Source organism: Cotesia glomerata, linkage group LG7 (assembly GCF_020080835.1).
Source record: "Cotesia glomerata isolate CgM1 linkage group LG7, MPM_Cglom_v2.3, whole genome shotgun sequence".
In the NCBI taxonomy this organism is placed as follows: Eukaryota; Metazoa; Arthropoda; class Insecta; order Hymenoptera; family Braconidae; genus Cotesia; species Cotesia glomerata.
In genome coordinates this window covers 22,896,435-22,958,378 of record NC_058164.1, presented here as the reverse complement: position 1 = coordinate 22,958,378, position 61,944 = coordinate 22,896,435, and the positions used below count along the sequence as shown (strand labels likewise).

The window sequence follows — 61,944 nt, the reverse complement described above, 5'->3', positions numbered from 1 at the left end:
GAAAAAAAATTTTTTATTCACTGGAGATGTTTAACAGAAAAAAAATTTTTTTATGATAAATTTGACAAATATAAAAATATTTTACTGCATTGGCAAATCAAGTCAATGCAGAACTAGTTTTGGATGTTATGAAAATAAGTTAAAAAAATTTTTAAAAAAGTTTGGCAATACCGATAGTTAAAAAATTGGGTAAAATGTAACTTTGATTTTTTTTATTTTAAATTTAGAAACTAACGAAAATAAATACTGCATTGATACATTTTTTCAATGCAGTCACTATTTCATACGTTTTTGCTTTCTAAAATTATTTAGTAATAAGCCAAAATGTAGAGTAAAATTCGTTATGAATTAGAGGAGAAATTTATCACTATGCCGAATTGTTTGATGAGCAATGGACTTAAATATGCTGCATTGACTCAATTTTTCAATACAATAAAATTGCATTGATCCCGAGTCAAAATTTAAGTCGTAGATTCAACGTATTGAATGTTCAAACCGTTAATTCAACGTTTTAAACGTTTAAAACGTCAGTTTAATGTATTGGATGTAAAAAATATAGATTCCCCGGGTAAAAAAGATTATACATAATTATATATGAAAAATGGCCCTATATAATTATATAGAATTAGATGTAATTATATAGAAATATATATAATTATTTCTATAAAAATAAAAAAAGAATCGGCGTGCGCGGGGATCGAACCGGCGACCTGACGCTTGAAAAGCTGACGCGCTACCTGTTAACCTACGATACTTACTTGTAAAGCAGAGTTTGAAATAACTACAAGTAATGCAAATCGTATACATAATCAATTTTTATAAGTTAACTTAATTAATATAGTTCGTATTATTTCATCCACAAAAAATACTATAGATTAATAAATTATTAATCATTAGAGTAGCAGACTCTGAGATAAAAAAAATTATATACAATTGTATATGATTCATATATAATTATATATGATTTCCGTATAGTTGTACTGATAGAAGAATTTGTTTATATTTAATAACTTTATTAAATGTTAATAAATGATTTATGAGCTGTAATAGAATTCGGTATATTACAATAAACGTTATTATAATGTAATATAATTAATGCAAATAATTTATAAAGATGATTTTTGTTTATAAGCAATCTTCATATCATATGACATTGCAAGTGAAAAAAATTCACTCAACAAAATATTTATTAACTTTTAATAAATATTTGTTAATAACTATTAATAAATACTTATTAACTATTAATAAATGTACTTTCCTTCCAAATAAATATTTGTTGAATGTTAAAAAAAATTTATTAAAATTTAATAAATTAAATAATTGTCTTCAAACAAATTAAATTTCTAATAGTTAATAAATCTTTTTATCAGTTTATATACGAAATATATATATAATTTTATGTAATCATATATAATTTCATGTAATTTTATATAATAATATTTGTAACTTTTGTACAATTCTATAGAATTATATAAAATTATATATGATTATATCTAATTATATATAATTATATGAAATTATATATAATTATTGAAAAAATGTTACATCTAATCATATATTATTATATAAAATTATACATGATTATATCTAATTATATGTTATTAATATATAATTATATATAAGTAATATATAATAACATATAAGTATATATAATTATATATAAATTTTTTTACCCGGGTCAACATTTCCAAAAAGAATAAATTCAAAGATACTCTAAGTACCAATGGTTCTTAATTAAACACTAGCTAGTCTTCTTAAACAGCCATATACCTTCGAAAAAAAACATTTTGGAAACCATTCCACAAGTAAAAAATTCGGACTGAGTATTTCTATCGAACGGATAGTAAAATTTCAACCAAAAAACTGAAATTCTCCCTAACAGAATTGAAAAAACATTTTTTATCGTACTTCTGTTTAAAAGCATAATTATCTGAATAGTTTCGATATTGCTTATTTTCACTCTTTATCGGTTTGATTTACGCTCACAATATGTTCAATACGTTCAACTAACGTCTTTAACGTTCAATACGTTCAAATAATGATTTTAACGTCCAATGCGTTGAACTTACATTTTCAATGTGTAATACGCTAAACTTACACGGAAAAAAAATATTGTTAAAATGACTATCTAACGTATCCTCGAATGACGTTTCCTTAAAATAACGATCCGGATTTCTGATTTAAGGATTCATTTGTTTGACTTAAGCATACAGAGAATAACTCTTGTAAATAATATATGTAGTTTCGTCAAAACAGGTAACTGCTTTGTTAACATGAGGATCTGTATAGTTGAATTGGTGACCCCTTATAATTTCTCAGTCTTTAATATCTTGGTAAATATATCTCGGCAATCATATCTCAGACAATAATATCTCGTGTGTTTTGGCCTATTTTTGAGCATAAACACACCCAAAAACCATGTTAAAAGGGCGCAACACGATTACGGGGGTTTGTGTTGGCCTATTTTCGAGCATAAAATCGGCACAAAAATTCAAAATTGCACCGAGACATTTATATTTGAGATGTTATTGTTGAGATAGCCAATTGGGTAGCCAAATTAAAAAATTGAATTTAGAAAAATGTTATTTCAAACTGTAATTTTTCTAGTTTTTATTACGACGGGATCGATTTTACATTTTATACTGTAATTTTTCGAGTTTTCTTTTTTCCGTGCTGTATAGCCAATTCAGCTATACAGCAGATCATCAAAATGACGATCCATATCATTATTTTAGCGTTACATTTAGTTAATTCAATTTTGATGATCCGCTGCATAGCTGAATTGGCTATACAGCACGGAAAAAATAAAACTCGAAAAATTACAGTTTGAAATAACATTTTTCTGAATTCAATTTTTTAATTTAATATTCAGAGCTTTCAATGTAAATATTACATTCTACAATGCAATTCTTATAAAATCTGTAATAATTACAATCTGTAACTGTAATTTTTCCAGTTTTCATCACAAAGCGCCACGTTGCATTATATACTGTAATTTTTTGAGTTTTCATTTTTCCGTGAGCGTATATCTCTAAAAAAAATGACTATACAGCGTATAGTCAGAATAACGATACATATACGCAGAAAAAAATTTTGTTAAGATAAAATTCTTTATTAAAAAGTTGATGTGAGGTTTTCATTGTTGTCGCTTTTCGTTGCTATGGTGACTACTTTGGCAACGATTACTATGGCAACGTTTACCATAGCAACGGTTAAATATTAATGAGTAAAATTTGTAAAAATATTGATTAATTAAATTGTCGATAATAAACATTTTGAGAGAAGCGCGCAAAGCGTGTTCGATTTTTTAGTTACTGTAAAAATCAACAACTAATTCATCCGCAGATATCTTTACGAGCGGAAAATTGGTTTAAAGTTCTAATAATTTTTGCATTGGCACTCTTTATCAATGTATTAATTCAATTTTAAAAGACAAGTACTGAGATCTGGTTATTGCTGATTTTAAAACTAACTTCTTCTAATCAGGTTAAGTTGATGTAGTACATTGATAAGAAAAATCAACACAGCAGTTAAAAGAAAGAGAGTGCCCGTTAAGGTCAAAATCGATCCTTTGTAAATCAGATTCAGTTTGAATAGGAAGATGCTGGTACCAATTTAACCTCAGTAACACGACAAGTTTAACTGGTTCGAGGTGTAAAGCCCGAAGCAATCTTAAGTTTTTTACATTGCCGGTAGTCCATAGCTTCTTATTCACTCACTCACATCTATCTCTACATCTGGTCCCCGGTTTGCTGCGTAGTATCTCTACTCTTAAGAAAATATCTTGAGAGAGTGAGAGACCGCGAAACTATCAGTACCGAGTACCTCGTACAAGATGCTAAGACTCGCCTAATGTAGCATAGGAGAAGGAAAACAGGAAAATAAGACGAAGAGGAAGAAGATGAAGAAGAAGAAGAAGATGATGATGATGATGATGAAGAAGGAGCAGCGTATCCAGTCAGCAAACCAAGTAAGCCGATGTATGCCCACTACAGCAAGTAAACTCGTAACCGAAGAAAAGGTGGTGGGCTCCTCGTAAACTGAGAAGCAGAGGAGGTGGAAACAGCAGAAAAGAGAGATCGGCAGCACAGTTTCGTGGCACAGGTTCGCCGATCACACACTCTACACTCTCTATACAACCATTTGCTTTTACCATCTCGAGCGACACTTACACACTACCACAGACATTATCACCAAGCGTCAATATAACCCGTCTATATAATTAGTCGAGATCTTAGTCCCACTAAGTCCAAGTCTAAGTCTAAGTTTCGAAAGAAAACGCTTATTTCAAAGATACCTCTTTCGGTTCAGACGGATTGATCATCAGGATCACCTGGCTGATCAGTGTCCAGTGATATGACAGTGGATTGATTCTGTGGATTATTGTTTTATCGTTTAGTTTATTGCTATTTGCTAGTTGCTGGCTGGTAATTTTCTTTTTTGTGTGTCGTTTAAGTGCAACCGAGTGCTCATGTTTCATGATCATCATCTGTTTGCGTAACAATATGGTCAATGGTGAGTAGATGATGCTTGCTCTCAGGAGTCAGGAGAGAGGAGAGGTTTCTTCAAATTAGAATTGAAATTTTAGTTTTGGTTTTACGGTAAAATTCCTGGGTGAATTAAATTTTCAGTAATCGAATTGGAATTTTCTGCGAGAGGCATTCTATTATTCAAATTGATGGAAGAAAAGTTTCCATTAGAGGAAAATTGATCTGTGGGTGTTAAAGAAGCTTTGATAGGGAAAATTTTTGAAGAAGATGAGGAATTTTTATCAATGGAAAGAAAATCTTAATAGAATTTTTGTTGTAGAAAGAAAATTTATGGATTGTTAAATAAATTTTCGCATTAGATTATCATTTGGGTAGATTTTGACAATGAAAAGTAAATTATATCAATAGAATAGAAAATATCATTAATTGAATTAAGATTTTCAGTAAAAGACATTCAATTGATGGAAGAAAAATTTCCGTTTGGGAACAATTAATCTTAGTGGGTGTTAAAGCAGTTTTGAGGAAAAAAAATTTAAGAAGAAAATCTTATTAACAGAATGAATATTCTAATTAATGGAATTGGAATTTTTGATAAAAGAAATTTTATTGATGGAAGAAAAATTTCCATTAGAGAAAAACTATTTTTGTTGGGTGTTAAAGAATTTTTAATGGGAAAATTTTGTTGGTAAAATAGAAATTTAATATGAAGAAAATTCTAATAGCATTTTCGTTGTGGAAATAAAATTAAAATAGAATTGTTATGATGAAAAAAGGATTGATGGATAGTCAAATGATTTTTCTTATTAGATTGCAATTTGGTAGTTATTATAAAAGTTAGTGTTAATAGAAAGAAAATTCTATTAATAGAAAATGTATATTGATAGAAAAATGATTTCATGGGATAGAAAATTTCCATCCATAGAAAGAAAAATCTGATGAATGATATAAAAATTTATTTTAAAAATTAGTAAATTTTATTAAAAAAATTCTAAAATGGAAAGAAAATTATGTTGATAAAATAAAAGTTTTCATTAATAGAAAAAAAATTGTTTAATAAAATAAAAATGGATTTTATTAGACTTAATTTTAAATATGAGAGTAAAATTTCGTTAATGTATTTGAAGTAACATAAAAAATTATTTCATTAACGCAAAACACTTTTCCGGTAATGGAAGAAAATTTTTTATTCAATTTTCATTTAATATTATTTGATAAAATTAAATTTCTTTTGGATAAACATTTATTCTATATTAGAAAAAAAAATTATTTTTCGATTAAATATAACTCAGAATTTCAATGAAAAAATTTTTCCAATTACTAAGCACAAAATAAAAAAATTCAGGAATTTTATAATAATAATAATAATTAAAACTTTTCCATTTAAATAAAAATGATACTCTATAATAAAATAAAAAAATCTTGTTTACAAATTATAGATTCCGAGGCCACGGTAGCCTTCTTTGAATAAATAAATATATTAATAAAATAAATAATCGAATGATATGAAAATGCATTACTTGTTGAAGGGAATAAAAATTTTCGCCTATCTAGCTTTCGATTCCCGAAACAACAAAGCAAAATAGATAATCACCCATATCTGAACCAAATGCATCCGATACTCGCGGTTAATTATGAGGCTCAAAGTGTGAGGCTGCTGTCCAGCAACTTGATCTCTTGAGCACCAGCGAAATGGTTTTTTGTTGCGCGGCACGATCTAGATCGTTATCGATGCCCGAAGGGTGATGGAAACCTGGATATTGGTGTCTCGGTGGATCTTTGTGAAATTACAGGTTTCGCGATTGCTTGCGTACCCTCTTCTATTTTCCTTCTGACTAAATTATTAATTAAAAATCATTCCACAAAATTAACGAACAAAATTATATTCAAAACAAACTATTACAAGTTACAGAAAAAATAGTTTTTTGGTAACTGCATTATCAATGCACTAAAAATATGGCAATTGATAGGGAAAACCTTTTCAAAAAATTAACTAATAAACACTTTTATATTCTTCGGAAAATAAAAAAATCACTATATTGATTTTGAGAGCCAATGCAGTTAAAATAAACATCGTAAAAATTGATAATCAATGTAATTTGTAAAAATTATGAATACTGCGTTGAAAAATTTCAATGTAAAACATTTAAATTTGCTGCATTGATTTTAAGCGTCAATGTAGTAAAATATATATTGTATAAAAAATTAAAAATCAATGTAATTTGTAAAAATTATGAATACTAAGTTAAGGGGCACAACCAGAGTGCACAGTAAAAAATTTTGCGTCATTGCGTCAAAAAATTTTGTGTTAAATGTTTAACACTTTTATGTGTAAATTGAACATTTATTGTGTTAAATTAACACAAAAAAGTGTTAAATATTTAATATAAAAATTTTTAACACAAAATTTTTTGACGCAAAATTTTTTACTATGTGATGGCCTAAAAAAAAGGCGGTTTTTAGGAATTAAAATAAAAAAAACTCCTGTATGAATCGTTTTAAAATTTTAAGGGTATATTAAGGGTAAAATATTAATACATATTTTAAGAATATACAGTAAAATTTTTGAAGAAAAGAATTAAATATTTTCCGAGTTACACGCGATCTCCGACAGCGCTAAAAAAAAGATCCTCCACTGCTGGAGTGATTTCGGCCTTCTCCGTGGATAAAACCAAAAAAAAAAAATTCTCGTTAAACTAGAAGATATTGTCCGTACGATAATCCACGGTCTAAAAAAAATATCAAAAATTGACAAAACGGCGGCGTTTTTAAAAAAAAAAGTTGAATTTTATCCAAAATTTTGGTCGTTAATCGCCTGCTAAAATTCGATTTTTGATCAGATCAAAAAACTGGAGGGTCATCGTATGGAGGACTATCTACAGAACATGCAGAAAAAATTTGGTAGTGATCGGATCATTTGTCTTCGAGTAATCACTCTAGCAAATTCGAAAAATGCTGTGTCGAGAAAAACGCGTTTAAAGATAAAATGATCCTATTCTACCTGCCGAGCGGCTACTCTTTAAATGACTGTAATTCACAAACTATTTGAGATATCGATTTGAAATTCTAATATGTTATTTTTTAAGGTATAACCTATCGAAATATGAAAAAAAAAATCGATTTTTTGAAAATTTCACACTGGTTGTGCCCCTTAAAGATTGCAGTGTAAAAAATTAAAATTACTGCATTGATTTTGGGCTTCAATGTAGTAAAAAATTTTCGGGACGCTGAATAATAATAAAAATAAACGGATATTATAAAAAATTTTGAGCTGCATTAACTCGGAGTCAATGCGATAAACATTTTAAATTCAGCGGTAACTAAAAAAAAAATTCCTTGTAAAATTACTCGACGTTAAGCTGCATAAAAAAAAAGATTTATGATAATAGCTTCTAAAAAAAATTAATGACGTGTTTTAATATATTTTCGACAAATTAAAATTATTAAAAAAAAGGATAGTGTCTCTTTTTCCGGTTGAAAAAAAAAAAAAAAAAGCTCTACAGGTATCCCAGTGTCTTTTTATATAAGCAAGAAATTAGTAAGGTGGAGAAACAAAAGCAAATAAAAAAATAACAGGGGGCGTTGTCGGTAAGCTAAACCAAAAGAATATAGTGGTGAGTTACAAGAGAATGGAGTGAGTAAGAGTTTGTCGGGTAAAAAAAAGTATTTTAAATGTATGGCGCCACGTTAAGCCGACCCGACATTTAAAATTTTTTCGAGTGTTACATTTTTTAAAATTATAATTTCCTCGAGCGAGGAAGTGGAAAATTAGTGTCATCGAAATCTTCAAATATATATTTATTTATTTATTTATTCATATGTATTTTTTTTTTTTTTTTTTTTTTTTTTTTTTTTTCGAGATAAGTAATACGAGGTAATATGAGGTTGAGGGAGTAGAGTGTAAGGATAAAAAACTAATGAGAATAAAAAAAAAAGGTGAAATGGCGCCACACGTCCAGCCTGTTTTCGGTCATCTCTTGTTCGGCCGTCGGCGGTTTGTTTTTTTTTTTTTTTTTCGTGTCTTCCGTATCAAGGCTACTACTAGTTTACCCACAAAATTTAAGTTTCTGATACCTTAGAATTAAATATTTTTTTTTTAATTTTGAATTAATGTGTATCATTATTCAGTAAGTTATTTTATAGTAAACGGATTTTATTTGTTTATAAAAAATTGTTTACTCAGTATTGATGTCTCCCTTCACTCGCCCGGAGAAAAATTATAATGCTAATTATAATAAATGCCTTTATGTAAGCGTGTGTGACTCTGTGAGTGAGTGATACGAGTGCTAGGTTAGAAGAGGACGTAGGCATGCGGTGACCTGGGGAGAAGAAGGAAGGTGTTACACAAATGTAGTAAGAGTTGACTTATAAAGTGGGAAAAGACTTGAACGAAGGTGATCCAGGCTACAAGACCTCTTACGATTTATACTACACATGTGTGTTAGCGTATATCAATATATTTGAACTAACCACAATTTTTTTGTAAGCGTCGTAGAAAAAATAAATTTTTATTAATTTATTATTCTGATCAGATTAATTCATTATTATTACAACATAATTTGTTAACTTTTTGAGTATTGAATAGAAGTTGGTTCTGAGTTAGTTGAAGACGCGGGCGACAGAGGGCCTTTTGTCGGATGTTGAGGTTGAAGACGCTTGCAGAAGAGGGCGTTGCAGAATTTGATGGCGCAGTCAATTTAGAATTAGAGAAAAAAGGGAATATCTTATTTTATACGTGGGGATTTTTATAAGGAAAATGATCGGTTGGACAATTGAAGAATTGAGAAGAAATTAGAATTGAAAATAGATATATCCCGACAATTTAAGGAGCCCATGGAAAATTTTTGAAAAATTTTCCGGAGGACGAGAAGAATGATGAAAAATAAAGTTTTATTTACTGAGTTACGACTCACCGTTGGGATTTTTTATCAACGCGGGAAACATTCCAGGATCGTAAAGTATTGCTATTTTTCCCCCGCGAAATTGGTCATCGGTATTCTGGATGATTCCGAATTTATCCAGATCATTGAAGTACATTCCGTACTTGTGACACATAAATGTCGGCACATTCCCGTAAACTTTATAATCACGGGCTCTATAAAAATAAAACAGAGTTACAACTTCGCCTACTCCTCAGTACAGAACTCTTCCCATTGATTCCACTTTTATTTATTCATCTCAAAACTATTTATCGAAAAATTTTATCAAACCACTGGCGATTGTAATTGTTCGAAAGATTCCTCGCGGATCAAAAAAACCTCTAATCTCATTGTCCAATTTTTATCCCTTTTTTTCCTCAACCCGGGAAAAACGGATTAGATCTGGCCATATATAAACAGATCTGGCCAGATCTTTAAATTGTCTCTATCTGATAAGATCTGGCCAGATATAATCAGATCTGGTCAGATCTTTAAATTGCCCGGGTAAAAAAGATTATATATAATTATATATACTCATACATAATTATATACGAAAAATGGCCCTATATAATTATATAGAATTATTTCCATAAAAAAAAGTCAGCGCGCGCGGGAACCGAACCTGGGACCTGACGCTTGAAAGACTAATTCATTACCTGTTTACCTACGAGGCTTACTTGAAGAGTAGTGTTTGTAATAACTACAAGTAATGTGAATCGTGTCCATGGTCGATGCGTAATGAACAAAGTTTTTTATCAAATTTGCAAATTATTAATTATCAATATACGCTGATAGAAAGATTTATTACCTATTAACAAATTAATTTATTCGAAGACAATTATTTAATTTATTAAATTCTAATAAATATTTTTTAACATTCAATAAATATTTATTTGGGAGGAAAGTATATTTATTAAAATAGATTATCAGTATTTATTAATAGTTAACAAATATAGTTATATCTGGCCAGATATAATAAAATCTTTCTAAGTCTGATGTATTTTTCAACCCAGATAGAGTTATATCTGTTTAGATCTGATCAGATATGACTAGATCTGATCATGTCTAATGTATTTATCAACTCAGATATAGTTATATCTGCTTAGATCTGATCAGGTATGACTAGATCTGATCATGTCTGATGTATTTTTCTACTCAGATATAGTTATATCTGTTTAGATCTGATCAGACATGACCAGATCTGATCATGTCTGATGAATTTTTCAACTCAGATATAGTTATATCTGTTTAGATCTGATCAGATATGACTAGATCTGATTATGTCTCCAATCCCATATCTGATCAGATATAAATAGATCTGACCAGATATAATTAGATCTGACCAGATATAATTATATCTGGTTAGATCTAAACCTTTTTCCCTGGGAAGCGGTTGAATTTTCCACCCACCGACTTATTCATCATAAGTATTCTTTTTTTTTACATAAAAACTAAAATTCGTAGTTTTCGTTAAAAATTTAACCAGTTAATTTTGAATATTCTCCGCTGGATCACACTTTTAAATTCAGTTAATCAACAAAACCCTTTAAATTGATAATCTTATCTCTTAATAAAAATCTTACCCGAAAATTTCCATAGCTTGAGTTAAAATTCTCCATAGTTAAAACTCTTTCCCTTAAATTCGCTCTAACCTATTCTGGGGGTTGATGACGCGCACACTAGAGAGCGCTCTAACAAATATCTAGATAATGTCTCAGATATAATCCACTCAAGAATTTAACAGCCTAAATGTCAGTAAATAATCCACTAAACTGCAAAGAATCCACAATATATAAAAGAACGGCCCATGAAAATCGCAAAGGAATCCGAAAAACTCATTAGCAGGAACGAAGTAGTTTTTTTTCGTTTAATTTCGAGTTAAAAAAGGACACCGGTAAACGAAAGAAAACGGGACTGATGCCGAGGAGGTCCGGGTATGCATAGTACCCGGAGGCGAGAAGAGAAGGTGGCGCAGCAACAAAGAGCTTTGGACTTCTGATCAGTGATTTCAGGGCCGGCCAGACACCTGATATTTATTCTTATTCTTTTTATTTTGTTTCTTTTTGCTCCTTTCAGCCTCTGCATCTTATCCCTGTTTTATTTTTCTTCTACTTCTTTTTATGAGAGAGAAAGAGAGTATCCGGGCACGAGGAAGCCTTTGCGGGTGTAGAGACTTCAAATTTTTGACGTTGAATCATCTGCAAATTTTGACTTATTAACACGTCGACGAGTTTTGGTGTTACACTGAAATCTAATAATTTCATCGAGAACTATAAGTATAATTACGCACACTGATAAATAAATTGACATGACTCAAGAGCCAAACTCTTGAACCAAGAAAATTTTAATTAATTTATTATCCATTTTGAAGAAAATGATTTTCTTGAGTCAAGAGAATAAATTCTTGACTCAAGAAAATTTTCTTAGATAAAAAATAATTTCTTAGCTCAAGAATTTATTCTCTTGACTCAAGAACATCATTTTCTTCAAAATGGAATTCTTGGCTCAAGAGTTTCGCTCTTGAGTCAAGTCAAATTTTTTATCAGTGCAGTACTATTTCTAATTCAGCGTGGTAATTTATAAAAATGAGAGTTAGAAGCGTGACTTAATAGACAGCGTGGATTTCTTAAATAAAATCTTCGGGATTTGTCGGTGTAATTTAATAATGCCTTTAACTAGAGAATTTTTAAAATTTATGTGTTGATAGAATTTCCAGCTGGACTCTAATGTTTATTTAGATATTTGTTAAACAATGTTGAGGGCAGGAGAAAAGTGGGAACGAAAGTTTTATGGACGTAGCTCAGCAGTAAATAAAATAAAAAAGGCAGATACTTGTCAGTTATTATTTAAATGGGGTTGTTTGATCGACAACCGAAGATAAATAATTATCCCGAGGAATGTTATTTCGATGATTGTAATAAATAAAAATACTCGATGGATTAAATGCCTTTGGAGAGCGCAACAAGCTCTGGTAATTTTATTTAAACCACCTAAGTTGAGTCTCGATCACCGATTTTAAATATTATTTAGCTTTTAATTATCACAGACTCGATTATTTGTCCCGGTTATTTATCCGAGTTGTCTTAATTCATTTTTGCTTTAGCAGTCACCCCACCGGACGAATAAAATAAACTTTTAATAATACTTTTCAAATAATAAACGACTTTCCGGTTATTTGGAGCTGCAAACACCCGCGGTTATTATCTTTTTAATTACCGGGGATCATTTTTTTGGTCGACGGATCGTAGAAAAATAATCAGAGAACCATTTTTGGGCATTAATTACCAAAAATACCCCAGGGATTTATCAAATTGCTGTGTTCCACTTATTTTTATTAAATTCATCAATAATTTATTAATCATTCTATTCAAATAATATATTCCTATAGTTATAACAAAACTATTTTATTTTAGAGAAATATAATAATATGAACACTTAAAAAATAAAAAAACTAGATATCCAATCTAAAAAATTTTTGCAAAAAACTATAAAAAAGTCAACTAGAAACTTGTTTTTGATTAATTTTTCTAAATTTTTTGTGACTCCATAAAAATAAATTGACATTTTTTTAATTTATTAAATCCATAAATAATTAATCACTGCAAATTGCTATTGACACAAATATTCCCTTCAATATAATCTATTTATCAGACCAACCAAATACAAGATGAAAAATCGTTCAAAAAAAAATCATCGGTAAATTAAAATTTTCCCGTGCACTTAAAACTTCCTTCGATAAAAAACTAATAAAATAATAAAAAATAAATAAATATAAACAAAAATGTTACCTCTGACATGGCGTCTTCCATCATGTCACTAGTGTCTCGCATTATCCTTTTATATCTCGGATTATATATAAATATAAACAACCAAAAGTACCCCAGGGATTTATTAAATTGCTGTTTTTCACTTATTTTTATTAAATTAATCAATAATTAATTTATTATTCCATTTAAATAATATATTCACTCCCCAAATAAATTTCTATCTAGTCAACTGTATTCAAAAATAAATCAAATTTTTTTAATAACAACCTACTGAACAACATCAATAAATCCTAAAATTAAGAATAGCAGGAACAACAAATATCTCATGCACTTCTTACTCAATAACGTTAAGATAAGAAATACAAAAAAAAAATAATAAGTAATAATAATAATGGTGAGAAAAAAAAGAGTAAATCTAAGTCCTTAGCCGTTTTTTAATGTATCTTAAATAGTGATCTTAACACCCTGTTAAAACGTGTGAGTTACTACCTGTAAATAATTTTGTTGAATACAAAATTAACTGCGTCCAAACAGTGGTATGGCAGTGAGTTCTGAGAACTGATTGAAAAAAGATGATAAATAAATCAATGAAAAAAAATATTAAATAAAGTAGAATGCTCGGGAGTTAACGAACAATCCGAAAACAAAAAAAAATAGTATTTATGTCCAAGGAATTCCAATAAATTGTTTTTAATAACGAATCTTGGAAATAACAAACTGCTGAGAAATCAAACTAACGAGTGAAGTTTTGGTTAGCTGTTTTTTTTTATTTTTTTATTTTTATTCTTATTCGAGCAAGTTTCACATCGCTGGACAGGAATTGCCGCGGTTTGTTTGAACAAACTTGTTTCGTTGTCTTATTTCTGAGGCCTCTGACTCAAGAAAAACTTAAAAATTGTCATTCCTCGGAGAAAATAATTCTTTCGTTTTTTCGGGCTATTGTTTTGCGGCTAATCGACGACTAGTTGATTGGATTTGTGATCGGGATGAAAATATTTTATAATTATACACGGAACAGTTTTTGAAAAAAATAATAGTACAAATTTTCGGAAATCTTTTCAAACGACTGAAAAAAATTGTTTTCAGAGTTCTTGATTATTTATTTTTCGACTAGAATGTTTAATAGCTATTTTAAAAGATTTAAATATTTCTATTATCAAGATGTTCCGAATTATGAAATTACTGTAAAAATATATTGAAAGTGTACTAAGATTGCAAAAAATTACGGCATTGAAATGAACAAATTTATAAAAAGTACTTCGCACAGTTTAGGTTACTTTTTTTATTTTTATTTATCATTTGTCAGATGTATGTTAATGTCACCTGCATTTATTAATTTATTATGCCACGTCTTAAATATTTTGTTCTTTTCCATATAATATAATTTATTAATATCACCACGACATTTTAAATATTTTTTCTCACTTGATAGTCCAAAAGTAATTCGAGGAAATAATTTATTTTTAAAGTGACCCAGAGTTTCAAATGTTGAAGAAAGATTTTTATTTATCAATATTATCAAGCGACACCGGGTGTTATATTTTAGAGACACGCGTGATTAATCTCTGCGCCACTTCTGTATTTGATATGACCAGCATAAAATAAATAAATAAAATCGGATTATTTTGTTTTTCCGGTAAATTCTTCACCGATTATTTTTCAAATCAGTTGTCCTGTTAAAAGTGTATTGTTACAATTCGAATAATGTCAGTCAATTAATTCTCTTGATTAGAATCGACAAAAACTCAACAAAGAACGGTATTTAATTTCATAGCTTTTATTTATTATCAAGTGCATTTAAATGTTACTACTATCTACAATTATTGTAAAAGTAACAATTACATGGTATTTACGTGTATAAATTAAATAATTATTTTATATATTTACAGTGCGTCCTAAAAATTTTTCATTAGTCACTATGCTAATAATTAATAATTAAATTTATTTAAAAGATTCTTAGAAGTAAAAGTAGAGTCCAGAATTTTAAAAGTAATCACTTGTTTGAACGCTTATTATTATGATTATAATTACTACTCTGAGTACTTATTTCCGTGTAACTGTGAGATTAACAAGACCTGCTTGAACTCTTGATTTTAAAATACTAAGCAGGTTATTTATTATCGAATTAAATTAGTAAATGCAATACTCATTCGAATATTTGATCGACATTAAAAATACTTAATTAAAAAGTCTAATTATAAACGTAAGAAAACTCAATACATCAATAGTAATACGGAAATATAGTTATTAGAAAATTTTATTTTGATCAAGAATTATAGTAATTTTTTAAAATTTTCATTCAATAATACTTTTTCTGAATTTGGAGAGTCGATCTGAGTATTTTAGAATTTTCCCCGTGTAATTTGGAATTACATTAGAGATTTGACTTGGCTGAAGAGTAAAGCACTCTTTAAATACTCCAGAGAATCTAGGATCGAGCCTTGGGCAAGGATTTTTTTTTTTTTCATTTTTCAAACAAATTGTTCTGTTAAGAGATCCGGAAACTGCTTAACAAGCATATATTCAATTTTACAATATTCATTTATTATTATTTAAGTGTTTAAAGTAAAAGTATATTACTAGTAGATAATAAGAGTGCAGAATTTAGAAAAATGGGAGCTTTTATCCATAAATTATAAATATATCAATGAACTTATCTGATAGCTCTATACATAAGTGTTTTAGGATTAAATTCGAATAGTATGGTTGCATTCTTATAACCATACTGAATAATATACGACAAAGATTTTTCAAAACTTCCCGCGAGTATCACATGTGAGTTTTTGATCACAAAATGGAGATTATCACTTGACTCAATCACATAATCGTCGCCTCCAAATTTAAACGTCATGTGCCCCTTGGTAGTCCGAGTAACTTCTTGAGGATGACCATCTTTATCTTTTTTGAAAACTTGCCTCCAGTTGACAACAATAGTATCATCTTTACTAAATGTCAAAAACCCATTATTACAATTTTGATTCGAATCCGAGCATCGGCAATCAAATTCCATGCCACGAGCGTCGTCGTCTTTTATCCTAATCTTCAGTGTCTTGTCCGTTTTATTTAGCACTTCCATTCGCATCACTAACCCATTGTCAGTGCACACTCCAAACTCCGTTATTTTGCTCTCGCCAAACAGACTTTTAAACTTGTACTCGTTCTTCCAGTACAACACTCGCCTTCCCTCGTCCATCAATGTCCCAACATGCGAGATTACATCCATGGGGTAATTTGCCTTTTTTTCCCTATGTGGCTTCATATATTCAAAGTCATCGCTGCCATCTTCATTGGAAATAACACCCGGCTGCATCTTTATCTTCTGCCAGGTCATGATTTCATAACTCTGCTCGACACTTTTGAGGTAGAGCTTCCTCATCTGAATCCACCCTCCAGCCAGTTCGAAATCCACTTGATCGGATTCGTACCCCGCTGTGTACCAGCGTTGGACGCGAACCCAGAATGCAAAATCCTCAGATTTAAACACTCCCAACCCAGCGACTGGGAAGATCCCAACATCCAGTCCAGCCTTCCGTTGATAGTTTGGCCAATTCGTCTTCAGAGTCTTAGTGATCCTGATATCAGACTGTTGTCCAAAAAGGCCAAGAGGGATGATATCCATCGAAGGATGAAGAATCTTGTCTAATATCTTCTGGGTGACATCATCGATGTCCGCTTCGAAGCCCAAACCTCTAAATACTGAGGCGTAGAACGTTCCGGACTCGACCAGGGGCCAGTAGGTTGCTACACCATTAAAGATACAGGACTTTTCTATCCAGATTCCATCCAGATTTATTACATCAATATTCTTCAGGAATTGGACCTTCATAATTTGCTTCAATTTTCTTATGTAATTCGGTTGTGTCTCCGTGACATACGTCTTTGGTTCGTTCAGAAAATTGGTGACCAGTCGAGGGATAGCTATCCAAGCATTTTGGATGCCCACCAGGTGATCCCACTCGAGCGATTTCCACAAAAAGGGAGTAATCTGGCAGATTCTCTGGTGGCAAATCGTCTTGATAGATTCGTTGGTGCTGAGTATCTCGAACATGGCCAGCATGCGGGTTAACCTCACGCAGAAGAAGTAGTACTTCTGGTTCCATTTTGTTGGGAGCTGGACTAAGGCTTTTCCGTGCGGCAGCTGCTGGTTAATCTTAGAAATCAGGTGCTCTACGATTGTGAGGTAGGTTGGCTTATTGTCGTTAGCATACTGATGCAAAAGAGCTATTCCGAAGGAAGTGATCTTTTCCATGTTGGGATGGTCATCTAGAGTGAAGGTGTCGTTGTAGACTTGCTCCATGCCATTGATATATTGGTCTGCTACGGCCTGGTATTCGGATGGCATCTTGTAGATGTTTTTCAAGAAAAGTTGAAGGCGTGAAAGAACTACCTCTTTTGGCTCCACATTATGTTGGAGTTCCGTGAAAACTTGAGGTTCAGCTTGGGGTGCATCACCTTGCATTTCGGCCAGCAGCTGGTTCTCTAAATTATCCGTATTTGATAGTCTTGGGATGGGTTGTTGAATGGTTAATTGAGGATCAGATGAATCACTTTGGTATTCGATCCCGGGTTTTGCTGGTTGTTGTTGGATATTCTGAGATGAATATAAATCGCTTTGGTATTCGGTAAGTGGTTCAGGCTCCATTGATGTTCTGGCTTCTGGGGTTGGCAATTTTTCTTGTTCTTTCGGTACTGGCTTCGAATCCTCGGTTAATGCTGGTATGATTATCTGTACAGTAACTGTTGTACCAACAACAAAAACTATTAAAATTAATATAATGATAAAAATCATCATTGATTTTGTCTTAGATTATAAAATTTTAATATTTGTCTTCTATAATAAGCAAAAAATTTAGCACTTATTCATTCTATTGTATTAAATTTTTAATATCGAACAATTTGTCTGGGAAAAGAGATAGGAAAAAATCAATAGAAATATTTTTTTAAGAGTTAATTTCATAAAAAAAATATTCTATCAATTTTTTCGGAGTTCTAAAGTTTTGTAGGGCTTTTTTTGAGGTTTAGTCATTGACGTAGACAATCTGCGCAGTTTTTTTAGCTCCATCTGCGGTTGCCAATTGTGAATTTATCATCATTGGCGCCCAGTTATTGGTAAAATAGAAAATATTCTTGAATTAATCTGCCTTTTGGCAAGTTGTGAGAAATTAAGAAGATAATTTTTGAAAAAATGAATTTTTTTGTCATATTAACCACGAAAGTTGGATTTTCGAGCAACATACAGAGGACGCAAAGAATACTATTTCTGGCAATCTATAGTTTAGTTAATTTACCTCGCACTAGTATCGAAAAATAACTTCTCTCTCTCTATCTGTCTCTACATTTCTGTACGACTACGCTAAAATACGCTATAGATGAGTCGAATTATCCTTTAATTCAACAAACGTCCGCTGGGTGGAGTAAAAATCGCAAAAAGAATCTTAGCCACAGTTGAATCTTGTAAACAACTTCAACATATACGTGCGTTTAATCCATCGCTATTTAATCTCGTGTGACATAATTCTTGTGCCTTTAAATAAAATAAACAGTAATTGAACATTCTTGACCGTTCTCTCAAATCCAACTTCCGCAATTGATATGACAAAAAATTATATTCAATACTTTATACTCAAAGGTAGGGACCCTGGCAAACTTGAAGTGAAGGCACACGTTTGAGGCTATGGATACATTCTCATCAAGACCTCGTACTATATCCGGACGAGCTACGCTCGTCCAGATAAAAAACTCGGTCTTGATAATAATACGCCCATAGTCTCAAACTTGTGACGTCACTTCGTCGTTAAAATCTCTACCTTTGCGCATATGTATCGAAAATAACTATTTTCAAATCGTTTTATTTTTTAATCTCCGCATCTGCCTTATAAAATGTTGTGAAATGGAAATTGATATTTTTTCTTTAAATTATAATTAATTTTTTTCGGCTGGCAAAAAAATTTTCCGTCCTTTGAGCAGCCATAAATAAAACGTAAATGATTCAGTTTTTAATTGGTTCTTTTTTTATAATTCACGCACCAAAACGACAGAGGGCGTTTATGAAAAAATATATTATCCGCGGGAAAATTTGAACAAGCTTTAAAATTAAATCGTAAATGAAATTAATTTTTAGTGCAGAGTAAATTATTATTTTTTTTCTATCGAAGTTTGATATAAAATTATTAATAAATTAAAAATATTGTTAAAGTTTTTATTCAAAACTTCTTTTAGATTAAAACTTGTTTGATCAATTTAAGCCATATCCATTTGAATGTATAAAACTATTTTAAATTTGCATTTGCTTGCAATAATAAATTATATAAATTAAAAATAATATATGATATTTCTTAACCATTTTGCCCGCGTGCCTTTATATGTACATACGAGTCTCGATGACGTAATCCAACCGGTCGTCGAACTGGAACCACGAATGGAAGTCCCGGTATTCGAACCGGCTCTTTTTCATTCATAAAAAAAAAAGTTCCATGATAATAAAAATAATAACAACAATAATAATTATTATCATCATTAAAAAATCACGTGTATCAAATTGCATAAGCCTTTCACTCGGAGCCACAAATAAAAAAAAAAAATGTTTTTTTGCGCAGAAATGGGATCGAACTCGAGTATCAGGGGGATAGTAACCATCGTCCTGTTGAATTTGACATTATTGCAAGCTCACCGTGAACATAAGGTCCACAACATAGTTCTCTATCCAGACAAGCACAGTTGGTGCAAAACAACTCCGATAAAGCAGGTAGTGACTTGGCCGCAGTGTTCGTCCCAAGAATTGGACAACAATGTCTGTGTTGGAGCCTGCTTTTCATATATGGTTCCTCACAGTGAACCCTCCGCCCCCGGGGACCTGATAAGGCCCTACTGCGACTCATGTCAGCCACTTGACAGCGTTTGGCATACGGTAAGTTTTAAGAATTCGTACACAAATTTTACTCTAAAATTATCTTGAACCAAGTAAAAATGTTATCGATCGGAGTGATTAGATCTCTCACTCCAAGAAACATGAAATCAAGACAAGAATTTCTTCAAATAAGACAACTAGTTCTCTTCAAAATAATTTTCTTGGAGCAAGAATATTTTTCTTGAATGAATATATTTTTTTTTATCAGTATAGCTTTTTTTTAAGATTTTTTAAGAAATTAATTTAATCAAAGAATTCATTAAATATTTCATCTTACTTCATTTAAATCTTCTTTTTTCAAAGTATAAAACCTATAAAATTTACAATAATAATAAGCTATTGATAACAATTTGTCCAAAAATAATTTTATGTGTGCGGAAAGCTGCAAGAATTCAATTTTTTTTATTTTCCTGAAGACTCCGGTAAAATTTACTTTTTGATAAAACTTTAAAAAGTAATGCTGTTATTAATAAATAGTAAAGTAGAACCCTAGATTACTGACCAGAAATTTTTTATATGAATTCAACAGTAAATTTTAGAAAAAATTTATTGTCGAATTTTATCCAAAAATAACTTGTCTAATTTTTTGCAGGTGACCTTGAACTGCAAGGACGAAGACAACAACCCAACGACGATGCTGAAGAAGGTCCAAATAATAACAAACTGCTCGTGCAGTTCTTGCATGGAAACATCGAAGATCAAGCCTGACTATAACACTCTCCTTCATTCACTAGCTGATGATACCATCGAGGAAAACGTGAACCACGTCCATGAAACCCCGGACCTGCTCCTGAACCCGAATCTCAACTCCTCGAGGAACGTCACCAAGGACGGAGTCGAAGCCAATGAGAGGTTTATGCAGTATTTCAAGCTGCTGAAGGACTCTGAGAAGCTGGACGAGGCAAACGCCAAAGAGCTGCTCGCAAAGCTCGAGGATAACATGGACCTGGAGAACCTGCGCGAGCTCCTGAAGAAATACAGCCTGGAGGAGCACCACAAGCACCACCACCACAAGATCGTCGTTGAAGAGAACCACGAGGAAGAAACGGGCTCTGCTGGTGATTCGGGTCCAGAAGCTCATCGGGAGGCTGACCCAGATCCGGAGATCGAAAGCGAAAACCATCATCATAGTAGTCATCATATAGGGCCGCATCACTCAATTGTTCTCGAGCCAGATGTTAAAGAGAAAATTGACGTAGAACCTCATTACTTGCATCCCGCGGTTGCGGGCCAGGAAATTAGTTATCATGACAATGTTCTAGTGGACAAGACTAAGGAAAAGAAAGATTTCTAGAGTTAGATAAGGGAGAAGTTGATTTTTTAGGGGATAGTACAAAAGAATTGGTTGAGTGTCGTGGAAATTAGGTTGAAGAGGAGAAAGAGATCGGTTTTCTCCAAGAAGTTTGCTAGTGAATGGATGAAGACAAAATTTATTGAACGACCCGTGAAAAAATTTTCTGATATGGTCTGATATATTCATATATGATTTTTTATAAGTCCTTTATATGGCGTGATATCAAAATTGGTCATAGCCGCCAGATATGGGCATATCAGAAGATATGTGATTCAAAATATCAATATCTGGCCTTATATACAGAAAGAAAAATTTCTTGACTGGAGAACAAAATTCTTGGTTCAAGAAAATTTTCGGGTGCCTGAAGGAAGACCGAAGTTGTGTTGGCCGAAGTAAAAATTTTTCTTGAAATTCTATTCTTGGTGGAAGTCATTTTTTTAAATTTAAATTATCATAAATACTTGATACAATAAATTTTTATATTTGATCAAGATTTTTCGATATTTAAGGGAAGCAGCGCTACCTACTTCAGCTGAAAAAAAAATTTTCTCACCTTGAGAAAATTTTTCTCTTGAATATTTGGTATTGATTTTATATTATTTTAGCGTGCAATTATACATATTGAATGAAAAAAATGATGAAATAATATTTGATCTTCCCTTTTGACATGTTAATTAATAACAATATTAATGACAATTTACTTCTATCGAGATATTTAATTTTTTGGAGCAAAAGAAAAATTTTCTCAAGACAAGAAAATTAACTTCTATCAAGAACTAAATTTTTTGGAGCAAGAGGCTGAATTTTCTCAAAACAACAAAATTTTCTTGCCTTAAATAAATTTTCTTGGATCAAGATACGTATTTCTTAAATCAAGAGAATTAATTTTGTAGGAATAAGCGAAATTTCTTGTGCCAAAAAAAATTTTTTTTTTCGCTCAAGAAAATAATTAGGAAGAAAAATATTTTCTTGGCTCAAGTAAACCTTTTTTATCTGACCTAACATGGTATAAAATGTCCATATATGTTTAATTTTTTTCTATATCTCATGACATAATGTGGAAATTGACTACATCAAATCAGATACGGGCACATCAGATCATATCAAGACATACCTGGCTTAATATGGTTAGATATGTTCACATATATTTTTTGATCTGCCCTGAATAGCCTGCTATGGAAATTAGTCACATAAGGCCATATCTAGCTTGATATATCCTGATATTGATTTATATGTTTATATCTGACCAATATGGTCTGATATGACCAGATTTAATTTATGATTCATCCTGAAATGGCTTGATGTAAAAATTGGACAAATCTGGCCATATCTGGCTTCATACGTTCTGATAAAAGTTCACATGATTGTATCTGATCTGATATTGTCTAATATATCTATATCTAACTTTTAACATGTCTTTACATGACCTTACGTGAAAATTAAATGTATCGGGTAATATATGGACATACTAAACCAGATATTGATAAATGAATACAAAAAATACCAATAATGGCGCATGATTGCTGAATCTTCTCCTTACAAGACGTTTCAGTTTAAGATAATAAGTCTTGAAATAAAAATCACTTTTTTGACCCTTCTACGCAGCTTACCTCTAATTGGATTTAAATTTAATTAACTAATAAACCAATATTTGTAAAAAATATGTCAATATCAGAAATAATGAACACATCAACCCATTTCGAAAATATTTTGACGGGAAAGTTAAGAATTTCTCGGATTTAGAATGTTAAATTAAGAAAAAAAATTATTTAACTAAAATATTATATAATATTTATTGCATTAATTTTTTTTCTGCTTTATAATTAAAAATTGTATAAGTATATTTTTATCAATAAAATAAAAAAATTTTTCCTTACTCGCACGTTTAATTTCTATAAAAAAAAATACCGAACGAAATTTTAAGTCGCTCTTACCTGTTTAGTAGTTAATGACGCTTTCGCCAGAGAGCGCTCTTTCGGATGTCTACACAGAAAAAAAAGTTTGGAAAATCCAAATGAGCATGCCTGAAGCACTCATGTCATACATAAATTATTTAGATCATAACAAAAATTATTCGTTTTTAATTTGAATTTTCCCGCGAGTAGTATTATCCCCTCTGTAGGTCGAACTAAAGAAAAATTTTAACAGATGATAAAACAGTTAGTAATTATACCATCATGTATGTATAGTTTCTGCTTGTTTATTAGTTATTTCAATTCTGTTTATGAAAAATAATATATATGGCTGCCGAAATCGTAGAAAAAGTCACCGAACGGACAATCGAAAAAAATTAACTGTATAGAAACGGAATTATTTTGACACGCAATTTTCACAAGGGTTTTGATAAACTTGGTGTTGTCAAGCCCATAGCTCCCTCGAATACCACGCTCTTATTCATTTTATTCATCAGAAAAACGAGTTTTTTCTGAGAAATCTTATTTAATCGATAAGAAAATGTTTTTAACGTGTTCTGTAGTTACTATTATTTATTTCAATATGCTTTTTATCCATAATTTTTTTCGTTTAAATTATGAAAATCACGTTTTAATCGAAATCACGATTTTTAGGCGAGAGTAGAGCATACCTGAGCGCTTCGCGCTTAAGGCATGCAAATGTTCTTGAATCAAGTATATATTTTTGAAGAGCTCAATATTCTTGGTTTGAGTAGAAAAATTCTTGATTTAAGAAAATTTTTCTTGATTTAAGGAAATTTTACTTAATTCAAGAATTTTTCGTTTTGATTCAAGACAATGATCCTCTTCAAAATTATACTCTTGTTTCAAGAATTTTTTTTATGAATCAAGTTAATTTTTTTTCTGTGTAGACGGCTTTCAATTATCTGAAATTTAATTTGAAACAAAATGATGTCAAAAAAATAGTCGATAATTATCAATTGTAATTAAAAAAAAAAATTTTTTGAGAACTTCATTTTTAAAAATTATTAATCTTGTCTTTAATTTTATCATTATCTCAATAATATAATTAATTATTTATTATCTCCGTATACTTATTACACCCTTTTTTTACTTTCATAAATTTTTTTTCTTAAAAAAAAAAAATGTTAATACGCAGTTCTACTAACTTTCACTCCAGTAACTGGATTTTGCCTCTACTTAGTATAAATAAGTGTTTATAGATTTTTTTTTCGGTAATTTAAAAAAAAATCCAATGAAAATTAAAAAAAAATTTTAAATAAGATAAGCCAAGTATAATCTGATAAGACAAAGTCATGAAAAATAATTTCAATAATGTATATTATATATACCTATACATATATTTTGTAATACTAAATTTAATATGTGTGTAAAATATAAGTAAATACTTCCATTAAGTAGAAAGATAGAGGTTTTGTGAGTATATATTGTATATTATATTTATTAGGGGGGCCTCTGCTTAGTTGAATAAAAGTCTAATCAGTTGCGTGCTGACACTTGATGAACTATATCGTGTGGCACGTTAAACATTTAATTTTTAACATGTGATTTCCATAATGGCGAACGGATTTTCGGCAATTATTTAATATACAATATGCCGATGCCGTACCGCCGGGAATGGAAGTGAAATATATCTTCTTTTTATTTATTGAGTGGTAAATTAATTGCTCGTGATAAATTGGTTAACAAGTTGTTTGTTGTAATGAATTTATGGTGACAAAAGAATTTTTAGACTGTGATATACGAATTGTTGACTAAATTTCAGCTCTTGAGTGGTTTTTTTAACTTACGATATGGATATTATGGACGGTAAGACTTTTATTATTTTTCTTTGTTTTAAATTTTTTATTGTTGTAACATGCGACATAATTTCGTGAATTTAAACATTCAATTAATTTATTTTTTTTTATTTAAATTGTTGCGCATGTGTTCTGTTTATTAAAATTTTTGTATAAAATTCGTGATTTTTTTTCTCAATTCAATTTATTCCTATAAAATATTTTTAACTTCCCGCTAAGAAAATTGAAAATTTTCAAAAATCGGGAAGTTATTGGTTTTACCCCGTTTTTCGAAAATCGGGTTTTCATCAGATCTCGACGTTTTGAGGTCCTAGGAAGCTTTCCTGACTATTCCCGCGAGGGTGTCACTATGTGTGTGTGTGTGTGTGTGTGTGTGTGTGTGTGTGTGTGTGTGTGTGTGTGTGTGTGTGTGTGTGTGTGTGTGTGTGTGTGTGTGTGTGTGTGTGTGTGTGTGTGTGTGTGTGTATGTAAATCTCTCATAACTTTTGAACGGTTGAACCGATTTCATCGCGGTTGGTACCATTTGAAAGGGCTTCAGCAAAGTTAGATTTCCTGTTAATTTGAACCGATTTGGACCTATAGATTTTGGGAAATTTGGAGAAATAAAAAAAAAATAGGAAAAAAAATTTTTTCAGAAGTGGTTTTTTTGGAATCACTTTTAAACGGCTCTACCGATCGATTCCAAAAACTAATCAGCTCTCAAACTTGAAAAACCACGTCGATCGCTGCTAATCTGGTCAAAATCGGTTGATTCGTTCGAGAGATATCGTGAACGAAAGAAAACCGACAAAAGTGTTTTTTCGGAGCGACTCCGGAATTTCTCGTTTGACCAATTGAAACTTAGAAATTCTTTATGAGGCTTAAAAAACTGTGTAGAATGCCGTCAACCGCGTAAAAATCGGTTCATTCATTCAAAAGTTATTGCGGATTGGAAATTCAAAAAATAGTGTTCTAATATGAAACTTCTATTAGACTTTTGAGCTCAAAGAGCTCAAAAGCATAGAAAAGGTATCTTTTTGAGCTCGGCAAGCTCAAAACAACACACAGAATGTATTTTTGAGCTCGAGGAGCTCAAAAAAAGCGGCCAGGTATTAACAAAATTAGCGGGAAGTTACAGGGATGGCCTTTAGGGTCAACCGTTTTCCTAATTTTTTTTTTTAATTTTATTCCAAATGTCCAAATTTTTTAGTATTGAGTTACAATTATTGGAGAATTTACTCAACGTGAATATTTTAATTTTCTAAAATTTTTTGTTCCAATTATCAAATTTTTTCTAACAGTTGCTAAATAATGTGTCTTATTTTTTATTTTAATTATTTAATTATTTTACCGCGTTATTAATAAAAAATTTTTGGTAAAAATTTTCCTTAAAAATTTTTATTCTAATTATTGAACCTTAAATAAAAATTGTTGTCAAATATTTAATCTTAATTTATGTTGAATTATTTGCGTCATTAAAATTTTTTGGTCAACATTCTTATCAAATAATTTATCTAACAATTTTTGAGCTTGCAATTATAAAAATTGTCAAATTTCAAATTCAAATTTTTTCTAATTATTGTAAAATTAAAAATCTTCAAATTTTACAATCATGATTTATAAATTCCTGATAATTTTATAGAATTTATTAATAAAATAATTATTTATTTTACTTACGATGATAATCATATTTATTGTGTAAAGTATATAAATATATTGTACATTGTGAATTAGTATGTGTTGAAGATAGTCGTCTATATATTCCTATGAACATATATTGTAATAGACACTTTGGAGTTAATTGAGTTCAATAAATTCTCGGCTCATTAAAGAATAATAGATAAGATAGTCTCGTAGGAAAATAATAAAAATTGGTAGAATCATTTTAACAATGTAGTAAGAAACTAAGCGGGTAATAAAGAATTATTTTGTAACACTCAACTAGTGCTCAATAAACATAAGCCATTATTTATTGGAAGAAGATAAATGGTTTAATTTAAATAATGTCAATATTTAATTAATTTTCTACAATTTAATGTTCAATAAGTACATTTTTCTGCTACAAAAAAAAATTTTATAAAATATTACAAATTATATGATAACGATAATAATAAAATTTTGAGAATTTAGATAAAAAAATTTATCATTGCTAAATAATTATTACTTCTGTTAATGATAACTTTTTGGAGGGAGAAATTTATTTATTTTAATTGAAGGTTATTTGCCAATGGACAGTAAAGCGATGAGTAATTTGTTTGGTAAATTTGGTAAGACGTCATGAATTTAAGTGAAACGGAGAACTGAACAGATGATTTTAAATTCAAATGAATTGGTTGTACACAGATGAGTTGAGTAACTAATTGAGTGTGGTAATTTATAAAACTGGAAGGTAGAAACTTGACTATAACTAGACAGCGTAGATTTCCCAAATAAAATCTCCAGGATTTGTCGGTGTAATTTAATAATGCGTTAAATTAAAGAATGTTTAAAATTTCTGTGTTGATAGAATTTCCAGCTAGACTCTATTGTTTATTTAGATATTTGTTAAACAATATTGAAGGCAGGAGGAAAGTGGGAACGAAAGTTTTATGAACGTAGCTCAGTGGTAAATAAAATAAAAAAGGCAGATACTTGTCAGTCATTATCTAAATGAGGTTGTTTAATCGACAACCGAAGATAAATAATTATCCCGAGGAATGTTATTTCGATGATTACAATAAATAATAAAACTCGATGGATTGAATGCCTTTGGAGAGCGCAAAAAGCTTTGGTAATTATATTTAAACCATCTAAGTTGAGTCTCGACCACCGATTTTGAATATTATTTAGCTTTTAATTATCATAGGTTCGATTATTTGTCCAGGTTATTTATCCGAGTTCTTAATTCATTTTTGCTTTAGCAGTCACCCCACCGGACGAATAAAATAAACTTTTAATAATACTTTTCAAATAATAAACGACTTTCCGGTTGTTTGGAGCTGCAAACACCCGCGGTTGTCTTTTTAATTACCGGGGGTCATTTTTTTGGTCAACGGATCGTAGAAAAATAATCAGAGAACCATTTTTGGGTATTAATTACCAAAAATACCCCAGGGATTTATCAAATTGCTGTTTTCCACTTGTTTTTATTAAATTCATCAATAATTTATTAATAATTCCATTCAAAAAATATATATCTATAATTATAACTAAACTATTTTATTTTACAGAAAAATAATAATATGAACACTTAAAAAGTAAAAAAAACTAGATATCCAACCTGAAAAATTTTTAGCAAAATACTATAAAAAAGTCAACCAGAAACTTGTTTTTGATTAATTTTTCTAAATTTTTTGTGACTCTACAAAAATTAATTGACATTTTTTAAATTTATCAAATCCATAAATAATCACTGCAAATTGCTATTGACACAAATATTCCCTTCAATATAATCCAGTCATCAGATCAACTAAATACAAGATAAAAAATCCTTCAAAAAAATCATCGGTAAATTAAAATTACCGGTGGTTATTTTTTTGGTCAACGTATCGCAAAAAAATTATCAGAGAACCACTTCTGGGCATGACATTAATTACCAAAAATACCCCACACTGAAAAAAAAAATTTTTGACTGAAGTGTAAATTTTCTTGGCTTAAGAAAATATTAACGAAGGTTGAAAATTTTCTGAATGAAGTCAAAGTTTCTTGAGCCAAGAAAATTCTTTTCTTGCTCCAAAATAACTTTCGTTTTCCTAAAAATTTTCTTGGCGCAAGAAATTTGTTTTTTGTGTACAGGGATTTATCAAATTGCTATGTTATCCACTTATTTTTATTAAAATCATCAGAAATTAATCATAAATTTTTTTAATAACATCCTACTCAACAACATCAATAAACCTTAGAATTAAAAATAGCGGGAACAACCAAATATCTGATGCACTTCTTATCCAATAGCGTCAATGGAAGCGTAACTATAAATACAATCTTGCATGCACCCACAGTGAGTCACCATCTGCCGTAACACTTATCCTCGTATTATACACACACAAAACCCTTCCCCCACCCGTAAAACTACGTCACCGATCGTCCATTGTCTGCCTCGTGCTCGCCATTTCCAGTCTCGTGCCACTCTTTGTAAATGCCCGCTCTTTCTCAAAAATTTTCCCCTTCTCCTTCACTTGTTTCTCCTCAAACTCCCTTCTTACTCCACGCCCTCCATCCTCCTATCTAAAATTTAAATATTTTCCGCATTTCTTCCCTCAATTCTCAATTATATTTCTCTGATACGTTCAAAGCACAGAATTTTTTCCTCCTACGGCCCTGAGCTCTCCTGCGCATGCTTAAAAATATTATCACTACTCCTCGGTATGTATTTCTGTAAAATAGTGATTGCAATATTTACTTCCAAGTTCGACATTTAATCACAACCAAAATTATTAATTTGAGTAGTTAATTCCGTTAATTCAATAAGGAGCATCAAAAATAAAGACACGCGCGCGCCTATAATTTCCGCCATCTTATTTTTCATATATATATATTTTCAGAATTGTTGAATCAGCGTTTCGGTGGTACTCGAGTATTGCTCATTGGTGATTGCTTAGACAATTAATTAAACCAAGTTGTTAAAACTTTTGTAGTGTGGTTTAGAGAAAAATAAAATAAATTTAAAATTAAGTGGAGTGTTTTATAAATAAAACAGTAAATCATGCATAAAATATTGGGTATGAATAATTGCAAGGTATTTTCAGTGCTTAGAAGTCCCGATGAGGGTGAATCTGATCGCAAAGTCTAAGCAAAAATAACTAAAAGTGACGTAACATTCATTTTAATAAACTCTTAAGGACTTATCAAAGATTTAATAATTAGCTACTTATATTATTATAATTAATACTCTAATTGCAAACGTGTCAGGTGATGCCTTATCTCAAGCAAGATAATCTTGATTAGTTGGAAAAAAATATTAAAAATTGCCGTTCGCGGTATATAGAGTATCTTCACAACCCGTAATGTATTTGCGAGAAAGGGAGCACCGAGGGATTGAATTATTAAAAGCACCTGGATCTGTGACCTCAGGCTCGGAAGCTTTTGCTTCAATTAAAAAATCTTTGGAGCTAAGAACCCGGGTTGGATTGAGCGAATCCAAGGGTGGATTTGGAATGATCCAGGAGGCTCAGGCCGTGATAACACCACGATTTGGGTGGCTCAAGCTTACCGATCCTGGAGACTGACACGAAAAAAGCGACATTAGGACGGCGCGATAGCACTTGCCGTGAGATTATTTTATAGAATTTTTTGTGTAATAAATAAAATAAAATTATTTTGATTTATTAGTAAGGACTTTGGTCTTGATCTCCGATGTCTCTGGTGATTAACAGTTTTCCGGCTGAATCCGGGACTTGATCAGGACTATTATGAAGGGACAACCAAAGATGGCGGGACACCGGTGTCGGTAGCAGAAGGGGCTGCGCTTCCCTGTTGTTTTCCTTTTTTTTTTATTTTGTCAATCCGAGTGATTGTGGATACAGTGCCATAGATTATTATTATTTTTGTTTTTATTATTGTTATCGTTAGGTTAAGATAATATGGACAATTGTGCCGATGGGTAGCTTTTTATTGTTTAAGGTTGTTATGCATTAGTTATTATTATTATTGATGTAATTGTAACTGTTGTATGTAACAATAAGCGGGTAGAATTTATTAAATTTAATAATTAGCTTGTAAGTCTATTGCCAAAATTTTAAGTAGTCATTTTTAACAATGCCGGCTACACCGAATAAGCTCAATTTGAGCTTCGCGCGAAACGCGTACAATACTTTAAGCAACCGTACACCTACGGAAAATGTCGACCCTCAGGTTGAGCAAAAAAAAGAGTTGTTAGAGGGTAAGATTACTTTGGGGTGATTTTTTTTTATTTTGGAACGTAAAGGAAATACTCAAGGGTTTTTTTTTACAGGTACCAGGGGAAACGGACTCCTTCAGCTTAAAAATGGGGTGGATTATATTAATCCGGGGCAAGAGGACCAGATGGAGATTTATGGGTAATTTTTTTTCTTTTAATGTTAAATAAATTATTACACTGGAAAAAAAGTTTTTTTCCACCTAGAATACAAAATATTTTTATCCAATATACGTTTCTTAATATATAAAAAAAACTGGTATTTTTCGTTTGCTTAAATCATTGAAAAGTTGTGCTGATTTATAATTTATTGAAAAATTACCTAGCTGTATTACAATTGATATCATAATTTAGATGGATCCTTGGGTACGAAAAAAATTGCTCAAATGGGATTTACGTAATTAAAAATTCAATTTTTCAATGATTTAATTAATAATTAATTTAATTTTTTTTAAATTGAATTATTATGATTAATTAAATTTTCTTAAATTTAATTATAATTAATTTCATTTTTCTTAATTTAATTATAATTGCTAAATTAATAATTATTAATTTGTTAATTATAATAAAAAAGATCCACAGTATTATAAAGACATCATTTTGGTATTTTGCTAAGAAGAAACCGAGTTTTTTAAAAACTAATATACTTTTTAGTGTAGGAAAAAAACTTTGGAATTATCCAGACAGGAATACCAGTTTTTTTTACTGGAGGGAAAAATTTCCTGGGTGGAAAAAAACTTTTTTTTCAGTGTAGATTATTTAAATATAAGAAATTTGGAAATAAGAAGAATGAAAAAATGAGAATTTTTAATATTTTTTTTTTTACGCCAATTAAAAATATTTAAAAAAATTTTGAAGAACTTTATCGTCTTGATTTAAGTAGAAAAATTTTAAAACAGAAATTTTGATTCATTTAATTTTTTGTCTTGATTCAAGTTAATTTTTTTTTTTTTTTTTTAGTATAATATAGAAATTAAATAGTTAGTCAAAGGTATAAAAAAATGAGAATTTTTAATAATTTTTTGTTTTTTTAAGCCAATTAATAGTTATTTTGTAAAATTAGTTATATCGAGTTATTATGTTGTAGTTCAAATTGAGTGAACAAAGATTTGAACGAAAATATTTATTGTGAACAAAGTTATCGCCATTTTTATCGGAGCCAGTTTCCTAAATTAGTGCTTCAAGGTGTCTATCATCTCTCTATTAGTTAATTAAAAATCAATAGAACAAAAATAATCATTAGATTAATAGTAAATTTAGGACGAAGATCGAAGCTTTATTTGTTGTTTTGGGAATTGAGAAAATAACAGCGTCTAATAGTTTACTCGTGAATTTTGTAAAAAAGAGTAAAACTTTATTGTTGAATAAATTGACATTAAAAAAAAATAAATCCTTGGGTAAAGTATTTGCTTTTTGTTCTTTAAAATTCTAAGAACAGTTTTTGAATGAGAGTGATCACCAAATTTGAAAATATAGTTTTGAGAGTTACAAGTTTTTCTTTTTCTATTATTTTTCAAATTTTATAACGCAAAAACTATGAATTTTATTATAATTTTGAATGAAATGACTTTTTTAAAGTATTTATATTTATTTACTAGACGACCCGGTGAACTTCGTATCACCTACATATATTTGTGAAAAGTATAGTCAAAATTTAATACAAAATTCTTATTTATATTCAATGCAACATAGTTATACACTTAATCAATTTAAAGCTTTTTGATGGACTACATTTTTTATCTTTTTTTGCGGTGCGTAAATATATAAAGATGATGGTTTTCCGATTCACGAACACAGGACGTATAATTTCCCATGCAAGAAATAGGGAAACTCCGATTTGATTCCGTAAATTTTCAACGACTGGCCTGGCGATTTATTTATGATCGTCAGTGCGGTTTGAACATGAGATAGCTCGTCCCACATCTCATTAACTGGCATGACCTTAGTCAGGTTGTCTTCTCCTTGGTATTTTGAAACAATAACAATCAAAAAGTTCTTACGCACTGACAAACTGATAATAGATAAATAGATTTTATTAATCGGCTTGAAATTAATAATCAAGTGTTTGAAAAATGCATTCATTTTCAACCGTTACATTTCCGCAATCATAAAATCAATTAATTAGTTATGTGATTAGCAAAAATAACATGTATAAAAAATTCTTAGTCCGTTGACTGAATAACTACATGTCATGTTAAGTTTTGAAAACCTTACAATGACTTTTTCCCCGCTGCCAAAGAGACGATTATTCTAAGGAAATTTTTATTAAATGTTATTGAAGTTTAATAGATATGTCCTTAATTTCATGTCTCAAAAAGTCCTAGTTTATGAACAAAAATATTTCTTACATTCTACTCACCACTCTGACACAACCTACATATCAATTGAATTATCACGAAATTCGTTTTTGGTTGAAATCTAATCATTGACTAAGAAAAATATTTAAATCGGTTGACCTTGAAGGCCATCCCTGTAATTTCCTGTATCTCTTGAGATTCTTTAAATTTTATATCTGTAGGAACTGTATTTGAAGAATATGAATTTTTTGACAATTATCACTTCCGCACTCCTATGCGGGGGAAGAATTTCGTAAGATCCTATTCGAGATGATGTCTACATTGTAAATAAAAGATTCCAACAAAACTTCGAGTCCATAAAAACTATCGATTGGAAATGAGAAATTTTCATGGCTAACGCCCCCGCAATCCCTTTTAAGGTTAGAATTTGATGAAATCCACTCTTAGCTGAACTTAACATCATAAACGAAGATTCCTACTAAATTTGGAGTCTGTAGAAGTTACAGTTTGAAAATGAAAACTTAACATTCTAACACCCACCCCCGTAATCCTTACTAGGGGTGGGTTGTAAAATCCGCTCTTAGATCATTTCCGCATCACATATGAAAGACTCCACCTAAATTTGACGTCTGTAGGATCTACAATTTGAAAGTTAAAAATTTTCATTGTCAATATCCACCCCCGCAACTCCCTATGGAGCGAGCTATCGTAAAATTCGTTCATAGATTATTTCTATATCTCTTACAAAAGATTCCTACCAAATTTGGGAACTACAGAAGCTATAGTTCAAAAACCGGAATAATTCATTGTTAACGCTCCCGCAATCCCCTTTGGGGGAAAATTTTTTAAGAATTTTTTTGCATACAAACCTTCTCCTAACAATTCTGACGATAACAAAAAAAATTTTAGCTCAATCGGTCCAGCCGTTCTCAAGTGATGCGTGGACATACATGCGGCATTTTATTTTTATTTATATAGATTCAATTCAAAGTGATTTAAAAGATACACAGAAAAAAAAATGTTCTTAAATCAAGTATATAATTTTGAAGAACTTAATATTCTTGATTTGAGTAGAAAAATTCTTGATTTAAGGAAATTTTACTTGATTCAAAAATTTTTCGTCTTGATTCAAGACAATTACCCTTCACCTAGATTTTACTTTTTGTATTTGAGTATTTTAGTTTATTTTTATTAATTACTTAAAAATTAATAGAAACAATTATTGTTATTATTGCGGTGATTATTATTTAATTATTGTATTTATTTAGTTAGTTATATTATATTATTGTTACTGAAAGTTTTGATTAAATTAGAAAATTTGAAGAGTGTGAGAAATTATTTAAAGCCGAGCAAGTTTAGCGAGCAAAAGAAAATCATTGTGAAAGAATTTAAAAGACTGGCAAATTATTCTAAGTCCCGAGCGAGATTTAGTATGGGAAAGCGACGAATGGAAAGAGAATGAAAGAAATGACGATTATTATTTTGTGAGAAATAATTTAGGTAAGCGAATATTTTCTAAGTCCCAAGCAAGATTTAGTATGGGAAAGCGACGAATGGATAGATAATGAAAGAAATGACGATTATTATTTTAAAGAATTGTGTTTGGAAAATAAAAACTTAGAAAATTTTCGACGATTGATGAGCTTGCGCGAGCCTCGACAGAGCAAAGATTTCTCGTTTGTAAAGTAATATCAAAAATATCTTAAGTTCCGTTTTGAAAATAAATTTGATAAGCAATTCTTTCTCGGGAGAATTACTCGGTTAAATACTCTTCACCAAGTAATTCTAGAAGATCATACTCTACCTGGAATCTGAACAAGGCCCAGGTAAGTATCGGGGACCAACCGGATGAAAGTGCGACTCCCCGTGCCGAGGCCTTCAGCCGAGGTACGGTAGGTGATCATAAGCCGTGTAGGTGGGAGCGAGGAGGATACTCTCCACTTGCTCTCAGGGTAGAGTTTAGGGCCCTCAGGGTTGACGGTTAGTCGCCCTGTAAGGAGGAGGAGGTGTTATTGGGGAATAAGTTTTTGCTTTGTAGACCGCGTTTTTGAGTTTGATCCGCGAATACTGTCGTGTATGTTTGGATAGAATGTTCTATTGTATTAGTATATATTACTTATATTGTTTAGATTGTTTATTGATTTTGAACCGCGTTATTAACTTTGAACCGCGAATATGTGTGAAAAGAGTTTCTAATGTATTGTTTATACTGTTTAATTTGCTTATATTGTTTATATTGTTTATTAACATGATCAGGCCAATAAAGAGGTTTCCTTTTTCTTGATTTATTTAAAATGAAGTGTTTTGTTTATAATTTGTTATTTTTGATGCAATCCCTGTTTAAGACCCTGGACTCCGGCGAGAAAATTTCGAGCCGGGGATTTAATTAGAATATTTTATTAGAAAACGTCTTGGTTCAAGAATTTTTCTCTTGAATTAAGTTAATTTTTTTTCCGTGTACATCTTTGATACGACACTGTCGTAGAGTCGGGAAAGTTCTGAGTATAAGTTGATACAAGTCATATTAAGTATGATGTTGAAAATGTTAATTAAAAGAAAAAATTTTAACTTTTTGCAACGCTTCTGAGTAATAATATACAATATTACAAAAAATACAAAATTTTAAGGAAATTAAGCAAGATTGTTGTTTTATAGTATAGTTTTTTTTTAAAGTTTTTTTAACAATTTGGGTGTCTCAATTCACTTGGGTAATTGTTAAATATTTGGAAAATTATTAACTAAATTGACCGAAAATTTGAAGGAAATATCTTCGATATAATACTCAATAAAAAAGCAAAAAAATCGAATTTTTTAAAAATGTAACTCAAATCTCATTATGACGCACAAGTAATCCAGAAATATAAAATAATAATATGTAAATTGTTTTGTATCGTATCGACATTGTAATTCTTTGGCGGTTTACTCACGTTTCTTTCGTAATTCAATATATTACTGGAATAAAAAAAAATTTATCACGTAAGTGCTGATGATAACAATAAATAATTGCGATTGTTATTAAAATAATGTATATAAACGAAGAATATTTAAATTTATCCTCCAAGTTTTCAGTTATTTTTACCATTCACAATTCGCAATGTAGTTTTTCAGATTACGATTGCGTATTCTTTGCTGGTTTATAATAATCTTGACATTGAAAAAAATGTATACATTGTATAGATATTGAAATTGCAATAATCAGTAGATTAAACAATCTTATTAATTACAAACAATAGATTATTTTTTCAGTAATTGTTTAGTTTCACGGTCACCTGATTTTTTTTCATAAGAAATCTAAAAATAAACATTTTTAAATATTTTAAATAAAAATTTTGTCAATTTTTATATTTTTAACGTCCCGCTAAGAAAATCTCAGATTTTCAAAAATCGGGAAGTTATTGGTTTTACCCCGTTTTACAAAAATCGAGTTTTCATCAGATCGCGACGTTTGAGGGTCACAGGAAGCTTCCCTGACTATCCCCGCGAGGGTGTCACTATGTCTGTATGTATGTATGTGTGTAAGTATGTAAACCTCTCATAACTTTTGAATGGCTCGACCGATTCGATCGCGGTTGGTGCAATTCGAAAGGGTTTGTCCAAACTTAGATTTTGAATACAATTTGGATCGATTCGCACCGATAGATTTCGAAAAATCTAAAAAAAAACTGTAAAAAAAATTTTTTTCAAAATTGGTTTTTTTGGAATAACTTTCGAACGGCTTTATAGATCAACTTCAAAAACTAATCAGCTCTTAACCTCAAAAAACCTCGTTGATCGCCGCTAATCCGGTCAAAATCGGTTGATTCGTTCGAGAGATATCGGGCAGGAAAGAAAACCCAAAAAAGTAATTTTTTCGAAATTACTCCGAAATTTCTAGTTCGATCAGTTCAAACTTAAAGATTTTTCATAAGGCTTTAAAAACTGCGTCGAATGCTGCCAACCACGTGAAAATCGGTTAATTCGTTCAAAAGTTATTGTGGTTTGAAAACTCAAAAAATAGTGTTTTATCAACCTTCTATCAAACTTTTGAGCTTGAAGAGCTCAAAAGCATAGAAAAGTTATCTTTTTGAGCTCGAAGAGCTCAAAACGACATATAAATGCCATTTTAAGCGCTCAGGTACGGAATTAGAGGGAAGTTTCAGGGATGGCCTTCAGGGTCAACCGTTTTCCTAATTTTTTTGCAAAAAAATTTACATTATTTTATAACTGTAATAGAAAAAAAATGCAACTGTTCAAAAATAATTCTTGAGTATTGTTTTCATCGAATTTTCATTGAAGAATTTTGAACTATAACGTTGCATCATCCCTTAACTTGCAGCTACCATAATTTCGTTAATTGTTATTATAGCAAAAAAATTAATAGTATATTACACTATTAGGGCAGAAAGTTTGAGATTTCTGCACTGCGCGCCATGATGCCCGAGGCGTAGCCGAGGGCATCACGGCGCGCAGTTCAGAACTCTCAAACTTCTGCCCGTGTAGTGTATACTATGTTTCCTTATAGCCGGTCGAAAGTACGCAAAATATTTAATGTACTGCATCGAAAAAAAATTGATGCCTTCCCCCGACATTGGCGGCACGAGCGAAGCGAGTGCTGCTGGTCGAGGGGCAGGCATCAAATAAAAAAAAATTAATGTAAAATCAAATGGAAAATAATTAACAAACATTTTTTTTGAAAAATTTTTAGATTAAATAAAACTGAAATTTCTTGAATTCAACAAACATAATAAAGATTATTCTCGGTTAAAAATAAAAAAAAAAAAAACGAGCATATTATCTGAAAATTAACAATAATTAATAAAAATTAAATTAAATAGTTGTTACTGCGTACATTTTTCTAAATAATTCATTAATTAAATAAAGTTGATCCACTTTACACACGTCACTGTCAAACTGAATCTTAGTACAGTACAACCTGGTTATAAGTTACATCGGATGATCTACTCACTCTTACGGCAGTTATATCTTTATCTATATCTCCATTTATACATAAAATATTTCATGTAGAAGAAATAAAGAAATATAACCAAGTTGTATTGTACTATCAATCGTAAATGATCAGCGTAAACCAAACATAGTTAGTAACAAATGACTAATGTCAGTCGCGATAACGAAAGCATTTTATGCTCCCGCTGTTATAGAGAGCGAATGTGTAGCTTTACCAATGCACGAATCTTTAACTTTCTGCATCGAAATAGGTGCAAAAGATGCGTACTTTCGACCGAGGTATAAAGAAAAATTATATTCTTGATTCGCATTTACTTTTTTTCTGTGTAGTAATACTTAGAAAATAGAATTTTTCAATAAAATTCACCCCCCCAATAAAAACTTTAATTTCAGATACCGCAGAAGCAAAATTTTCACAATAATAACCTGGATTCTAATAATAGCAACTGGAGGTCTCCTGCGGCTAGTGTTCCACTGGGTACCACACTGGATGTTGCGCGCGACTCACTCAAAATGTCCGCTGGAGGAAGCGGACACCGTGCTGCTTGTGGAGCGGTTCCTGGGGAAACACGCGTACTACTACGTCAAACGAGTCAAAACTCTAACTGCTGCTGACGTATCGTAAGAACCTAACCTTACTCCCTCTATCTACCCTCAAACCTCTATTTTATTCTAAAACCAAAAACTTTCAGGAAGAACGCGCTGGACAGCGAAACGCTGATCGACGAATCGTGGACCGGATCAGGCAGCGTGAATTCGACAGACCTAGCCGGAGTGACCACTATCGACGACTCCCTTAAACTGTCGGTCCACTTGCACAGCGGCCATTTTAGACAGGTGTCCTCCATCTTGATGTTTACATGCAAGAAACTTGTTTACATCTGGGACACCGAACGCGGGGAGTTTCTTAAGCTTGCCGGGCTAGATTTCGGCGTTTCTACGTCTACGTTGCACCAAATGCCGGGACTGAGTTCTCAGGAGCAATTCCTCAGGTGAGAAATAAAAAATTCAACTAATTTTATTTATCCTGGTCTCAAAAATTAACTGCAAGGGCGGAAATTACAGGCGAAGCGTTTACGGCAACAACGAGATAAAAATCCCTCTGAAAAGCTTCCTCCATTTGCTGTGCCTCGAAGCGCTGAATCCATTTTACGTCTTCCAATTGTTCAGCTTCTGCCTGTGGATCGCTGACGATTACTACTACTACGGACTAGCAATCATGTCAATGTCTTGCTTCGGTATAACGATGGCAGTAGTCCAAACCCGTCGGGTAAGTTAATAACTCGATAAATTTAACTCTTCGGAGTATTTATACCTCCAAGGATACAAAGAAACACTTTCAACTCAATTCTAACCTTCGATTATAGAACCAAGAGAAGCTCAGCTCAACAGTCCACTCATCAGACGTCGCGACAGTGATGCGAGACCGCACTACTGGTAAAGCAGATTCCATAACTTCCGAGCGTCTAGTCCCCGGCGACATCCTTGTGATCCCTCCCCACGGTTGCCTGATGCCCTGTGACGCAGTTCTGCTCACTGGAACCTGCATCCTAAACGAATCCATGCTCACCGGCGAGTCAGTCCCAGTGACCAAAACCCCGATCCCCTCCTCTTCAGAGCTGACCTACGACACCAAAGAACATGCAAGACACACCCTCTTCTGCGGCACCAAGGTCATCCAGACCCGGTACTTCGGGGGCGAGAAAGTCCTAGCCGTGGTCATCAGAACTGGATTCACCACCAGTAAGGGAGAGCTAGTCAGGTCAATAATGTACCCCCCGCCAGTTGACTTCAAGTTTGAGCAGGACTCCTACAAGTTCGTCGAGATCCTCGCCTGTATCGCGGTAGTGGGTGCCATCTACACCGCTATCTCCAAGTCCCTTCGTGGATTGCCTACTCGAGACATTATCCTAGAAGCTCTGGACCTCATCACCATAGTAGTTCCACCAGCTCTGCCCGCTGCCATGACGGTAGGTCGGTTGGTCGCCCAAAGCCGCCTGGAGAAGCGCAGGATCTACTGCACAAGTCCAAGGGCGATCAACGTCTCCGGGTCCATCGACTGCATCTGCTTCGACAAGACTGGGACCCTTACTGAAGACGGCCTCGACATGTGGGGCGTCGTCCCATCAACTGACAGGAAGTTCCTTGTCCCTGTCAAGAATATCGTCAGCCTACCAGCCACGGAACTCTTGTTCGGGATGGTCACCTGCCATGAAATCACCATCATCGACGGCAACCGGGTTGGAGACCCCTTGGACCTCAAGATGTTCGAGTCTACTGGCTGGAGCCTCGAAGAACCCGACGTCTCCGACAACACCAAGTTCTCCATGATGTTCCCCAATATCGTTCGTCCACCCAAGGACTCAAAGCTGCTCAACCAGTTCTCTTTGCCCGGAATTTCGCCGGCTCACCAGAATTCTATCGCTAACTCCGAGGTCGAAAACATGTCCTTGAACAACCTGGCGGCTTCTGATGCAGAGTTAGCGGAGCAGGGCCTGGAGATCGGGATCATCAGGCAGTTCCCTTTTACGTCCAGCTTGCAGCGAATGAGTGTCATCACAAGAACGTTGGGCGCCAATCACTACGATCTTTACTGCAAAGGGAGTCCCGAGATGATCCAGTCCCTCTCGATTCCAGAGTCAATCCCAGCAGACTTTGCGTCTGTCCTCCAAGAGTACACTTCTGAAGGCTACCGGGTGATAGCGATTGGGCACAAGCCGCTGAACAAGCTGACCTACGCAAAGGTCCATCGGCTAAGTCGGGAGTCTGCAGAATCCGAGTTGAATTTCTTGGGCTTCGTAGTACTGGAAAACCGTCTCAAGCTGGAAACCACTCCCGTAATTGAAGAGCTGAACCGTGCTTGCATAAAAACAGTGATGGTCACCGGGGACAACATCCTCACTGCGCTGTCAGTCGCTCGGGATTGTGAGATGATCAAGTCCGATATGCCAGTGATTCAGGTGACTGCAGTTCAAATTGGCCAGCAGTCTCAGGTCTACTTTTCCCGTAGTGACGTCTCTCCAATTCCATCAAGCATCAGCGAGATAACGGATCTGAACAGTATTGTTTCTTTGGAGATCGAGAGCCGGTCCTTCGTTCGTCCAGACAACGCTTATCTAGATGACTACCACAAGAACAACAAGTACGTGTTTGCAGTAACTGGCAAGACCTGGGCGATCTTGAAACAGTTTCATCCTGAGTTGATCCCAAAGATCGCGACTCGGGGAGCTATCTATGCTCGGATGTCTCCAGACCAGAAACAGCAGCTGGTCCAGGAATTGCAAGGCTTGGGATACTATGTCGCAATGGTTGGAGATGGTGCTAATGATTGTGGTGCGCTTAAGGCTGCCCACACTGGAATATCTCTGTCTGACACGGAATCTTCAGTGGCTTCCCCGTTCACCAGTCGGGAGACCAACATCTCTTGCCTCCAATCTGTGATCCGCGAAGGCCGGGCTGCTTTGGTTACTTCTTTCGGGATCTTCAAGTACATGGCTGCCTACTCTTTGACGCAGTTTGTTTCAGTGATGATTCTTTACGAGATTGACTCCAACCTGACGGATTTTGAGTTTCTGTATATTGACCTGCTGATCATATCGATCTTCGCGTTCTTCCTGCCCAGGACGGCGGCCTACGACGGACCGCTGGTGAAGGATCCACCACTGACTAGTTTGGTCAGCACGTCGTCGATCCTGAGCATCGCCAGCCAAATGATTATCGTTACGATTTTCCAGGTGCTAAGCTACTGTAATCTCAAGCAGAACGTGTGGTACGAGCCCTTCAACGTCGAGAAGATCGAAGACAAAGATGATGTGTCCTGCTATGAAAACTACACGCTCTTTATCATCAGCTCGATGCAGTATATCATTCTGGCAGCTACTTTTTCTAAAGGACATCCTTATCGGAAGAACATCTTCACTAATCACGGTCTTCTAGCCTCGTTCATTTTGCTGTCGTTGTTCTCCAGTTACCTGGCGATCTGTCCGTTCCAATGGCTGGAGACCCAGTTTGAGCTAAAGATGCCGCCAGAGATGTCCTTCAGGGTGAGGCTGGTGCTGTATGGAGCGGCCAATCTGGTGATAGCGCTGCTGGTGGAGCATCTGGTGATAGACTATCTGATCTCGGAAAAGCTTCGGTATCGTTGGCACAACTTGGACAAGTCCAAGCGTAAGTTTCTGGCACTGGAGCGAGACATGGCCAGGAACACCAAGTGGCCACCATTGACCCAGGAACCACCAACTCCTGACGCTGCGGCGGTTCCGGATTTGATCAGACGGAATACGGTCACTGAAATCAAGATCGAGAAACTCGTTCCGGAAAATGTTCCATTGACACCTGCAAAAGGGTTCCTTGGAGGAGGAAAGAGATCACTGACAATGGGAAATAAGTTTGGGTCAGCAAGAGAGGTTACACTCAATCCGACTAGCTTGGTTAATGACAGGAATACAGTGTCAATGCAAATTGTGTCTTGCTGTGAAAATGAAGAGCTCAAGGATATTCCTAAGAAGCTAGTGAATAGAAATGGGACTGGATATGGTGGTGGTGATGGTAAAAGACGACACAACTCGGAGTCTGAGAACGGAATTGGAAGAGACAACCCGCTCGGCACGCTTACGTCGATAAATCCGATAGCGACGTTACCCAGAAACCAGTCAGCGATTTACCAGAAAATTAGGGAGGGAAATTCGGAAAGGGTCAACAAAAGCGAGGATCTCAGAAGAGGGCAGAGTGTATTGGAGATGGATGTGCTGCCATCTTGAGATAAGCTGATGGCCTTTGTTTGGTCAAAGGGTTTTATACTGAGGTTAATTGTGCTGATAGTATGACACAGGACTATGAGCATTTAATTTCATTTTTTTATTGAAGTCAATGCTGCCGTTTTAGAGGGTTGTTACTTAAATTATGGTGCTGTAATCAATTTTTTGATTTGGAATATTCGGTTGATTGAAAGTATGACTAATATATGTCATATATAATCACATCTGATCATTGGAAAATTTTACGTTTTCCTATTTGCCATTTCGCCATAATATATGATAGTAAGGTAAAAGCCCCAATATATGATCATGTACCAGTATATGATCACTCCATGTATTTGTATACCTATATTTGCGAATATAGATATACAAATACACGGAGTGATCATATACTGGTACATGATCATATACAGGGGCTTTTACCTTATATTATCGTATAGTCTTATATCTTGATCATATGTCATCATATAACATCAGATGTTGTTAATATAACATCACATAATATAATAAAGCATCCAATATTGTATGTATGTGATCATATACAATCAGATGTTACCAGATATTGTTCATATACAATCATATACCACCAGATATTGGTCATATACGGTTTTTTATCATCAATTAGCATCAGACATTAATTATATATGATCTAATGCTATCATAAGGCATTAGATATTGTTCATATATGATCGTATGCTATCATATAGCCTTAAATATTGATCACATATGATCATAGGTTATCATACATCTGACACCATTTATATATAATCATATGTTAGCTTCAGATAACGATCATATATGGTTTTATATCATTAATTAACATCAGATATTAGTTATATATGATCTTGTGCTGTCATAGGGCATCAGATTTGATCATATATGATCGTATGCTATCATATAGCCTTAAATATTGATCACATATGAATATAGGTTATCATATAATATCCGACATGATTCATATATGATCATATGTTATCATTTAGCATCAGATAACGATCATATATGGTTTTATATTATGAATTATTATCAGATATTAGTTATGTATGATCTTATGCTGTCATAGAGCATCAGATATTGTTCATATATGACTATATATTGTTTATATGTGATGATATACGGCAAAAATACGATTGTAACCGATTACATCTTATAGAAAAAAAAATCATGTGAACCCAATCAGATATTGATGATATGGGGACGAAAAATTAAAAGTTCTCAAGTCTGAAATATTAATTGAAAATTTTTTTTTGAAGTTCGATTTAAAAGCATAAAAAAATGAAGTAATTCGAGTAACAACCACTCTAATAATTATTATCAATAAATATTATTTATTCTCGAGTCCCTTTTGACTTGACTATTTCAATGAATAATTAAATCATTTAGTATTTAAAATCCAAATTGACAAACAAAGTATTAATATTTCTAGACAGTTAGACCGTTATTTTTCGAGAATATTATATTCTTTGTTTTTATTTATTTAGAATTTGCATTTTAGGGTTCGTTACTTACTAACCAACCACTTAATGATTATAATTACATTACTTATTATTATTACCAACAAATGAAATTTTTTTTTAAAATTAACAGCACAGATAGTTGTTTCTTTTTTTTTAACAATTACCATATTTTAAGTTACTCGTTTTGTTTGCAGCGCAATTAAAACTACATAAATATAAATAAATATGTGTAAATTAATTAACGGACAATTTAATGCTTAAACATGAAGATTGATAATGATGATTAATATTAATTGTACGATAAGTAATGATTAATAATGAAATAATGAATAAATAAAATGAAATCAAATGTTAGAAAATAATTATTGAAATTATTGAATTTTTATTTGTTAATTAATAATTATTATTATATCATGAGTACTTTACAACTCATTTTTATATGTGCGCATCGATTCTTAATTAAACAAATAGATTTTCTTCTGTTAGACATTTTTTTCCATAATTGTGTACTTATGTATAATTATTTAATAGAAGAAATATATTAATTCATTTAACGTAGGCTGAAAAAAAAATATATTTAATATAGAGAATTGTTAAAAGAGTATACGTAAATATTGTTTTGATTATATATGTATGTATTTATAAATATAGATATAAATATAAATAAATTGATGAGAATAATTTTAAATGATAATGATCTATAAAACACAATTATTGATTTGATGATTTTTTAAAAATTTGTTTCCATAATTGTAATGAATTGTAACGGTATAGTTCATTTTGAGAATGAAATTTATGAATTAATAATAAAAATCTAAATATATAATTGATATGTTTTTAATTATTTTAAAAATTTTGATCACATCATATCCGAATTATTCAAATTAACGCTTATCTATGCAACTTTTCATTAAAAACTTGAATATTTTTTTTTGCGATTTTTCAGTTATCATAAATTGAACCTCAATTGGAATAAAAAAGACCTATACGATGCAGAATTTAAAAATAGCAATTAAATTTCCTTACCATTTATTTTTGCTTAATTTAAATGATCCCGCAATCATAAAAAATTTGGAAAATCCAAAAGTGCACGCCTCATAATCTCATTTTCTATAAGAAAATTGATTGAAATAAAATACAAAAAATACTTTTAAATTTTTCGCGCCATTGTCCGCCCAAAAAAGAAAGGTACTGTGCATGTATTGTAAACGAACCTTATTTACATAGGTATAGATATACAAACGGTTAGTGGATTTTTAGTTTTTTGCTAATTATAAATAAACTACATTGAATTAGACCGTGATCTTCGAAAGGATTTAGTTTTAAATCATCCACGGAATAATTTTTTTAAACATTTTTTTTATTTATTTAGAAAGCAAAATGTCTTTCAAAAATGTCATGTTGAATCTAGTATTTTTCCATTACATTTATACGTAAATATTGTTCTACAAGTGCGATAGAAAATAAATAGAGACAATTTTACTTCAAGAAATCGCTTGATTTTTATAAGGAGAGTGTAGAGCACAATCTCATCCACTTTGCTTATGAGGCGTGCAATACAAATAAAAGAAACGCATGCGCATATCGGATTTATAAAAACTATACTCACAAAAATATAATATCACATATGGCAGCCTGAAGAATAAAAATTAGGAGAAAATTATAATAGAAATCTTCTATCTAAAATTAAACGAATAATTATTGAGTCATGATTTTCATATCAGCTCTTGCAATTGGCTATCCTAATCGAATGAAAAAAGAATCAGTTCATTTAATTTTGTTTTTCGAGAGTTATAGTGTTAAAAAAACCAAAATTACATTGAAAATTTAGCTCAATTTTCATTTTTCATATAAAATTATTCATCGATCCAAACAAAAACAGTTTCACTGCAAAAAAAAATCGCGTCAAGTCAACGTTCATAAGACTATTAAGAAAAAAAAATTTCTTATTTCTTTACAAAAAGATATAAAATAAAAAAATTAAAAAATCCAAGTAACCGATATGATTGTATTTGATTTTCGGAAATTAAAAAAAATTTTATTGTAAATTTGAAAATTAAAAAAAAAATTTTGGAACGTATTTAGTGTGCGTGGTTGCAAAATATTTTACTTTTAATGAAATTCGTAAAATCTATTGACTAGGACTTAAAAATTTTTTTTTTAATTTTCAAATTTACAATAAAATTTTTTTTAATTTCCGAAAATCAAATACAATCATATAGGTTGCTTGGATTTTTTAATTTTTTTATTTTATATCTTTTTGTAAAGAAATAAGAAATTTTTTTTTCTTAATAGTCTTATGAACGTGGACTTGGCGCGATTTTTTTTTACAGTAAAACTGTTTTTGTTCGGATTTTAGTATTTTTTGTAATTATAATAAAAATTTACAATTGGTACCAACTTAAATCTCGCGTTGGCTGCATTTTTTATAGCAAACTATCCTCTTGAAGCTACAGTTTATGTAAAAACAATTCCAGCGCACCCTGGCGGATGTAGATGCAAGCTGTGAAATGTATTTTTTTAACTGTAGTTTCCCATCTATTGGAAGATTACCATGCATTCTCGAATTATTTAGTCTGTGGCATGTCACTTTTTACATAGAAAAAAAGTCAGGATCGAAATTTTTGAGCTTGCTATAGTTTGTGCTGATAAAATTTAATAATTTCAAGTAGATTAATTATTATAATTGAATATAATTAATTAATATCAGTAAAATAAAGCATGAATTACTGTTATAATATAAAATTTAGGAACAAGAAGTACCGCAGAATTAAATAAAATTTTGCAACCTCAAAATACCGTTCTGCTTACAGTAAACATAGTCGGTAGTCTGGCGCTCCGTTTACAACGGATTTGAACGGAACTTGGCGCCAGATTCTACCGAATCTGTGGATTAACTCCAAAATATATGTAATTTGTTCGTTAATATTTTTTCTTTATTTTTATTTATATTTTTCCACTGATTAATAGAAATATAATTAATTTAAAAAAGAATTAAGAGTTTAAATCAACGAATTATAATTTTTAGGCGTAAGTAAATCTTATTAAGATGTACAATAAATGCATGAAATATTTTATTTTAGACTAGGGTAAAAGACCCCATTAGTGGCGGGGACCCCATTACTGACACTTTCTTTGATTTTGGTAATTATTCAATTAATGAAATCATTAATTTCAATCATGAATATATTATTTCTAATCTTTGAGACCTTTAGATAAAAAAAATTTTTAATTTTTATTCCAAATAGAACATTTTTTCATTGAAAGAAAAAGTGCCACTAATAGGGGTTAAAGGTACCACTAATGGGATCTTTTACCTTATTGTTTTTATTATATTTTCATCCATGTATTTCATACAGATTTTTTGTTATAATAAGACACATAAAAAATTTTAATAAAAATCGTACAAAAGAATTAGGTCATTTAATTTTGTTTTTCGAGAGTTATAATGTTAACAAAACCTTAATTACATAGAAAATTTAGCTAAATTTTATTTTTTAATTAATTTTTCTTATAAAATTGTTCATTGATCAACTCCAAAATATATGAAATTAGTTCAATAATATTTTTTCTTTATTTTGATTTATATTTTTCCGTTGATTTAATAGAAGCATATTTAATTTAAATAAGAATTAAAATTTTAAATCAACGAATTATAATTTTTAGGCGTAAGTAAAATTTATTAAGACGTGCAATAAATGCATGAAATATTTTATTTTAGACTATATAATATTTCTATCGATAATTTTATATCATTTGAAATATATATTGTCTTCTATGTATTCATACAGATTTTTTTATTATATTAAGACATAAAAAATTTATATAAAAATCGTACAAAAGTTTTCTATTAAAAAATTTTTTTTATGTAATTTATTAATTTTTGATAATTCTCAAAAATATCTTTGAAATTTTAAAATAAATGTCTATTTGATTTTAAAAGTAATAAAAAAAATTGTCCAAATTTTTTTTTAAATTGACTAGATAAATATCTTTATTAATTTTCCCATAAATTACAAAAATTTTCACATTTAAAATACAATATAATTAACTTTCCAACATATTTCTCCAATCCATTTAAAAATTTATTTTATAATATAAGTTACATTATCAATTATAACTAACTACAAAATTATCTCATCAAATTTGAGCGGCCTTAAGTTAATATCCATTATTAAATTAACTATTAATTGATCTGTTTAATAATTACAAACAAAATTGCATTACTCAGTACTGTATAAATCGTCCGTATAAAACTCTATATACTAGCACAATGCCTATTGACTAGTGACACAATTATTTGGTATATGTAAATAAATGGCAACGATATTACAATATAAAAACAAATTTAACCTTATGATCTGTGATCGATCATATCGATAAATAAGGGTTGTTTTATCGGTGGCTCCTGTGGTCGTGGTAACGCAGATCATTTCCGCGAAACATTGCCTCCAACAGGAGCTTGTTGTTGTACTCGATACCGTGGGAATTAACTAGAGTTATAAAATTTTGATATCGTCTCCATGCGGTGACAGAAGCCACTTCCACACCATGGACTTCCTTTTCCGTTTGATATTTTCGCGGCTTATCTTCCTCGCAGGTCACTTCCTCGCCTGTCAATGTCGACTCCGTTGCTTGGCATACGTTATTTGATTCTGGTATCATCTAGAATATTTAAAATAAATTTATTATTGCACAACTCATGATGCGAAGCATCAGAGAGTGCTTTACGATCGAAAAATTTTTTTCGCCTCATTTTGGCGGCTATTTTTATTATTATAGCCTTGTTAGTTCACGGAATCAAGATATTTTGCATACTATTGTCGAGATAATTTAATGGAGATTAATTTCATACTTTTTAAAAATTGATTTACTGCAATAAAATTGGAAAAAAACACCAAAATAGGTCAAAAAATTTTCCTGTCCGTCATGTGTGAAACCCAGAAACACTGTAACTTGTGAAAAAATTCATTATTTGAGTTAAATTTTTTTTTTTTAAATTATAATCGACGATTGTAGGTCACTGAATGCGAATGATTAATTAATTCAGTGTCGTTTAATTGCAATTAATAAAAAACGAAAACTACAAGACTGTATATATATAGATATATATATCCATGTAAAATTAACATGGATGGTGATATATCTATATCTATAGATATTATGTATATTTTATTCCACCAGGGGCGCTTGTGCAGTACCTTCCTACTACAGCTGTTTTTTCGGCAATTAATTTTGAACGACTTAAGTTTTTTTTTTTTTTTTTTTATATTTCATAATTAAATGAGCATTATGAGTCGTGCACTTTTGAATTTTCCAAACTTTTTTATTTCTATTTTTATTTTTATCTTAACGATATTGGATAAGAATTGCATGAGATCTTTAGTTGTTCCGCTATTTTTAATTCCAAGGTTTATCGACGGTCTAATTAGCAATTTGTCTAACTCCTTATTTTTTAAAGGGTGATTTTTTAACATTTTGATGTAGCATTAATGCAATTATAAATTATTTGAATGATCCAAACCTAAATATTATATCTCTATTAGATATTAATGATATTAAATGGTTTTTTAAAGTGATAATAAATTTTGAACTAATTGTTTTTTTCGTATAAATAAAAGATTTTATAAAATGGAGTTAGATAATTTGCTAATTAGAACGTCGTTATTGATGTTGAGTAGGTTGTTATTAAAAAAATTTGATTTATTTTTGAACATAGTTGACTAGATAAAAATTTATTTGGGGTATAAATATATTATTTAAATGGAATAATAAATTAATTATAGATAAATTCAATCAAAATAAGTGGAAACAGCAATTCAATAAATCCCCGGGGTACTTTTGGTTGGTTACATTTATATATAATCCAGGATATAAAAGGATCATGCGAGATACTAGTGACATGATGGAAGAGGCCGTCAGAGGTAAAGTTTTTGTTGATATTTATTTATTTTTTATTATTTTGTTAGTTTTTTATCGAAGGACGTTTTAAGCGGACGGGAAAATTTTAATTTACCGATGATTTTTTTTTGAACAATTTTTTATCTTGTATTTGGTTGGTCTGATGAATGTATTATATTAAAGGAAATATTTGTGTTAATAGCAATTTGCAGTGATTAATTATTTATGGATTTAATAAATTTGACAAATGTCAATTTATTTTTGTAGAGTCACAAAAAAATTAGAAAAATTAATCAAAAACAAGTTTCTAGTTTACTTTTTTATAGATTTTTGCTAAAAATTTTTTAGGTTGGATATCTAGTTTTTTATTTTTTAAGTGTTCATATTATTATTTTTCTGTAAAATAAAATAATTTAGTTATAACTATAGGAATATATTATTTGAATGTAATGATTAATAAATTATTAATGAATTTAATGAAAATAAGTGGAAAACAGCAATTTGATAAATCCCTGGGGTATTTTTGGTAATTAATGCCCAAAAGTGGTTCTCTGATTATTTTTCTGCGATACGCTGACCAAAAAAATGACCCCCGGTAATTAAAAAGACAACCACGGGTGTTTACAGCTCCAAATAACCGGAAAGTCGTTTATTGTTTGAAAAATATTATTAAAAGTTTATTTTATTCGTCCGGTGGGGTGACTTCTAAAGCAAAAATGAATTAAGACAACTCGGATAAATAACCGGGACAAATAATCGAGCCTGTGATAATTAAAAGCTAAATAATATTTAAAATCAGTGATTGAGACTCAACTTAGGTGGTTTAAATATAATTACCGGAGCTTGTTGCACTCTCCAAAGATATTTAATCGATTATTTACAGTTAGATATAAAATTATTTAAAAATTGAAGATATATATAAACATTACTTTGATCAATTTATATATAACACGAGCACTTAAGGCTTGCACATTTGAATTAACCAAACTTTTATTATTATTATTATTTATATTTCTATTAGATGTTTGTAGAATGTATAATAGATATGAAGCACTATCCAACCCCTTATAAATCAATACGTCCAAGCACAATGAATCAGAACTTCCCTTCTACCGTACAATCTACGTCTAATGTAATCCCCTGATATAAAAATATTTAAAAATTTTAAATAACATTTCAAAAAAAATTACTACCAATAATTTTTTACAAAAAATCCATTAAATTAATTTCATTAATAAATACTCATTATTATTAATAATTATAATAATTACCTTAATATTGATATTAGTAAATCCGTGTTTGTTTTTTGTACAGAATTAAATTTTCTCAATTGTGATAAATCGTGTAGCAATACAATTTGGGGTAATTTGGATTGAATTTTCGATGTCAATTTATATGTATACCACAATTATAATTTATAAATTGTTTATGTCAAAAAAGGTAATATAACGAAGAAACCAGCAACGGAGTAGACACAACCGAGTGGCTGACAATAACAGACTGCTGGAGAGCAGACCAGGAGACTGGACTAAACTAGACTTGGTAATGTTATTCTGGCATCTGGGGGTCGTTACTCCCCCTCTCTTTGACAATAAAACGACTTTGCTACATATGGGGCCCATATTGTTCCCTTTTACCCCCTTGTATTTTACGGTTTTTTTATTTTATTATAACGGTCTTATTATTATTAATTTTTTTTATAAATATTATTAAACTATTAATCATTAAACTTTATACGCTAAAACTTTGATATTTAATTTTAATAAAAAGCGCACCCTCTATTACCATATATCAAACCAAAAGTGCTCACAATTGCTTATACATTGTAACCATACCACAAAAATTCAATTTTTGTTCTCGAATATAGAATATTACACACATGCACGATTAAATTAAAACAAAAAACTAAAGCGCGTCGAAACTTTTAAGTAATAAATTTTCACTTTTACAATAAAACTAGGTCTCAAACTAAAAAATTAAAATAAATGGCTAAAGTTTAGCTTAGAATAAACGGATAGAGGTATAAGCAAAGTAAATAAACGAATATAAATTACACACATGAATCGTAATAGCTCTGACACGAAACTCGGACGTAGTAATTTAGCCAATTTATTTAATATTTTATTTTTCAGTCGACTCCACTCACAATGTAAATTATCAATATGCTAGATGTAGATACATGTGTACATATATGTACACTTACATGTGTTACTGATGTAGTTGAGTGTATGTACGTGTATAAAGGCCCTCATGTATAATACAATATAATAAAGTAGATTTTATTCGATCAAATGCATCAGGGTACGTGTATAGAATTAATAATTCAAAAGACATAATTTCATTTAAAGCCTTAGAATAGCTAATTTTACATATATTTGATTTAGAAAAATCACTTGGTCTAAGTAGAAGATTTTTATTCAAAATTGTATCCTTGTTATACAATATTTATATCTTTTAAAGAAAATTACAGCTCTCAGATTGAAATTGAAAAAAATTTACATTCAAGAATTCTATCCTTCAACCGAGTAGCTTATTGCTTTGGAGGAGGTACATATATATTTGAGCCAAGTATTTTTTTTCTTCTTGCTTTGAAGCCGATAAAATAGATTCAAGATAATACCGACTGCTCTTGAGAATACACGGAAAAAAAACTGTAGCTGCTACAGGTTTTAGGCCTGTAGCGTGTTCCTGTAGCAGCAACAGGTTAGGCCTGTAGCAGCTACAGTTGTGGGCCTGTAGCAGCTACAAGCGTGGGCCTGTTGCACCTACAGGCGTGGACCTGTGGTAGCTACAGGCCTAGTTTTGTAGCAACTACAGGTCTAACCTTTTTGTAGCTAATCCTAGCCCTAACAAAGATACAAAGATAACACTGTCACATTTACTTAGATTTTATTTAATGATATTCATATAAAAATATTTGGCTTGCAGTATTTTTAGCTTGGGTCAGCTGATTTAAGGACGGTTTCTGAGTTGTAACTACTTCTCTGAGTTGAAAAAATGTGATTGAGTCTTAAAAATCGATCTAATTAAAATTTTTGAAATTATTCTGAAAATCAACATATTAACATTAATTATTAGTTTTTTATATGGATCAGCTGATAGTTAATTTGTTGATATGATAAAACTCATTTTACAACTAAGTTTCATTAAAAGACGTGATTGCATGTATTTGGAATTTTAACCCTAGACTGGTCAACGTATGAGCGTAACGTCGCGCTCAAATATATTTTTTTTTATTACATCTTCAATATTTACTAAAATTATTCAAAAAAATTTGACTTTGTTCCTTGAACATTTTAGAATATATTAATAACTTTTTCAAACATTTTCGAAAACGTTAAATTTCTGAATAAAAATTCCTTAAAAAAATTCGCGGGGCTTTCCTCATCGCTTGACCAGAGTCGTAAGTAGTTTTTTGTCCGCGGCGTTGCTGAAAACACCTTTAATCTCTGCCTGTCAAACGTGTATGAACTGGCAACACTGTACGCTCTAAAAGCATTGCGGAAAATCCCTCATCACTTGATCAAAGTCGTTACGTCGCGCTTGTTAACCAGTCTAGGGTTAAAAAATTTTCAAGTAATAATAAATAAGAATGAAATTATTTAACGAAATGAAATTATTTAAAGTAAACATATTAAAAATTATCAATGTCTTACTATGAAAAACCTTAAAAATGAAATTCAAAAAACAAATTGTTCAGTATAATTTCAAAATTTTTAATTAAGTCGATTTTTAAGACTCAATTACATTTTTTCAACTCAAAAAAGTAGTTACAACTCTGAAACCGTCTTTAAATCAGCTGACCCAAGCTAAAAATACTGCAGGCCAAATATATTTAAATAAATATTATTAAATAGCTACTAAGCCTGTAATCGTGACAGTGTTATCTCTGTATCTGTGTTAGGGCTAGGATTAGCTGCAAGAAGGTTAGACTTGTAATTGCTACAAAACTAGGCCTGTAGCTACCACAGGCCCAGACTTGTAGCTGCAACAGTTTTTTTTTCCGTGTACCCCATTTTTTCAAACAGGCTATTATTTAACTTGTTAGAAAAATGCATCTGTATATTTTTTTACAAAAAGATAGCTGATTTTTAATAAATTCATGTGAAAGCTTATAAAACTCCTTCTAATTTGACGTATATAACGTTAACTTTTTGACAATTGTTAGTTATTTTATCGAAGTTAAAAGTTCAATTGAACCATTTTCAGGCAATGTGTAATACAATCTACTTATATATGTGGAAATAAAATTTATTCCATGTCAAACGAAAGTTATTGAGACAAGATGATGATTCATTCTATGAAATCTACCTTCCATTTCGGGTGTGGCCGAATGGCGTCTTTTTTTACTATTAACTAATTTTTTTGAAATTTTTTAATTAATTTTTTTGAAATGTCAGGATCGTTTTATTTAATAAACAATTTTTCAACTATAAGAAACTAATCGGTATTTGATATCTTGAATATTTTATGACTAAATTATCAACGAAAGACACTTTTAGGTTATCTAGTAAATAAAAATCTTCAATTCCATACATTCGTTGGATAAATATCTACACCCAGTAACTATTAATTATATTGGATTTTGTTCTAATAAAAAACTGTAATTATTTATGCATTACAATACACAGAAAGAATGATTCACTTGAACCAAGAAAATATTTTTCTTGCTAATTATTTTCTTGGGCGAAAAAAAAATTTTTTTTTGACACAAGAAATTTCAATTATCCTAACAAAATTAATTCGCTTGCTTCAAGAAATACGTATCTTGATTCAAGACAATTTATTTAAATCAAGAAAATTTTCTTGTTCTGAGAAAATTTTTCTCTTGCTCCAAAAAATTAAATATCCCGATAATAAATTTTCATTAATATTTTTATTGACGAACATGTCAAATGGGAAGATCAAATAATATTGAACCATTTTCTTTCATTCAATATGTATAATTGCGTGCTAAAATAATCTAAAATGGGTATCAAATATTCAAGAGAAAAATTTTCTCAAGGTGAGAAAATTTTTTTCTCAGCTGAAGTAGAGGGCGCTGCTTCCCTAAAGTATCTAAAAATCTTGATCCAATATAAAAATTGATTGTATCAAGTATTTATGATAATTTGAATTAAGAAAAATTACTTCCACCAAGAATAGAATTTCAAGAAAAATTTTTACTTCGGCCAAGACAACTTCGGTCTTCCTTCGGGCACCCGAAAATTTACTTGAGCCAAGAATTTTATTCTCCAGTCAAGAAATCTTTTTTTCTGTGTAGTAATTAAACGCGAAGACGGTCTTCTGATGTAAAGAAGAAGAACTTAAAACTAACCAAAAAAAAAATGGCGAATGTCATCAGTAATACGGTTGTTGTTTGCTGAGGCGCCATCTGGTGTTTAAATTTTTTTTTGTCCCAAGAAAATACGTTTGTTGGTTTGAGGTCTAATAATTAACAATAAATTGCTATTAATTTATTCCAATTAAAGTGTGTATGATGATTAAACTTTAATCATCATTTAAATCATATTTAGTTGTCAAACAATTTATTTGTTATAAGATTCTCAATGATAGATTAATTTTTTCTAGGTTGAGAAAATCATATTACAAAAGCAATAATAGAAGAAAATGATCAAACAATTCTTTTTATAATCCTATAATTGGCCTTCTGGAATTTGGGTCGTTATTAAAGTACACAGAAAGAAAAATATGGGAACTATTCCCATAATTTTATGGAAACAGTTCCCAGGGAATTATAGGAACTGTTCCCATGAATTATGGGAACTGTTCCCACAATTATAGGAAAATTTTTCCAGAATTATGGGAACATTTTCCATAACGATAGGAATGGTTCACATAATGGTATAGGAATGGTTTCTATAATTATAGGAATGATTCCTATACAATTATAGGAATCATTCCTATACAATTATAGGAATCATTCCTATACCATTATGGGAATCATTCTCAAAATAAAATAAAGATAAAATCTTCGTACGGATTAATGATTAAATAATAATAATGATAAAAATAATAATAATAATAATAATAATAATCTATATTATTAACAGAATAAGGAAAATTTTGTGGCCAGTGTATTTATGTGATAAAATGGGTTTTTGCTTGGAGTTGTGCCTTTTCAAGGTTTCATATCATTCTCACCAATAGTTAATTTATTATAATAAGAATTTAGGCTGCATTCGAAAATGCTCTGTGCCTAGATACATAATGAAGAAATTACCTTGTATCTGGTAAACTATTGACATTTTTGAATATATAAGCTCATCCCGATGTTACTCATCAAGAGATTTCATTTGAGTACCCACATGCATTTTGATATATTTTTTATATTTACATATATATAATATATATAAATATATGAAAAATTAATGTGGGTACTCAAATGAAAGGTCTCGATGAGTGTAACATCGAGATGAGCTTATATCTTTAAAAATGTCAATAGTTCACTAGATACAAGGTCATTTCTTAATTATATGTTTAGAGATAGAGCATTTTCGAATGCAACCTAAATATCTATTATGAATTGACTATCATCATAAATTGACTATCGACGAGAATGATATGAAACCTTGAAAAAGCACAAATTCAAGTCAACTCCTTTGCAATGACACTAAATTTCACTAAAAAAATCGATTTCATCATGTGACTATCCAGGAGACAAAATTGTTCTTATTCTCTTAATAATATAAATTATTATTGTTGTTTTAACTATTATTGCTTGCCACATGAAAATCATGTTGCTGTCACATGAAAGTCATGTATCTTCTACAGAAATGTATCATGCGGCAGCCCCAATTTTTTTTTTCCGTTTAGGATTTAAACCTACATGTTGTGGGAACCATTCCTATACTATTATGAGAATGGTTCCCATAAATTATGGAAACCGTTCCTATAATAGTATAGGAATGATTCCTATAGAATTATGGGAACCATTCCCATAATATTATAGGAATAGTTCCCATAATATTATGGGATTAGTTCCCATAATGATATAGGAATAGTTTCTATAATAGTATAGGAATTATTTCTATAGCATTATGGGAACCATTCCCATAATGGTAAAGGAATAGTTCCCATAATTTTCTTTCCGTGTAAATAAATAAATCTAAAATAAAACTTCTGACCCAAATTCATCTGAATTAAAAGCACTTGCTAAACTAAAAAAAGATTTTCATTTAAATCGAAAATTACATGTTTTAATCGACCCAATATTCACCATCTAATTATTTACCAGAATAATATAACAAACTAAAAAAAGGCACGTGCACCAGCAGTCGTTTGGTCGTCCACACAGACTTCTTACTATTACCTCGGTGTTTAGTCCAGCAGCTGCCGGAAGTTTGAATCCATCTGTTATTCCAAATAATTTGCTAAAAATCGCAAAATTTAATTAAATTTTATTTTACGATCACGATTTAATTACTATAAATATTAATTTTTTGTCTGAAATAAATGTCCAAGAAAATTCAATTGTCCTTCCTTGTACTTACCCCACATCTACAAAAGACCTTAATAATTGCTGGAGAAATAATTACCATAAGAATAATAACAATAATAATGAACCCTTTCTCACCCCCGCAGCTGACGCTAGAGAATTAACCATCTGACGTTGAATCCACCAGCTGTTCTCCCCACTTTTCGAAAATCTTCTTCAGATCGGAGCTTCAAGCCCCGAGTTCAAAAAACTAGATTCTTCCTCCCTACACCGTCAAAAAAATTTATTCCCGAGAAAAAAATAATGTTTCATGGTGGAATCTTATACGTCTGGGCTCTTTTTGTCAGTAGACTCTTTTAGTGCTTGTAGACATCTTTGTGACCAGAATGCTGCAGGATGTCAAGCAGACTTCGTTCTTTTACTTTCAATTTATGAGTGAAATTTTTCTTTTTTTATGTTTATTTTTTAGTGTCAAATTTTTTTTTTTTCTCAAAGAATATGAAAAATAAAAAAAAACAATGATAAAAAAATTTTTAAAAATTTTTTATGATTTTTTTTATAATTTGAAAATTTTGATAATAGATCAACTAATAGTAAAGAATTATTAGTTAATTTTTCAATGTCTTCACTTGTTTTTTTTTTTTTTTTTTTTTTTTATTTAGAATTGAAATAAATATTCGATTGTAAATTTTTGGAATTTTATTAACTGGGTTTAATTTTATCGATTCTAAAAAATTGTAAGAATTTTAAAAATTAAATTATTGAAAAAAAAAATTTTTTTTTATAAGGTAAAAGCCCCAATATATGATCATGTACCAGTATATGATCACTCCATGTATTTGTATACCTATATTTGTGAATATAGATATACAAATACATGGAGTGATCATACACTAGTACGTGATCATCTATTGGGGCTTTTACCTTAGAATACAAAAAAAATATTGAAAAATTATCTTCTTACCTCGAAGTCGTTCATCGAACGAAAAAATTTATGAATATTTAAAAAAAACTCTTAAATTATGATAAGAGATATTTTTTTTATAAATGTTTGGATTTTCATGTTATTTAAAAAAAAAAAAAAGAATGAAACTACATAAATTGGCGTTAGAAAAATATCAATTCGAAAATGAAGAAAATTAGAATGTTAAATTTCATAAATTTAACATAGAACTTTTTGTAAATTTTCCACGAAATAAAATAAATTATTCGATTTTCTATCACTGAAAAAGAAATATTAGAGGTCAATATTTAAATAATTATTATTTGTTGTTTAACAGAAGCTTAAAATTGTATGAAATAAAAAATTATTGACCCAATTCTTTGAGCTTAAAATAAATTTTTTGGATCAAGAAAACCTTCATTTAGGCCTTCAATATTTTTTTAGCTAGAAAATATTTCTATCAAAAAAAGTAGAAAAAATTCTCATTCAACTCGCAAAAAATTGTCAATTGGACAAAGAATCCGAGACAAAACTAAATAATTAAAAACTGAATCAAGAGATGGCGCGGTCCCGCGTAGCAACAACGGAATTGATCCTTTTTTCTTACACCAGACGATTTTTTTAGACAACAAAAGTATCCCCAAGATCACTTTTTATCCCCATATATATATTTTTATACGGCTGTATTTTATAAAGAGGCTAAGTAAGCGAGCAGATGTATGGCATGTGCTCGGGCCGACACCAGATGCCCCATTGGCGTAGAGCCTACGGTTTTTCGGTAAAAGTGAAAACGGTAACTTATAACTACAAAAAAACACATGTTTCATGTTTCATATCTTATCCACATTTCCATCCTCTTCCTCTTCTGAATTCAGTATTCCATTCATATCATGGCATATCGGCTGTCAGTCCTGATGTTCGACTCCCCTTTACATCACGTGCCTGTTTTTCCTTTTATTAATAAAACTGCCGGTATAAAATAATTCTGTCGCGTGCTGTGACTTTCATTTTTACCCCTTAGAGATTTTGTCACGTCATTAAGGAAAATTAAGACACTTGAGTATACGTTTCTTTGTTAATTGTAATGATTTAAAAAAAAAAAATTATTTTCAGGGCTTTTACGTATTCATTTCTTGACTTGAATTTTTAATTGTTATAATAGAAACTTATAATATATTTTATTGTTGAGATATTTTAAATTTTGAAATTAATGTAAAAATAACAAATTTATAAAAAGGGCTTTGCACAGTATAGGTTACTTTTTTTATTTTTATTTATCATTTATCGGATATATTTTGGTGTCACCTGCATTTATTAATTGATGCCACGTTTTAAATATTTTATTCTTGTCCATATAAAATAATTTATTAATATCACCACGACATTTTAAATATTTTTTCTCACTCGATAGTCTAAAAGTAATTCGAGGAAATAATTTATTTTTAAAGTGACCCAGAGTTTCAAATGTTGAAGAAAGATTTTTATTTATCAACATTATCAAGCGACACCGGGTGTTATATTTTAAAGACGCGCGTGATTAATCTATGCGCCACTTCTATATTTGATATTGCCAGCATAAAATAAATAAATAAAATCGGATTATTTTGTTTTTCCGGTAAATTCTTCACCGATTATTTTTCAAATCAGTTATCCTATTAAAAACGTATTGTTACAATTGAAATAACGTCAGTCAATTCATTCAGTTGATTAGGCTCGACAAAAACTCAACAAATGAATGGTATTTAATTTCATAGCTTTTATTTATTATCAAGTGCATTTAAATGTTACTACTATCTACAATTATTGTAAAAGTAACAATTACATGGTATTTACGTGTATAAATTAAATAATTATTTTACATATTTACAGTGCGTCCTAAAAATTTTTCATTAGTCACTATGCTAATAATTAATAATTAAATTTATTTAAAAGATTCTTAAAAGTAAAATTAGAGTCCAGAATTTTAAAAGTAATCACTTGTTTGAACGCTTATTATTATGATTATAATTAGTACTCCGAGTACTTATTTCCGTGTAACTGTGAGACTAACAAGACCTGCTTGAACTCTTGATTTTTAAATACTAAGCAGGTTATTTATTATCAAATTAAATTAGTAAATGCAATACACATTCGGGTATTTGATCGATATTTAAAATACTTAATTAAATAGCCTAATTATAAACGTAAGAAAAATCAGTACATCGTGATAGTAATACGGCAGTATGATCATTAGAAAATTTTATTTTGATCAAGAATTATAGAAATTTTTGAAAATTTTTATTTGATAACACTTTTTCTGAATTCGGGGAGTCGATCTGAGTATTTTAGAATTTTTCCCGTTTAATTTGGAGGGAGTCCAAAAATTTGACTTGGCTGAGGGATGAAGTGCTCGGTCAATAGCTTGGAGAACCTAAGATCGAGTCCCGGGCAGATTTTTTTTTCTTAATAAAATTTTTCGAATAATCACATGACCATAAAAATTAATCACTATCATTACATCACAAATCTGTCAATCAACTTATCATTGAATCAATAATATTAAGTATACAATTTCGCTAATAATCAATCACTGTTATAAATTATTAATTATTATTATAATCAATAATAATGAAAATGAAAAAAAGAAGTAGATGAAAAGAGATAAATACAAATAATGAACTATATGAAATGTTACTAAGTTTTGTACGCTGATAAATTCCGTTGTAACGCCAGGTGATTTTTGAGCGCCAGGACAGTTGGATGATGACCAGCAAGACCCTCTTCTTCCATTAAATATCTCACAGCTTCGGTAGCACAGGCGTCCCACCCGGTGTTCCACGAACACACGGGACTAGAATTTTGGACATTGTCTACTTTGAGCCTTTTGTGGGACCGATAGTCCAGCTCCAGGTCTTCCAAGTCCGCGTGGTAGCTTTGGTGTTTTCGAGTCGCTGATGAAGCTGGAGGAGCTAGAGAAGAAGCTGAAGGTGAAGATTGCCGATGCGAACTAGCTTTAAGTTCTTCAGCGAGAGAATTTGCCAGTTGTTGGAGCAGTCGGTTGTTTTCGTCGTCGGAAAATATCACGTCGTCGTCCTCGTCGTCGATGTCCAGCTCGACTCCTTCGTCCTCGGATGACAGAAAATCATCGTCTTCATCCTCGACTCCCAGAAGATTCAGAAGCCGTTCTGCCGCCACTGGAAATTTTTATTGATAAATTTATTATCAGAGGGTTGTAATTTATATTAAATATTCTCAAGTAGGGATAAA

At 31.0% G+C, this 61,944-nt stretch overlaps 3 protein-coding genes across 5 annotated transcripts in view; 2 read left to right on the top strand and 1 right to left on the bottom strand.

Moving 5' to 3' along the window:
• Positions 1-4,066: 4,066 nt before the first annotated feature.
• LOC123269302 lies at positions 4,067-21,515 on the top strand. The gene is made up of 3 exons (XM_044734908.1): positions 4,067-4,515; positions 19,770-20,080; positions 20,673-21,515. The coding sequence occupies exons 1-3, from the start codon at positions 4,479-4,481 to the stop codon at positions 21,372-21,374; spliced, it is 1,050 nt and encodes a 349-aa protein (XP_044590843.1). The 5' UTR covers positions 4,067-4,478; the 3' UTR covers positions 21,375-21,515.
• Positions 21,516-24,797: 3,282 nt separating this feature from the next.
• Positions 24,798-43,313, top strand: LOC123269297 (polyamine-transporting ATPase 13A3-like). Of its 2 annotated transcripts, none has more exons than XM_044734897.1 (6): positions 24,798-25,117; positions 31,019-31,103; positions 38,596-38,823; positions 38,895-39,194; positions 39,268-39,472; positions 39,570-43,313. In XM_044734897.1, the coding sequence occupies exons 1-6, from the start codon at positions 25,102-25,104 to the stop codon at positions 42,960-42,962; spliced, it is 4,227 nt and encodes a 1,408-aa protein (XP_044590832.1). In that variant the 5' UTR covers positions 24,798-25,101; the 3' UTR covers positions 42,963-43,313. The 2 variants fall into 2 exon arrangements, with proteins under 2 accessions (XP_044590832.1, XP_044590831.1); XM_044734896.1 differs by lacking the exon at positions 24,798-25,117 and adding an exon at positions 29,410-30,946.
• Positions 43,314-60,614: 17,301 nt separating this feature from the next.
• Positions 60,615-61,944, bottom strand: part of LOC123269819 — an 8,596-nt gene continuing 7,266 nt past the window's right edge. For both annotated transcript variants that reach the window (XM_044735672.1, XM_044735671.1), the window contains one exon: positions 60,615-61,871. In XM_044735672.1, coding sequence (XP_044591607.1) covers positions 61,372-61,871 — 500 coding nt within the window. In that variant the 3' untranslated portion in view covers positions 60,615-61,371. The remainder of the gene's footprint in view (positions 61,872-61,944) is intronic.

Bases quoted from the DNA above. Each gene is read 5' to 3' on its own strand.
- LOC123269302 (XM_044734908.1), top strand. From the start codon at position 4,479: ATGATCATCATCTGTTTGCGTAACAATATGGTCAATG. The intron at 4,516-19,769 runs GTGAGTAGATGA...TTTTTTGCGCAG, and splicing joins GCGTAACAATATGGTCAATG to AAATGGGATCGAACTCGAGT. The intron at 20,081-20,672 runs GTAAGTTTTAAG...AATTTTTTGCAG, and splicing joins TTGACAGCGTTTGGCATACG to GTGACCTTGAACTGCAAGGA.
- LOC123269297 (XM_044734896.1), top strand. From the start codon at position 30,823: ATGCCGGCTACACCGAATAAGCTCAATTTGAGCTTCGCGCGAAACGCG. The intron at 38,824-38,894 runs GTAAGAACCTAA...AAAAACTTTCAG, and splicing joins CTAACTGCTGCTGACGTATC to GAAGAACGCGCTGGACAGCG. The intron at 39,473-39,569 runs GTAAGTTAATAA...CTTCGATTATAG, and splicing joins CAGTAGTCCAAACCCGTCGG to AACCAAGAGAAGCTCAGCTC.